The 68,346-nt window shown below is 40.3% G+C and overlaps 9 protein-coding genes and 1 pseudogene across 14 annotated transcripts; 5 read left to right on the top strand and 5 right to left on the bottom strand.

Moving 5' to 3' along the window:
- The window catches only part of LOC137956503 (pumilio homolog 24-like), a 4,266-nt pseudogene extending 4,234 nt beyond the window's left edge, over positions 1-32 (top strand).
- Positions 33-6,981: 6,949 nt separating this feature from the next.
- LOC137954803 (uncharacterized) lies at positions 6,982-7,726 on the top strand. Its single transcript, XM_068801701.1, has 2 exons — positions 6,982-7,291; positions 7,415-7,726. Exons 1-2 carry the CDS (start codon positions 7,198-7,200, stop codon positions 7,522-7,524), a joined length of 204 nt encoding a protein of 67 aa, XP_068657802.1. The 5' UTR covers positions 6,982-7,197; the 3' UTR covers positions 7,525-7,726.
- A 13,396-nt stretch (positions 7,727-21,122) lies between these two features.
- Positions 21,123-22,345, bottom strand: LOC137956685 (hydrophobic protein RCI2A). The gene is made up of 2 exons (XM_068804272.1): positions 22,168-22,345; positions 21,123-21,458 (listed from the first exon to the last, which is right to left on the bottom strand). The coding sequence occupies exons 1-2, from the start codon at positions 22,252-22,254 to the stop codon at positions 21,375-21,377; spliced, it is 171 nt and encodes a 56-aa protein (XP_068660373.1). The 5' UTR covers positions 22,255-22,345; the 3' UTR covers positions 21,123-21,374.
- A 2,424-nt stretch (positions 22,346-24,769) lies between these two features.
- Positions 24,770-32,729, bottom strand: LOC137956451 (chromatin structure-remodeling complex protein BSH). Of its 3 annotated transcripts, XM_068803952.1 has the most exons (11): positions 32,511-32,729; positions 32,228-32,316; positions 31,957-32,051; positions 31,393-31,464; positions 31,094-31,141; positions 30,839-30,922; positions 26,078-26,116; positions 25,663-25,745; positions 25,417-25,479; positions 25,203-25,298; positions 24,772-25,103 (listed from the first exon to the last, which is right to left on the bottom strand). In XM_068803952.1, the coding sequence occupies exons 1-11, from the start codon at positions 32,558-32,560 to the stop codon at positions 25,043-25,045; spliced, it is 780 nt and encodes a 259-aa protein (XP_068660053.1). In that variant the 5' UTR covers positions 32,561-32,729; the 3' UTR covers positions 24,772-25,042. The 3 variants fall into 3 exon arrangements, with proteins under 3 accessions (XP_068660055.1, XP_068660054.1, XP_068660053.1); XM_068803954.1 differs by lacking the exon at positions 31,393-31,464 and having other exon boundaries at positions 24,770-25,103; XM_068803953.1 differs by lacking the exon at positions 26,078-26,116 and having other exon boundaries at positions 24,771-25,103.
- A 740-nt stretch (positions 32,730-33,469) lies between these two features.
- Positions 33,470-35,217, bottom strand: LOC137957241 (auxin-responsive protein IAA4-like). The gene is made up of 4 exons (XM_068804988.1): positions 35,051-35,217; positions 34,280-34,488; positions 34,060-34,156; positions 33,470-33,979 (listed from the first exon to the last, which is right to left on the bottom strand). Exons 1-4 carry the CDS (start codon positions 35,215-35,217, stop codon positions 33,925-33,927), a joined length of 528 nt encoding a protein of 175 aa, XP_068661089.1. The 3' UTR covers positions 33,470-33,924.
- Positions 35,218-38,585: 3,368 nt separating this feature from the next.
- LOC137956238 (protoporphyrinogen oxidase 1, chloroplastic-like) lies at positions 38,586-41,887 on the bottom strand (the record flags this gene model as incomplete). The annotated part of the gene is given in 9 exon segments (XM_068803629.1): positions 38,586-38,821; positions 38,824-38,983; positions 39,275-39,378; positions 39,860-39,934; positions 39,937-40,018; positions 40,118-40,289; positions 41,320-41,400; positions 41,492-41,639; positions 41,791-41,887. Coding segments are annotated over 9 exon segments (1,056 nt in total), but the record flags the coding sequence as incomplete, so codon positions are not given.
- A 2,695-nt stretch (positions 41,888-44,582) lies between these two features.
- Positions 44,583-51,158, top strand: LOC137956547 (meiosis-specific protein ASY3). 3 transcript variants are annotated; one of them, XM_068804088.1, is made up of 10 exons: positions 44,583-44,727; positions 45,542-47,050; positions 47,193-47,316; positions 48,630-48,779; positions 48,873-48,936; positions 49,190-49,339; positions 49,414-49,472; positions 49,887-50,021; positions 50,360-50,451; positions 50,671-51,158. In XM_068804088.1, exons 2-10 carry the CDS (start codon positions 45,548-45,550, stop codon positions 50,740-50,742), a joined length of 2,349 nt encoding a protein of 782 aa, XP_068660189.1. In that variant the 5' UTR covers positions 44,583-44,727; positions 45,542-45,547; the 3' UTR covers positions 50,743-51,158. The 3 variants fall into 3 exon arrangements, with proteins under 3 accessions (XP_068660189.1, XP_068660188.1, XP_068660190.1); XM_068804087.1 differs by having other exon boundaries at positions 44,583-44,731; XM_068804089.1 differs by lacking the exon at positions 44,583-44,727 and adding an exon at positions 45,086-45,137.
- A 3,636-nt stretch (positions 51,159-54,794) lies between these two features.
- LOC137955903 (transcription factor PHYTOCHROME INTERACTING FACTOR-LIKE 15-like) lies at positions 54,795-58,795 on the top strand. 2 transcript variants are annotated; one of them, XM_068803112.1, is made up of 9 exons: positions 54,795-55,012; positions 55,111-55,656; positions 55,757-56,960; positions 57,045-57,146; positions 57,239-57,304; positions 57,433-57,498; positions 57,590-58,081; positions 58,165-58,288; positions 58,375-58,795. In XM_068803112.1, the coding sequence occupies exons 2-9, from the start codon at positions 55,565-55,567 to the stop codon at positions 58,386-58,388; spliced, it is 2,160 nt and encodes a 719-aa protein (XP_068659213.1). In that variant the 5' UTR covers positions 54,795-55,012; positions 55,111-55,564; the 3' UTR covers positions 58,389-58,795. The 2 variants fall into 2 exon arrangements, with proteins under 2 accessions (XP_068659213.1, XP_068659212.1); XM_068803111.1 differs by having other exon boundaries at positions 54,795-55,656.
- A 106-nt stretch (positions 58,796-58,901) lies between these two features.
- Positions 58,902-61,456, bottom strand: LOC137956916 (putative pentatricopeptide repeat-containing protein At3g01580). Its single transcript, XM_068804583.1, has one exon. It carries the CDS (start codon positions 61,287-61,289, stop codon positions 58,992-58,994), a length of 2,298 nt encoding a protein of 765 aa, XP_068660684.1. The 5' UTR covers positions 61,290-61,456; the 3' UTR covers positions 58,902-58,991.
- Positions 61,457-64,512: 3,056 nt separating this feature from the next.
- On the top strand, positions 64,513-67,648 carry LOC137955971 (cytochrome P450 709B2-like). The gene is made up of 5 exons (XM_068803220.1): positions 64,513-64,851; positions 65,209-65,432; positions 66,215-66,459; positions 66,554-66,923; positions 67,018-67,648. The coding sequence occupies exons 1-5, from the start codon at positions 64,578-64,580 to the stop codon at positions 67,447-67,449; spliced, it is 1,545 nt and encodes a 514-aa protein (XP_068659321.1). The 5' UTR covers positions 64,513-64,577; the 3' UTR covers positions 67,450-67,648.
- Positions 67,649-68,346: the final 698 nt, after the last annotated feature.

Here is a 68,346-nt window from a genome sequence, read left to right as displayed (position 1 = left end):
GTATTATCGAGTTACTCAAATTCCATACTACCCAATTTATAAGCTTAGAGATATAATTTATCAGATGTTCAACATTATGTGATGGCACCCTACCCTGTTTCTATCAATCACTTAGACATGATTAAGCCTAATGGCAAAAAGTTAGTCAAGGCCAAGTTCTCTTCAATGAAGAACCCACAAACAGTAGGTCAAAACTAGAGAAGGTAAACACGGTCAGTCTTTATCTTTCAGATCATCATCCGTCACAACCATCCAGATATTTAGAATTGATCCACCATCAAAATCCCACTAGCAATTTCAACGGTCCATGGTCTCTTTGCCATGTATGGAGAACGTATATGTATGCATTAATGTACATTTTGACTACTTGCGAAATTGTTTTATATGATTCTGATATTATTTTGATCATAAAAATTGCGGGAATTACATTGATAGCTTAAGAAGAGCTTATAATGTATCTACCTTCAACCTCGACTGGTTTCTCCCTTGAATCTCAGCAGCATCGGAGCGGCCAGAGCCCGACGCGTGGGTCGTCACTGTTAAAAGCCTAGGACTGAACAGTATAGACCGTCTGGACTCCACTCACATAGACCCAACAATGGCGTACGCCTTTTGGAAACATATAAGAATCCTTTCCCTCTGTACCCATCACGTGATTACAGTAAGAAACCTTTTCATCAGTGCTCTAAAAGTTGCGAAGGCAATCTCTTCCATGATTTGAACGACGGGGTTTTAATTTCTTATTTGGTTTCTGGGTGAAGGAGAAGATCCGCAAAAGTGAGACAGCTTGCATGCAATGCAGGAAGAAAAGGAAGATCTTTCCGAAACCCTAGTCCAAAGCTGTACGTGAGCTCATCCGCTCGTTCAAAAGAGCATCCCTCTGGTTTCCATCCCACAGTGATTCCAGAAACCAGTTCTGCTTTTTCTTTCGAAAAGCGAAGCTCTGATCAAATCATAATGAAGCTCTGGTGACCAGACAAGAAGATTTAGGAAAAAGGGCACGTGTCAGTTCTGTTTTTTTGGGTTTTTTAAATTAATCTAAGGAATCCAGCTTAGTTGCTGCCTCCAGAGAGAAGCATGAAACCATTATTTTATGACTGGAGAGGAGATAATTAGGAGAAAAAGTGAAGAAATATCTCATTAAGAAATTGTTTAGAAGCTAGCTTAAAGCATGAAACAACTCTGGTACTAGATGGCATTTATGCCTAACCCTGCTGTCTTTTCTGGATTGTTGCTTTCTCTATACGTGTTATTTAATTATGTTGCCCAAACAGAGCAGGTTCTTGAACCAGAAGGGCAGCCTGCTTTGGGTCAAACCTATTTTCTTTTTCAGTAATATTATAAAATAAATAAAAAAACCAACAAGATCATCGATGTTTCTAGGTTTCCCTCATACGGGAGAGTTTATAACTTCGAATTAGAGAGTGGGTCCAAGCTGAAGGGGGTGAAACCGGTATACCCAATTCAAATGATCTCAAAAGGTCGGTTGCCATCAATTTTTTTTTTTTTTTTTTTTTTTTTTTTTGCTTGGGGGAAAAGAAAAGGGACGGAGTGTACTGAAATGGTACATTTCAATGTACAGCTTTATTAATATCTCCATCACTTCAAATTGTTTGATCTTTCGGTCAGAGATCACAGGGCCATCCAACCCACTTTCGCTTGATTCAGAGACTACGCGTTCTCACTGTAAGAATTATACAAATATCAGTCTACTGTGTTACAGTCACCGAAGTGGGAGAAGCTTCGTCTCTCCTCCACCAAAAGCCCCAGCGGTAACAATACTATAACCAAAAGGAAAACACAATAATCTAAGATACGGCTCTACGGCCATTAGATATTCATCACAGGAATCATTCTCGACTTGTTTCGGACAGAAGGGGTACGTAATATTTAAATGCAGAAGCCAAGGTATTCGAGTATGGAAGGGAAAGAGTTAGGAAAGACAGAAAAAGCGAAAGACGGTTCTGGTATGGATTCTGGTAAACAAAGACTGTTCTGGGTCAATACCAAAAGAGAGGCTAAAATTTATGGGTTTATTGTGAAGCTTAACGAGCTTTATCAGGCACCACTGTTCTGAGATGTCACCTCAGTCACCGTAAAGAATCTGGTCTGTGTTCTTCTTGCTTCCAATAGTGACTCTTCGGTGGGCTCCTGCCTAGCTTTCAGTATATAAGGAGATCGCAGAGCGGTGCTATTGTCACCAGAAAACGCAGAGAGCTCATTAGCGTAGTTCTCTCTCCTGTACTCCTGCTATTTCTGGGTGGAAGAGATCACACTTGTGGGTTGTTCAATTTCTGGGTGAAAGAAAGAATGGCTGGGAAGAGCAGGCGCGGAAGGGAGAGGCAGGGCGAGAAGTCCGTGTTCTCGATAATGAACATCTTCAAGTTCCAGCTGCCCAAGAGGTCACGAGACAGAGAGGAAGCAGAGACGAGCTACGTGAGAAAGCCGCGCCCCAGCGACGAGGACCGAGGGCGCTACGTCGCCGAGCCGGACATCGACAGGAAGGCCACGGCCTTCATCGCCAGGTTCTACGAGAACCGAGTAATGGATGCTGAGCGACAAACAGTCAAGGTCTAGTGTTAATGGCGGCTGTCGGCCGTGCGCCTGCACCACCCGCATCTCTTCATCACTTCTCCGAGATTTGTTGGCCTGGGCTTCTTTGACTGTGATTAACTTGGCACTGTTTATTAGCTTGTGAATTGTTATCTTGAAAAGAATAATATAGATCATCTGTTTATGATTGTAAGAATTAGCCCATCTTCTTTCTCTCTCCTTGAGTCGTCTTTCTCAGCTTTTCTGCTCATGGCTGTGGCTTTTAGAGTGGATTAATGGGATCGAAGCTTTGTGAGAACTAAGAATGCTTCAGAATCCAATCAAGACACCCGGGTTTTGGTTTCGAAAATATCTTCTGAATCACTGTAGAGAGAGCGGCTGCGAAGAAAGAATTCAGTGGGTCCGTAAGCACACATTGTTTAGCAAAAGAAAAAAAAAAGTAGTAATGGATTTGATCAGTTTTAGCATGCCAAGTATAGAAAATTTTAGATATTGACATGTTTGATTCTCCACAAATGCTTCTCTTTCAAATTAAAATTCCCACTATTGCACATCTAACCCGAGTACTAACTTACAGAATCAACGAGGATTACGAATAACCATGGCAGCGGCGATCTGTTAATCGTTTTTAATCACTAAGAGAAGGTGAAAGAAGTCCATTTTTCTGAAAAAAGTGATGCAATTTTTTTTTCAAGAAATCGAGGTGTATGATCTTTCTGAATTCCAGAGGAAGTAAATAAAACCCATTTACGTGAAGAAGTAAAGAAAAAAGGAAATCTTTGTGAGACCAAACGTTATTAAATCTTCAAAATATTAAAGCGTTATTATGATCATGATGAATCAGTTATAAGAGGAGACGAATAAGACCTTTTAAGTAAAAGAATAATACTGCAAATCGTCGCGAAATCGAAGGTTATGATCTTCATTAACAACAAGTTTTCTATACGAAACTTGTTTATTCAACGGGCTGCTTAGAAACCGGTGGCAGAGATTCAAGATCAAGAGACTAACATGGAAGAAAGTGGAATGCCGCCTGTGGGTAATTTGCTTGTGAGAATGTTTTTGAAAGAATAATACTGTGGTTATGAGGTATGAAAGTCAGGACAAGGGAATTAAGCTTGGAACCCAGATGCTTCCTCTATTCATCCATAACCATTCACAGGATGAAAAAAGATGAGACAAGGAAGAAAATGGAGCTTTGTAAACCTAAATAAAGGGAGATTTAAAAGGGAACCTAATGGGAAGATGTTCCAACTTTCAATGATTGAGAGAAGAGACCCAAATTAACTTTTTTAAACAATTTCTCTCTTGAATCTAATGTTGTCTACCTTGATTTGATTCATCCATTAATATCCTTCTTGTTGTTTCCACTTTCATAATAGGCACTCAAATTAATTGAGCTTTAGTCCTTGTGCTAGCTTGTAGTTTCATGGAAGGTGGAGAGCCATCTGAATATTAAAGCTATGTTTGGAACACAGAAAGTGGAGAGAAAAGAAAGAGTGAGAAACGAAAAGATATTTTTTTTCTCTTGTTTGTATGCCCATAGAAAATAAGAGAGAAAATAGAAGAGAAATATAGTTTATCTTGTTTGGATACAAGTGGAAGATGAGAAAGGAAAGAAAATTAGAAATATTTTAAAAATTTGATGATTAAGATTTTCTTTCGAGCTTCTATTTATCTCCCCAAATTCCATCATTTTGTAAGAGAAATTTATTAACTAAGAGAGTTATTTTCTTTTATCTCAATGATCCTCTGTTGTCAAATAATAAAAAATAATTTTCTCTTCCATGGGTTCCAAACAGGCCCTAAAGGGTCCGCGAAAGGTTCCCCTTTCATCTCCTTTCCATGTGCTCCTTCAAATGAGTGATGGACTTCAATCCTCTTATTTGCATCTTTCTTGTCAACTTAGGTTTCTCCCATTTTTGCCCTATGAGTGGCATCTAGGGTACCTTAGGTAAGTATCCCCGTGTAAAACATTGTGCAACTTGGATGGAGCTTTGTTGTGATCCATTAAGCTTAATCCTCGTTATCAAATCTCAGCATGGCTTCATGAGCAAGCTGTCAATTTTGTAGACCTATATTTGTTAATTAGAACATTTTAACGACTAATTACCTGCACGTATTGAGGTTACAAGACGAATACCGAATCAAAATATCTCTTTAATCATATTACATGATATTCTTTGGAGACCCTTAAATGATCATATATGTGTCCTAGTCAGAAAGATCGTGGTTTGAATTCCACTGAACAAATCTTCCAAATGACCTTAAACAAAGCTTCAAACTCCTCCTGGGAGAATCCAGTCAATGGTCTTCCTCTTCAGATAGGTTGAAGGAATATCGGGGTCTTGCTCTCCTGAACATTTTCAGTTAGCATTTCCCAGAAGCAGTGGCGTAGCTCTCTGTGCTACAGGCCAATGGAGAAGACGGCCATTGGTTTGATTCCGTTTTGAATTCCATTGCAGAAATATTCAAATTGATCTCAAACAAAGCTTCAAACTCCTCGAGGGAGAACCCCATCAACTTTATAGTTTAACGTATATTTGATGCTTTCGTTGCAGATGGACCAATACAGGGAACATTTGACTGGATATTTTTTTTCTACCCAACTCTTTTTTCTTGGATAGGCTCCAGAGGCGTTGATCTCTCTTCCTTTGCTGCAAATTTTCATTCAGCACCAGCAAAGCTCTTTGTTCAGATCGGTTTTGCATTTCCCAGAAGCGGTGATGTACCTTCCTCTGCTAATATTTTAGTGGTGCAAGTGGGAGTGAATGCTTCCTAGGCCTGAGGCCACTGGAGAGAGCCATTGATGGACGAGTTAGTGCTCCCAACATTGGATTCTCAGGCAGGAAGTGAAATGAAATGAAAGGAGGAGCAAAAAGTGATGGTTGTAAAGGGAGGGAGAAGAAAGGTTAGTCTTATCAATTTGAGGGGCTGAGCTCACTCTTTGAACATCTGCAAACAGTAATTCGTCAGATATTTCATATCCTGTTGTTGTTGTTGTATTTCTTTTTTGCCCCGAAAAAGTGGTCAAGATTTTTATTTTTCTTTTAAACTCTCTCTATCTATTTATTAATCTAATTATTAAAATATCTATCAATCTATTCTCCTTACTTGCCCTCCATCCAATCCAACCTAATAGGCCCCATTAATGAAGCCCAATTTACACTACTGTTGAATAATGGGCCTGGGAAGAAGTAAATCCCATAGACCACGTGCAGGCTCACTTCATGCAGTGATGGAGAGCAATTATGGGAAGAATCAGGGTCACAAGAGTGGGCCCGGGCGGTTTATGATTCGTACCTTGGAGTACTCTTCTACAAGTTAAAGATACCAAAAAACAAAAAAAAACCATGTCGGCCATGTGTGGAAGCAAGAAGAAAAGGCTGTCTGTCAGCCTCGGTCATGTTCGACGACCAGACCATCCATACTCTCTTCTTCGTCACGCTCTCTTTCTCACTTCCCAACCAATCAAATCTCCATCCATCTCGTCACTGCTGCCCTTCGCTCACCCATTCAGTCAACATGGCCAGACATATGGATCAGCGAGCTGCAGAAAAACTCCGGTAATTTTTCATTTCTGATTTCTTCTCCCCGTGCCCCAGATGAATGCCCAGTTCCATAAGCACAAAACGTGTTTGAGAAATCGATAAGACACAACAACAGAATCGAGAAATCAAAGCTTTCACATTAATGGTTGAACTCTTTTTTGTGTATTTCTTCCCGAGCATCCATCTTATCTCTGTTAATTATAGTTGGGAGTGGCTTGGGAGTTTGGGAATGATGTATAAAAATGGTCCTCTTTGTAATGATAGACCATGTTTCATCCAATTATTGAAATGGCGTTTTTATAGTAACGTTGAAGGTTTCAGAGATTCAGAGAATAATCCCAGTAAAGCAGAAGGAGAGTTTTATTTATATTTCTTATGTTCAGAGTAGGAACATCATCTTCTATTGCGTCCGGAGCAAACTGTAGTTTGTGGCAGATTTTTTTTTTTTTTTTTTTTAAAGTACTGCTTTGCTGCAGTGCATCGGATGGGAGAAATGGTGGGGTGGAGAAAAAAATCAGAGATTCAGAATTCATGTTCGCGGTGGTCCCCGTGGGCAATTTCTACTCAAGGTGACCGAATACTCGGAACACTCTTGCATCGATGCCGAAGCTCTGGGGCCGACCAATCTTGATTCTCATCCGGAGCAGGACAAAAAAAAAAAAAACTCCGGGCGTTTGCACTCCATCGTTCGATGTAATAAACTATCTTCTTCAATCATCGAAGAAATTGTTGGAAAAAAAATTGTTGGTTTGAGTAATCTTTCGTTTTTCTCTGCTGTGGGATTTTCCTTTCTATTTGTTGCGTCGGTTTGGTCGTTAGTTCGCCCCGTTTTTCAATGGCGTATCAGAAGAATAGTTACCTTTGAGTGCGAGGGGGTGAGAGGGGGTGGCTTCATTTCTCTGTCTCGCCATGTGCCCACGAAGCAACTCTCTACGAATAAAGAAATCTATATCCTTGAGGCCTCATCTATCGGATCTTGCCTCCCCTTGAACGTACACCCCCGTCTCTCCGACTTCTTCCATCTTCCCTATAAAAGCCTCCGAGAGATCATTTCTGGGTCACCGAGACCGATTGTCGAGCGAAAAATCGGAAAATGGCTTCCTGGGTTCGTACGATCACTTCCCCATTTAGAAAAGCAAAAGCATGTACTTTCTTCAACAACCCAAAGGAGAAGAAGGACAGACAAGGTAATCATTCGATTCAGCTTATCAAATCACAGGGTTTTCCCTTCGTTTTCTACTCTTTCTCGCTTCGTATTTCTGTTTCTCCTCATTCTGAAACAACTGGATGGTATCCACTATCCATTTCAGGTCATGATCCTCCCCCCAGCATGGATTTGCAGGGTGAAGTGATGGCTTGCGCGTATGAGGATGTTCGGGTGATGTGGTCGATCCTGGACAAGTCCAAGCCCAGAATTTGAGATGTGAGATCCTGACCTGAGCTGGCAACCCAGTCGGGATGTGTATATTAAATTTGTTTCAGGGTGGTCTTTGATTGGAAGGAAATCAGAGGAGAAACCCGATTCAGAGAAGAAAGATCAGATGGTAGGTAGCTGAAAGAAGTAAAAGGTCAATCCCCGTCGCTTAATGTGCTCGCAATTTCACGATTTAGCAATTTATAGGGAATCCCCATGGTGAATGAAACTCATGGCGAGATTTAATGAAATTTTACTATTGGCTCACTTTGTTTCAAGATTCATCTTTCTGTAGTTCGGAGACCAGGGAGTGACCCATCGCAGGCAAGTAGAGATCCCGATTTCTAACAAACAAACAACTGAACTCTCTTTCCATCTGAAATTCCTGTAAAGATCAAATAAAATAACTCGAACCATATCCATTTTTCGATTTCCATACATCGTTTCGTTTTGATGTCTTCTTCCGTTGATGTCTGAAATGCCCGGTAAATACGAATACAGGGAAGTTGGGTGTGGTTCAACTCCTAATCAATTGAATGGTTGGGCGAAGGTTGGCAATAAGAATGCCCTTGTAAATACGAATACAGGAGACCCGGGTGGGAGGCTTTCAACCAAATCATTAGAGCTGGCTCTCACTTGAAGTTCCTCCGGACACTTCACTGGAATCTGCTGTGCAGCCTCCATGGAGGAGTTTCTGCTCAAGTGTTTCAGGGAACTCTCTAGTCTCATCCAACAGAAACTTGATCTGGTTCACTGCATAAGAACGAGTGTCAAGGAGAAATACATCGAGTTGGGTGTCACCTGGAGTTCCTCCTACCATTTCTATGTGCTCGTAGTCAGAAAGCTGAGCTCGATTAAGTGTTCGGGGAAGTACTTGAAAACTGATGTGCAGCTTGCCTGGCGGCAGTGTTCTTCATTGTCACTTGCTACTGGAGGTTCTGTGAAAATGTTGAGCTTCATGTGGAAATTGAGAACGAGGAGTGAACACGTCGGCGAGTCAAGGGTAGGTGTAGTCACGGTCGGTTTTGAACCGTCGGCTCCTGTCTATTTGCGACCACAGTTTCTGTTTGATGGGAGGTAATAAAAGGCGTCGGTAGGGGTGGCACAAGGAACAAAAATAAGGGGAAAAGAGATATTAAAGATTTTCTTCTTAATTCTCTCTTGTTTATTATACCTTAGTTTAATACTCTTCAGTTCGATTTCTTCTTAGCGTCTTCTTGACCACCCTCTTTCCTTCCCCTTTTTCTTCTCAACATATTCTGCCCTCTCCAGCTGTCTTTCTTTCTTAAACCTTACCGGGATTTGATATTCGAAGACATCACTATTTTAAACGGCGTCTCTCTCATCACTCCCTTGACCGTCTTGGAAAAAATAATTGGAGATGTGCGAGACGTCGACATCCCCATTCTAGTTTATCTTCTGGCTGATAAAGATCCTGACGAGGGAAAAGTCGAAAATAATAATTTATATTCAATCTTGATTTCTCATTCACATCATCGGCTTAAATAGCCGTTTTATAGAATATACACGAAAGAATTATGAGTGATTAATGGGATTACACAATTACCGGATTTACAAAATATTTACATGATTTTTCCTTAAGGGAAAAAATCTCAGAATAAATCTTAACACTCCCCCTCAAGTTGGTGCATAGATATCACTTACGCCCAACTTATCAAGATATTTGTTAAAAGCTCGGTAAGACACTGCCTTGGTTAGCACATCGGCAAGTTGATCCTCAGATCGAACATGAGGGACTTCAATGATTCTTGCTTCTAACTTTTTTTTAATAAAGTGTCTATAAACTTCAACATGTTTAGTTCTATCATGGACTGGGTTGTGGGCAATATCACATGCGGCCTTATTGTCACAATATAATTTCATAGGACTTGTCTGCTCAATATGTAGTTCTTGTATCAGATTTTTTATCCATAATAATTCACATATTGCCTTGGTCATTCCCCTGTAGTCGGCTTCAGCTGAAGATCTAGCCACCACCTCCTGTTTCTTACTTCTCCAAGTGACCAAATTTCCACCTACAAATGTAAAGTATCCAAATGTAGACCGTCGATCTTCTATTGACCCAGCCCAATCGGCATCGGTATAACCTTCAATTTTCAAGTCACCTCCCTTTTTAAATAAAATTCCTTTCCCTGGAGATGATTTCAAGTAGCGCAAGATACGGTTGACGACATTCATATGTTCTTCACTTGGAGAGTGCATAAATTGCCTAACCACACTTAGTACATAAGCTAAGTCTGGTCGGGTATGTGCAAGATACATTAACCTCCCAACTAGTCTCTGATAACGCTCCTTGTTAGCAGGAACTTGATCTGAATGTATTCCCAGTTTCAGATTTTCTTCCATAGGAGTACTGACTGGACTACATGCTGTCATACCAGTTTCCTTCAATAAATCCAAAGCATATTTTCATTGAGAAAGAAAAATTCCTTCCTTGGATCTGGACACTTTAATGCCAATAAAATATTTTAAGTAGCCAAAATCCTTCATTTTAAATTCTCTAGCAAGACGACTTTGCAATGATTTCTTTTATTCTTGATCATTCCCAGTTACTATCATATCATCAACATATATAATAAGAGCTGCAATGGCCTCCTTGTCATATTTCAGGAAGAGAGTATGATCTGAGTTGCTTTGCTTGTATCCGATAGATTTCATAAAATTCGTGAACCTTCCCAACCACGCCCTCCGGACTGCTTCAAACCATATAGGGATTTCCTCAGTTTACATATTTGTTTGCATCCTTTGTTTTGCATAATGCATCCAGGAGGTAATTCCATATATACTTCTTCTTGGAGATCTACGTGCAAAAATGCCTTTTTTACATCAAACTGGTATAAGGGCTAATCAAGATTCACAACCAGAGATAGTAGAATCCGAACGGTGTTGATTTTAGCCACTGAAGCGAATGTCTCCATATAATCGATCCTGTAAGTTTGAGTATATCATTTGGCAACAAGCCTTGCTTTGAACCTTTCAATGGTGCCATCAGTTTTATATTTAATGATAAATACCCACCTGCATCCAACTGGTGTCTTTCCTACAGGTAGGTCAACCACTTCCCATGTTGAATTTTTTTGAAGGGACCTCATTTCTTCATTCATGGTTTTTTTTTCCATTTAGGATCTTTCAAGGCTTCCTGCACACTATTAGGAATAGATATAGCAGATAATTGATTCACAAATACTTCATTTGCCTTTGACAATCTATGATAAGACACAAAATTATGCATGGGATACTGAGATTTAGACGTGAGAAAAGGTTCATAATTGACTCTAGGTTTTCCACTTGTGGTTCGATGAGGTAGCACTCTTAGTTGAGTTTCGGAACTTACCTGAGGTTTAGACATGGTCTCGGACTCAAAAGGCAATTGATCCATCGGTATATTATGAAGGGGGGAAGATGGCGGCTGAGACTCTGGTTGCATCACTTCCATCTGGTCTTGTCTTTCTCCATCCTGTTAATCATGTTGATTTGTATCATTTTGATGTCCACAGCTGTAATCGGAATATTGACCACTTGTAGTATCCAAGATATCCAAATGATGATAAAGGGTCTTCAATTCAATCCTGTTCTCCCCCTGTATTAAAGACTCGGGAGTAGAATAATACATGTTTTCTTCGTGAAATACCACATCAAGAGTGACATACAATTTGCGAGAGGGAGGATGATAACAACGATAACCTTTCTGATGTTGAGCATAACCAATAAAAACACACTTGAGAGCTTGGGGTTCCAATTTATGTCTCAATGACTTATGGAGGTGAACAAAGGTTACACACCCAAAAACTTTAGGTGGCAGATTCAGCACAGCCGGTGAACTTATGGTTTTATGAAGAACACTTAAGGGAGTCTTAAATTGTAACACACTCGAGGGTATTCGATTGATAAGGTAAGTTGTAGTTGTGATGGCTTCACCCCCGTAACTAGCCGACATATGAGCTTCAAACAAGGAAGTACGAACAACCTCAAGAAGGTAGCGGTTCTTTCGCTCTGCAACCCCATTTTGTTGAGGGGTGTACGGACAAGTAGTTTGATGAGTAATTACATGATCGTTTAGATATTCTCTGAAACTTTTATTCACAAATTCTCCACCATTGTCACTTCGAAGAGTTTGTATTGTAGAATGATACTGAGTGACTATCATTCTGTGAAATTGTTTGAACAACGAACCAACTTCACTTTTTGACTTCATTAAACAAATCCAAGTCATACAGGTGTGATCATCAATAAAAGAAACAAACCACCATTTATCACTAAGAGAGGCTATATTTACTGGACCCCACACATCAGAGTGAATAATCATAAACGGTGTTGAACTCCTATTCATGTTTATTTGGAATGGAACACGATGGTTTTTCGCCAATTCACATACATTACACTTAAAATCTGAAATAGATAGTTTTGCGAAAAGTGTAGGAAACAATTTCTTTAAATAACCAAAGGATGAATGACCCAACCGTTTATGCAATAACCAAATGTTAGAATTTGTAGATTTATTCTTCATGGAGAACACTTGGGCTAACTGATGAAAACTTTCTGGCTGCAGATCAAGGTAATAGAGTTTCCCCCTAGTACCATACCCAATTGTCTTCTGAGTTCGAATGTCCTTAAAAACACAAAGGTTAGGCCAAAAAACCACAATATAATGCAGAGTACGAGTTATTTGAGCAACTGATAATAGATTATGATTGAGGGTTGGAACAACTAATACAGAATCAGTGAGAATGATAGAACCTTCTCCAATAACATGAGATGGAGTACCATTTGTTGTAGATACAATATGTTGTTCAGATGGTTTCATACTTTTAACATGATGATTGTCAAAGGTCATATGATCAGTAACACCAGAATCAATTATCCATTCACTATTTTTACTAGGAGTGGAAGTATTAAGAACCTTACCAGATGTAGCGATTAAGAATGATTCATCCTCGGTTGTGTGAGAGGTGGAAGGTTTTGCTACTACAATGGAAGCATAATTATTTGATTTGGAGTTCCGTTTGCGAGGCGCTTTTGTAGGATCCCACCATTCTGGATACCCGATAAGTTCATAACATCGTTCCTTTGTATACCTAGTCTCGCCACAGTGAGTACAAATGTGCTCTGGTTTGGTTGTTCCAACCTCATAGCTACGATTATGAGATCCTGATGTTCGATTTTGGTAACTATTAGGACCAGTTGGTCGAGCTATTTTAGGCTTAGCTCAACGTGCTACCATTGCAGATGTCTCAACACGGTCAACTTCACTATTTAAAGTGGTTCTATGAACAGAGTCACGACGTACATAAGCATAGGCTTCTTCAAGATCCAATATCGGGTCTTTTCTGAGAATTTCGCCACGGACTTGTTCAAATTCTGCATCCAATCCGTTTAAGAAAATATGAACACGGAATCTTTCAACGGATTTCCTATAAGCGATAACATCATCAAGATCTTTCATTATAGTACTGTCACGATGATCAAGTTCTTGAAAATTTTTCACAAGATCACCATAATACGTTAATAAAGGACGACCAGTCTGTTTGGTGGAGAAAGCTCTCTGGTTCAATGAAAATAATTGTGATTCATCTGACCCATCATAGAAAGCTTTTGCCAGAGCATTCCATATTTCGCGTGCGGTACGCAACCGAATATAACGCTTCATAATATCTGGTGACATAGAGGTTAACAACCACCCCTTGACTTTTTGATTTTCAACATACTATTTCGCATAGGAGGCATCCGTTTCTTATGGGAAAGGTGTTTTTCCCATAGTATATTCAAGCTTTTCTCGTCTTGCAATTTGCATCACCATGATCTGGGACCATACATCATAGTTGACTTCGGTAAGAGTGACACTAGTTGTAAAATCAGAGTTTTCGGATTGCACATGAATAATCGGTGTTAATTCCTTCGACATGATGAAAAGAAGGTCCGTAGAGTGATTCGGTCTGGTCTGGTTCGCTTTCTAAAAAAAAAAATATTGGTCTGGTCCGGTCCGTATACTGATTCAGTATGGTCCAGTTCGCTTTCTAAAAAAATAATATTGGTCCAGTCCAGCCCGGTTCGCTTTTGCTGGGCTAATCTTGGTCCGTCTGATATCGGATCGCTGGGCAAAAATAATTATACAAACTTAAGTTCAAACAAAAAAAAAATTGTGTTACTGTACCTCTTCTTCGTCGAGATGACGAAGTTTCGTCTCGACAATGCGTCTCTTCCCCTTCACCGGCGTCAGCTGGGCTGACGATTTTCTGGAAGATCGTCGTCGGTGAAGGTCTGTTGAGGTCCGAGCAGTGGCTCGGCTACGATCGTCGGCGGCCTGCAAAACGTCCGAACAGCTCTGTTTCACGACGAGTTGTTGGTCGGCGAAGCTTTCTAATGGAAGGCCGAGCAGTGGCTCGAATACGGTCGTCGGCGGCCGGCGGAACGTCTCGACGAAGCTTCTGATGGAAGATTGTCGGCAACGGCCGGCAGAACGTCTCGACGAAGCTTTCTGATGGAAGATTGTCGGCGGTGGCCTGCGGAGCTTCCGAACAACTCTGTTTCATGTCGAAACAGAGTTTAGATTACGGAACAGAGCTTTTCGCTCTGTTCTTCGGCTACGACTACGGAACAGAGCTTTCACTCTACTCTTCGGTGACGAGAAGGAGAAGGAGATGATTCTCCTACTCTGATACCAAGTCGAAATTAATAATTCACATTCAATCTTGATTTCTCATTCACATCATCGGCTTAAATAGCCGTTTTACAGAATATACATGGAAGAATTGTAAGTGATTAACGGGATTACACAATCACAGGATTTACAGAATATTTACATTATTTCTCCTTAAGGGAAGAAATCTCAGAGTAAATCTTAACAGGAAAAAGATTAGTGATTTTAGGAAGACTGGTTTCATTCTTTTAAGGGGCCAAAATTCAAATATTTAATAACGAATGTTACAGTAATGGCGATTATTCTAAGCTTCACAAAAACTGCCCCAAAAAACGGTCCGATATCAGATGTCGAAAAGGAAAGTAACAGTGACGGTGGTTGTTCTAAGCTCCAAACAAAACAGGAGTCAAAATTCAGATTATCGAAAACGAAAGTTACAGTAATGTTGATTGTTGAGACCTTTCTTGTAATTTTCTTCCTGAACTATTTAAGTTATGTAACCTAAGTTTACTGTGGTTAATTAAATCAATTGGTTGAACTCCCGAGCTCAAGAAAGACACCGCCGTTGCCATCGTCGTTGCTCGCCGTTGCTGTTGCTAGCCGTTGCCGCAGAGAGAGGAGAGTCGTCGCTATTGCTCACCGTTGCCGCAGAGAGTGGGGAGTCGTCCCTGTTGCTCGCCTTTGCCGGAGCTGTTGGACGAAACCCTCTTTTCTGCCGAAGCTCTGTTTTTTCATGCAATTTTTCGAAGAAGGAAGAGTATGTAACCTTGCGACGCTGTCACTGTTGCCGACAGAAGAAGGAGAGGAGTTTTGTCGTACACTGCGTGAAGACCACGCTGCATCTCTGTGCGCTCATTCCGACGTTGTTCGGTAATTCCGTTCAAGTATTTTTTTTTTTTTGTGTTATGAATTTATCAGTAAAACTGCTGGAATGGAGGAGGAAAATCAGGGTACCATGATTAAGTTGTCTTCGTCTAATTACTCCATCTGGAAGTCCAGAATGGAAGATTTCCTGTTCTGTAAGGATGCCTATAAACCGGTAACGGGTATGAAACCAGGGGATACCACTAATGCTGCTTGGAATTTATCAAACAGTAAAACTGTAGCCTTGATCAGACAGTGGGTTGATGATTCGGTATTTCATCATGTCTCAACCGAAATCGATGCCAAGAAGTTGTGGGAGAAACTTGAAAGTTTGTATGAGCGTAGAACAACCCAAAACAAAACCTTTTTTCATTCGGAAACTTGTGAACATGAAGTATCACGATGGCTCATCAGTAAGTGAGCATTTGAGTCGGTTCCAGGATTTGTGTGAATCGACTAGCTATTATGAAATTGGTTTTGGATGAAGAGCTACAAGCCTTAATCCTTTTGAGTTCCTTACCGGATAGTTAGGAGACTCTTGTAGTATTATTGAGCAATTCGACACCGAATGGTACTGTGACTTTTGCCATGGTGAAAGATAGCATGCTCAATGAGGAGTTGAGGCATAAAGAGATGGGCATTACAAATGAGTCAGCTGCTCTTGTTACTGGGAATCGTGGAAGGAGTAGACATAGAAACACTCTTGGTCATGACAACAACGATAAGTCGAAAGGGAGATCAAAATCTCGCAAGGGCATTGTTTGCTACTATTGCCAAAAACCGGGACACCTAAGGTCTGATTGCAGAAAGTTGAAGGCAAAGACTAAGAGAGATCAGTCTAGACCTAGATCTGATGAGAATGAGAAGGAAAGCACCGCTACCGTTGCCGTTGCATATGACGGTGAAGTGATCATTGCTTGTGATGCCAATTTTGTCAATTTCACAAGTCAATACTCCACTTGGGTGATAGACTCAGTAGCTTCATTTCATATCACTTCTCGATGTGATTTGTTCACTTCTTACAGGCAAGGTGATTTTGGCAAGGTAAGAATGGGGAATGATGGGGTATGCAACATCTCCGGCATTGGAGATGTGTGTGTGGAGACAAATGTGGGGTGCAAGTTATTTCTCAAGAATGTTTGGCATGTGCCGGATATAAGGCTTCATCTGATTTCTGTTGGTGCTCTTGATGATGAAGGGTACCGTAGCCACTTTGGTGGAGGAAAGTGGAAGTTGTCTAAAAGTTCTCTTGTTGTTGCCTGGGGTGAGGAATCAAACTCTCTTTATACAACACAGGTTAAATTGTGTGGTGAGGTGAATGCGGTAGAAGGTAACTCGATCGATTTGTGGCACTTGCGGTTGGGTCACATGAGTGAGAGAGGGCTTCAAATTCTTGCTATAAAGGATTATGTGTCGAGTGATGGTACATCTCTGACATCATGTACGCATTGTTTGGCGGGTAAGCAACATCGAATTGCTTTCAAGAGAAGTCCTACTACTAAGAAGTCAAATGTTTTGGATTTGGTTCATACCAATCTTTGTTCTATGGGTGATAGAACAATTGGTGGAGCTCTTTGTCACTTTCGTGGATGATCATTCTAGAAAGTTGTAGGCTTAAGCCTTGAAGACAAAGAATCAAGTTTTGGAAGTGTTCAAACAGTTCCTTGTTGAAGTTGAAAGAAAAACAGGTCAGAAATTGAAATGCATTCGATCTGACAATGGTGGTGAGTACCGCGGGCCATTTGAAACCTTTTGCAAGGTTAATGGAATCAAGCTTGAAAGAACGGTGCCAAAAACCCCGCAACAAAATGGAGTGGCCGAGAGAATGAATCGCAAAATTTGTTAGAGAATACGGTGTATGCTCTCTCATTCGAAGCTTTCAAAAGCATTTTGGGGTAAAGCGATGAATATCGCTGTCCATTTGATTAATCTCTCACCTACTCATACACTAGATGGTGATGTTCCTGAGCGGGTTTAGACCGGCAAAGATGTGTCTTATGGACACTTGCGGGTATTTAGTTGTCGAGCATTTGTGCACCTTCCTAAAGATGAAAGAGCTAAGCTTGATAGCAAGACGAAGGAGTGTATTTTCTTGGGTTAAAAAACCGGTGAATTCGGTTATAGACTGTGGGATCCGATTGAGAAAAAGGTATTAAGGAGTCAAGATGTAGTTTTCTTTGAAGAAGAAACTGTTGAGAATTTGGGAAATCCTGAAAATGTGAAAACCTCTTCTAGTTACTTTGTTGATCTTACACCAATCTCGACTAACTAAGGAGTTGAAGGCAACCAAAATACCGAAACTGAAGACCAAGGTGACCAATCTGTAAATCAAGGTTCACCTTTACAAGAGTTGAGAAGATCAAATCATGAACGAAGGCCTACTTCAAGATACTTTCCACATGACTATGTTTTGCTCACTGACAGTGGTGAAACTGAAAGCATTGAAGAAGCTATGTGTCATGAGCAAAAAGGTGAGTGGATTGAAGCTATGCAAGATGAGATGAATTCCTTGCATAAAAATCGCACTTTTGAGTTAGTTGAATTGCCTAAGGGTAAGAAGATACTCAGGAACAAGTGGGTATTTCGTTTGAAATCAGATGGCACAGACTCAATGCCGAGGTACAAGGCTCGGTTAGTTGTGAAGGGATTTGATCAAATGAAGGGGATTGATTTTGAGGAGATATTCTCGCCCGTGGTCAAGATGTCCTCTATTCGGGTTATACTTGGTTTGGGCGCTAGTTTGAATTTGGAGATTGAGCAGCTTGATGTGAAAACCGTTTTTCTCCATGGTGATTTGGAGGAGGAGATCTACATGGAGCAACCCGAGGGATTTGCTGAAAAAGGCAAAGAAGACTTGGTGTGCAGATTGAGGAGGAGTCTTTATGGCTTGAAACAAGCACCGTAAAACTGGTATAAAAGATTTGACTCTTTTATGTGTGACAACAATTTCAGCAAGACCACTTCTTATAATTGCGTCTTCATGAAAAGGCACTCTAGTGGTAATTTCCTTATTCTTTTACTCTATGTTGATGACATGTTGGTTGTCAGAAATGATATAAAGGAGATAGGAGCTTCGAAAGAAAAGCTTGGGAAAGAGTTTGCAATGAAGGATTTGGGTTCCGCAAAACAAATTCTTAGTATGAGAATCACTAGAGATTGTGAACAGTGCAAACTTTGGTTGTCACAAAAAAAGGTATTTGGAAAAGGCGCTTGAACAGTTCAATATGAGCAAATGCAAACCGGATTCTTCTCCACTTGGTAGTCATCTCAAGTTGACACTTGATGATTGTCCAAAGGATGGAAAAGAAAAAGAAGAAATGAAGAAGGTGTCGTATGCATCCGTAGTCGGTTCATTGATGTACGCAATGGTGTGTACAAGGCCCGATATTGCTCATGTTGTTGGAGTTTTAAGTCGTTATCTCTCCAACCCTGGAAAAGCTCATTGGGATGTTGTGAAATAGATTCTTCGGTACGTTCACGGTACCACTGGTTATTGTCTATGTTACGGGGCTAGCAAACCAGTTTTGGAGGCATATACAGATGTCGATTGGGTCGGAGATGTTAACTCAAGGAAGTTGTTGAAACCAGTGCTCTAAAAGGCTCGAACCTAATAGGAAAGCAACCCCACATATCTTATACAAGGACTGGCCCGGTCGGTACAAACACAAATTCCAATACTCCCCCGCACGGGAAAACCCATGGACAAATTCACCGAAAAAACCCGGGACAAACTCCTGGAAAAACCCAAGACAAAATTCGGTGGGAGCAGGACTCGAACTCGGGACCAACCTGCTCTGATACCATGTTAAAACCATTGGACTAAAAGGCTCGACCAACCTGCTCTGATACCATGTTGAAACCATCGGGCTAAAAGGCTCGAACCTTATAGAAAAACAACTCCACTGATCTTATACAAGGACTGGCCTGGTCGATACAAACACAAATTCCAACAGAAGTCAACATCCGGTTATTTAGTCTGCTTTGCAAATGGTGCTGTCTCATGGCAATCGTGACTACAGAAATGTGTTGCACTCTCCACCACCGAAGCTGAATACATTGCAATCACTGAAGCATACAAAGAACTATTGTGAATGAAGAAGTTCTTTCAAGAATTGGACATTCGGCAAGAGAGGTATGTGTTACTTTGTGATAGTCAAAGTGCAATCCATTTGAGTAAGAATCTCACATTTCATTCGAGATCAAAGCACATTGAGCTACGTCATCATTGGATACGTGATGTGTTTGAAAAGAAAGAATTGATGTTGGAGAAAGTTCACACGAGTGAGAATGGCTCCTGATTAATTCTATTTTTCCCTCTCTGGTTCGTCTTCTTCTCAAATCTGAAAAAACCTTACAAGAAGTGGGTAGATAAATGGTGAAATGAACCTTCCGATCTCGATATCGAGCAGAAGCTGAGAAAACAAGATTTTTTTTGGATTATAATGTGATAATTGATCAGAAAACAAAGAGGAAAAAGTCCACTATGCAGCTCATCGCTTCTGGTCAAAGTCTTTCACTGGACTCAGGAAGTAATCATACCTGAACTGGTTTGGTACCAGCCAGTTCTAAGGTCTAACAACTATTTCAACAGGAGCAATGGTCGAATATTTTCCAAAGTTGATACACCTGAGAGAGAGAGAGAGATCCTGAATGGATTCCCAACATGAGGTCATTGATTGATATGGAAACCCTTACAGGGGGTGGCCATTGAAGGAACACAGTATGTCTCGGTTGTTCCATAAATGTTACGTGTTGGTTGTTATTTATTCCCTTAACACCTTTATATAATACTCAATGAGGGTCCCTAAATGTGCTATATGTAGTGGGTTACTTATTAAAATATGAGACGTGAGGGGCAATTTGCCTAACTCTGTCGGGCCTGTTATCAGTTCTGGGACACAGACGAGCCACTTTATAGTAACAAATCCGACTCTTGTCGAAGAAGACCCAATTGTTTTGTATTTGTCATGGTTCTGATCCACTTCACCGAATTGATTAATCGGGAGAGGTAACACGAGGTTTGAATTATATTGGCTTGATGAATCAAAATGAAAATATCCCCACTGAGACTTGATTCTTTTGAATTTTCTTCCCGGTGAATCATTAGGGCTTGCATATCAGGCCTACCACAGGTTGATGATGACAGGAAAGAGATAACATGAATCATCTTTGCCTAATCGCTGTTGGCACATCAGGATTTTAGTGTGTCGGAAAACTGGTACACCTTTTTTCACTCTGAAAAATGTTTTCCTACACAGTTTGCTTTGCTGTTTATTCTATAAACAGAGTAGGCGAAACCCTGTCCGATCTACCCGTCTTGTACAGCCAATGAAAAATGAAAATATCTCGTCAGATGAATAAAGAGTAGGATAAGGAAGCATGGAATCGTGGTGGTAGGGGGGGCCCAGAGACAGCTCCAAATAATAAGACGTCCGTCAAATAATTTGCTTACGGTCTAAGCTAGCTGGAGGAAACAACCTGTTCTTGCTTGCTTTGTTTCAGGTATCTCCAATTTGTCTCTTCCACGGTGGTCAAAAAACCGTAAGCCAATTTTGTTTGTTTCAGAAACGCAAAACGATTTTTTCTTCCCAATTGCCATCATGAAAATTCTTTTCGGAAAGCAAAAACTGTAAGGAGTGCACACTGTGCAGTATCCTAGAAAAATGTCATGTCAGAACCAACCAACTCGACTATTCTATCGTTTAGTGCACGCGTCGGGATCGCCTGAGTGCACATATTATGAACACCCTTTTTCCCGTCTCTGCTCGTCAGTAATTCGAGCGTACATTGTACATTTGGATAAATGCATCAATTCTGAAGCAAAGAACCGAACGAACAAAAGGAGAACAGGCGGTGCCATCCTGCTAATCATGCTAGCCTCTCTCTTTTCACTGGGGAATCCACAGATGTGAAATTTCTGTGAAACGTGTAAGCGCATCGAGAATTCTGTTTTCTCGGGGAAGCGCACACAAATGGGAGACCGCCTCCTGGATTTTCGTTCCCAGACTCTGCTAGAAGGCTTTTTATTCCAAAGTCAATGTAAAGTGAAGAACAAAATCGATTGTTAAAGAAGAATAAAAAGTGTGAGAAGATAAAAGACGGTTTAAGAATTTATTTCAAATTAAAACGACGTAAAGAACTACAGAGTACAGAGAAGAAACAACGTATCACACATACAATCTGCGGCAGTTACAATGTAAAATTCACGCCATATATCGGAAAAAGTAAACGATTCGCCTCCTGCCACCATCATCCAACACAACAACTCCATCATAAAGCGACGAAGAACAAAGGGCACAACAACAGGCAGCCCGGTACCTGTGGCGGTGTTCTATCACTTGGTTATGATGTAAATGGCGTAAATTATACCAGGTATGTATCCCAAAATCGTTAATACTAAGCAGATCCAGAACTCCACCTGTACAGATATAAACAAAAGCAGAAATTATTTAAGTGAGAATATCCAAATCCCCATCCAGTACTCGTTTTCACGTACAGGAGAGTAAACAGATAAAAATAAAAGATCAGACAGAAAAAAAACGTCAACTTTCAATCAAGTAACCCGACTTGGATATCACTAAAGAAATCGATCCATAAAAGAAAAACAAAACACACAAAAAGAGAGAGAACATAGTCAAAAGAGCAGATCGGCCCTTTCCGCTGAATTCTAGACCTGAGCGGCCATATTTGCTCTATAAAATCCAATCAAACATTACAGGAACTTCGAAATTCTTGTAACTGACTGCGAAAAAAAAAGTTTCTCGAAACGAAGTACACCTTAAAGCACAAGATGACGAATTTTCAAAAAAGAAAAACAAAGAAAAATGAAAGCATTAAAGCACAGAAAAAGAGAGGATCTTCGATATTTTCCTTCTACACTCCAACCAAACAGTAACAGAAGTACAAAATTCTCAGAACTAACCGCGAACAAAGTTTCTCAAAAACAAAAAGTACGCATCAAACAACGACATCGGAGAATTTTCAGAAAGAAAACACACACAAAAAAAAAAAAAAAAATGAAAGCCTCGAGTGGTTATCTAGAACAAACACTAACGAAAAAGAAAAGAAAAATCTAAAAGTAGCGTCTCAAGAAGGAAAAATCTAACATGAACTACAACATATATTACCCTGCATCCAAACTTAAGAAACACTCCAAGAGGCGGCAGGATGATCGCCAAGATGATGTCTACGCAGGTCGCAGTACCGCCCGACATTTTTCCGAGATATTTATTGACGGACGCCGATCAAGAAATCCAGAAACAGAGAGTCTGCAAACTACACACTACAGAGAAGAAAAAAGGACCAGGCTAGCGATACTGAAGAAGAGGATCGCGCTATGGGTCCATTATATAGACAAGAAAAGCCACGTGGCGGACGCGAGATGGCGAGATGCATGGCGCGTTTACTTGGTGAACCATTTTGCTTTTTAATGGAGACAGCCAGGATAGATTCGTGCGACCCGTGCGATCCACGCAGAAAAGGGGTCTCCGCAGGTGCGGTCCGATTCCTTGCCAGCTTATTGGATCTGGCCTCTCATGCGAGATGCGACCACCACCGATCTCATCATCTCTTCCTTTCTTCGTATTACGCTTAAAATGTAAGATCTTACTCGTCGACTCGTTGGCTTCAACTTCTTACTTACAGACAAAGGAAAGAGGATCAGTCAATGAGATAAGGCCGCCACGCAGGGTCTCCGAAAGGTGGCCTTCCTCTGTCAGTTTCAAATTTCAATTCAAGCTCATTTCACCTATGTTTCGAGTTCCTTTTTTTTTTAATTTTATTAAAGAGCTATCTGTGTCGGCGCCTCCAATGCCGGGGACAATCCCGTTGTCAATCGGAAAATTAACTCTGAACATAATAAAAAGATTAAAAAGCTTGGTAGGACGGGCTGCTTGGTCTCCACCCGGCTGATTAAAACAGAGGTCAGGGTTTTACGACTCGGTTTTGGAAGACGAGACAATGCCCAAGTTTGCCAAGGTTTTATCCCCCAAACTAACAGTTTCAATCCAATCGTTTTATTGATGTTTTATAACGATATGAGAACTCTCTTCGTTCGCAGACGCAAGAAATCTCCACAACGGCTCCATCACTCCCGCTAATCTCAACCATCTTCTCAACAACGCCACCCAAACCAAAAGTGCCAGCCGTGCAAACCATATTCAACGCGGCTACACTTCCTTCCCCTTTTTACTCAACAAGCTCATCAACGTCTGTGCAAAATGTGGCTTGTCCAGGCACCCCTTGGTCGTTTTCTCCTTGGCGTTGCATAAGAACTGCATCGCTTGGACTTCTCTCAGACCCACCGGCCTCTCCTGGTTCTCTCACTCTTCTCACAGACGAGGTCCGCAGGTTTGCAACCCAACCACTTCACTATCTCCCGCTATTTTAGTGCTGAAACTGAGGTGGGCGCTTACGGAGAACAAGTTCATGGTATTGTTTGGAAGTGCGGTCACCAGCTTGATGTCTTTGTTGGTAGTGCAGTCGTCGATATATACGCAAAATGTGCAAGTGTGGAGTGCGTCAACGAGAGTGTTCGATGAAATGCTTGGAAGGAATTTAGTTTCTTGGAATGCGATGATGATACCGGACCTTACCCAGAACAATTTCTATCAAGAAGCCACGAGCACTTTCCACCAGCTTGTCAATACGAGGTCCTTTAGTCCTGACCAATTAGTTTCTCCAGTGTTCTGAGTGCGTCTGGGAACGTGGGTGAACTGAATTTTGGCAGACAAGCCCATGCCCTTGAAAATATTAGCTTATGTGAAGAATTCTCTGACGGACATACACAGTAAATCTGGCTGCTTTGGGGCTGTGATGAGGTTGTTTCACACCTTAACTGGTAGATATGTGGTCACTTGGGAAGTTATGATCATGGGTTGGGTCCTGAAGGACTGCTTTGAGGAAGCTTCTAATGATTTCTGCTCATGAGGGAAGGATGTTTTGCCAGATGAGGCATCTTTGTGACTTGGACTGCCATGATTACAGCATGTCAGCACCATGGCTGCAGCCTGCAGGGCTCGAGTTATCAAACACTTTTGAGGGAATGTTGAAAGTGAAGATCAAACCCGACTATATCACATTTGTTTGAGTTAGCAGCATGTAGCCATAATGGGCTTGTGGAAGAGGGATTTCAATACTTCAATTTCATGTCTCAGGTTCATGGATGAGTCCATTTTCTGAGCATTATGCCTGCATGGTTGATTTGGTCGGTCGAGCTGGCAAGTGAGATGAAGCTAAGAGTTTTATTGAGTCAATGAATCTGTCTGGGGAGCTCTATTGGGGGGCTTGTAGAACATATGTTAATCTACAGATGGATGAAGAAGTTGCTCAAAAAAATTTCATAATGGAGCCGGGAGAATTCAGGTAATTTTGTTTTGCTTGCTAACTTATACATATGTCATGAAATGTTGAAAGAAGCAAATGAGATCAGGAGATCGATTGGGTTGAATAAAAGGAAACAGGGTGTCGCTTGATTGACATTAAGAACAAGACTTTTGTGGTTCTTGTTCATGATAAATGACATTCTAATACAAAAGAGTTCATGAGATGTTGGTAAAGGTGAAAGAGATGGTAAGAACAGAGGTTATGTGGCTGAAACTCAATATGCAGTTAATGATATTGAGGAGTATAAAGAGCAGAGCTTGTGGTGCCACTGTGAGAAACTGGTACTAGTGTTTGGATTGATTATTCTACCAACTAGAAACACATAAAGCATGTACTAACATCTTGTTTTTAAATGCCATATAACTTGTTCAGTGCTAAGGAAAGTCCTCTACATGTACATGAAGATAACTAGCTAAATGCGTTTTGGTGAAACGATTTAACCACAAAGCATAGACCGCAGGGGAAATTGCAGTATCCATTCATAAAATAAAATAAAGGTCAATCACTGTTCTTTCTTTCCAATATTAGATACATGCAAAATGACAGGAAGGACTCAAAGAGGGTATCTTAAAGCAGAGTCCTAGCCAAAGGGGCCAAAAACTCCCTTTATACACACTCTCAGCCACGTATAAAGCGTGACGTGTATCCGTCATCCTTGTCATCAAGCTTTTTCTTCATGCTACAAAGGAAAGAAAAAAAGTCTATCAACAAGAGCAAATGACTGTGGATATAAACACGATAGAAATCATAGAAGAAAGTTCAAGTAAGAAAAGCTGACCGAGCATTTCTTTCTTCTCTGGCATCAAGAGCCTCTGCTTCCTCAGCAGAGAGAAGATCCACAATAGGTTCGTACACATCCCATTCTTTTCTTTTCCTGAAACATAGACACATGAGAATTTTATTCTACTCCAAAGGTTTTGCTTCATCTTGCCGAAGTAGCAAGCATTCAAGTACTTGTAACAAGTCAAAAGAATAACAGAATCAGTTCATACCTAATGACACTTGCTTTATTACCAAATAGCTTTACTACATCCAAAGCAGCACCACTGGATTTGCTGCTAAAAATTAAATCAGAGCAAGTAAAACTGGATAATCAGGTAAAAAAGAATAGCAGTAATGAGGATGATAATATGTGTTAACAATACATCGCTTACCAAGTTGAAGGCAAAATTGATCATAAAAAGGATTTGATGATCTATACAAAAGAAGAGAGAAGCCACAGGAGAAGTAAAACAAACCTAGCTGTTACATATTCTGATCCTCGGCGACCTTTTTTGCCAACTCTAGTTTCCCTTGCTGATGCCACATTTTGGATTGCAATCTATTACATGAAAAGTGTTATTCAATCATGTCATTTTGAATTTTTATTTGTTTAGTTTTCACTCTTTGAGAAAATCTATTAGGTTGAGTTGCTCAGTCAAGTTCATTAGTTCGACAGTCTATGTAGAAAAAATCATGCCAATTGTTATAAAAAGAGAATCCACTACTTTCATCCTTTATACAAATTTTCGACACCAATAAGCAGAGAAGGGAAAAAACAATGACCACTATACCCAATCAAACAATAAAAAAAATGGTTTGCCAAGGTGAATTTAATCAGACAAAAGCTCGTTAGTGATGCCCTAGGTTCTAGACAGAATGCACGAAGCTAACCTCAAAAAGTTGTTCCCTGATTGCTACAGCAATTGCTGGCTGCAAAAAGGTAAATATAATAACTCAATTTATGCGCCATAAACAAGGATAATTGAAAACAAAAATCAAAATGAAAAAAAAAATACTAAAATAAATCATGAACCAACTATTCAACGGTTTCTCAGGCACAAGGAAATACTATTCTGGTACATGAAAAGAAACTAAATGTAAGTTATGAACAAAGCACCCTGAAAATAGATAAAAGCCGAGCACTAGTGGCAAAAAAGCTGAAATTTCACACAATGAGAGACCATGCAATTTTTTGGAATTTGAAAAGAGAAAATAGTGGGTGAGATTAGAATTTTCTATCCCCTTCCCCTCTTTATTATATAAACAATTGTCAGAATTACATCCATGTCACTACAGGACATAAACCCTAGGAACTTAGTTCTTAAGGGAAACTAGTTTCCAAGAAAATAGTAAAACCTAAATATATCTTCTAATACTTCCCCTCAAGCTGGAGCAGATAGCTCCAGCTTGTTACAAAATAGCCATAAGCATAAAACAAAAAAAGAAAACACAAATTTGTCTTTATGTGCCTTCAAAAACTTCAATTTTTTTGGCTTCTATGGTATTCAGCTTTTGAGCTTGCATTTTGACTGCATAAACTTCATCTTCCATTGTCCCTTCTACCCTCTACTTTGAGCATTAAAATTTTTGGTCAATAACAACACCTTTGGTTCATAATAAGTTGCAGCTAACCATATCCCTCTACTTCTCCCCTTAAATTGGAGAATCAAAATCACATAGAAACCCAGTTCAGACCGAAGAAATACAAGACATGCATCTCCATTCTGAATAATAAACAATTGCAAAGACATAGTAGAACTAAGTAAAGAAAACGAACTCTCAGAAAACCCTACCTAGAGAGTAAAACCCACGAAAGGCAAAAAGAAGGATGGGTGACAAATAAATTGAAGTCAACACTAGGATTCCGAATGAAAAATAACTTGAATAAGTTGGGCTGCTACATGCAGCCTCATAAACACCTTTCAAGTAAAAAAAAAAACTTACCCATATGCAAGGGAAGCAAACAAGTTACAAAGGACATTATAAAGTCATTCATATAAAATAAGAAGACCAACTCATATACAATACAAAGACCAACTCAAGGAACTTCAATAAAAAGGGTTTACATACTCAACACCAAAAAACTTCAGACAATTTCTCAAGACAAAGTTCAAACCATAAATGAATACAAAATCAGTGGAACAAAAAATAATGAGTTTTAGAAAAAAAAGAGGTTGATCTTTAACAAATAAAGGAGAATCATCTTCATAGTATGAGTTGGCATGAAATACAAATAGAACATATAAACAAACAATCAGGAAATTTTATTGTAGGGGAAAGAACCAGACACGAACATCAAAATAGACCAAAAATAGATCAATATATCAAGATATAACACTGACCGGTGGTTGACAGTTGATATCCAATTGATGATTGGGAAAATATAATCTAACTTGTTTTACTTGAATCAACACCTTGAAAGAAACTTCAGTTCGATTAGATTCAATAATCAGTTAGATAATATTAAAGATTAAAGAGGATTCTGGTTTTTCTTATCTCTTAAGCTAAAGGGCTCGTCTTGTCGTGTAGGGGCAGAGAACCCATCGCTGTCTCAATTGTACTACCAGGGGCTTTGTGAAGTCTAAATAAGGGATAATCAGGCTCAAACTGATGACTTCCACCACATCAGGGTGACACTCTTCTACTGAGTTATACCCCCCCCAAACATTTGAAAAAAAATAAAACAAACCTCACTACCAAATTACAGAACCAAATTACCAGATTACCAAATTCAGAAGGCTGTGATGGATATAATATACAGCAATTGCATGACATAGCACAAGTAGTGCCTGACGCGGGATCAAATTAGTTGATGCTATTTTGTAAACACCAACACATTCAATCAAAATTATTAATTTTAACCAGAAACCTTTTCATTAAGCACCTCATACAATTCCGCAGCTTCTTGAAGCTTCAAGCAAGGGATCAAACATAGGATTAGGGGTGGGCACAGGTGGGGTCCCAACCCCAAAACCTGAACTCAAAAAAAAAAAAAAAAAAAAACAGAATCGTCAAACCCGACACCTACCCGATCACTAGGAACCCCGTCCACGCCTTGTCTTTGTAAACCTGACTTAAACCCGACCAGTTCCCGCCCCTTCCCCATAAACCCGACCCATCTCAACCCCGTTTTATATCTTTGTCTCATATGTGGGTTGGGTTTAGGTTGGGCTTGGGAAAACCGGTCCCCAACCTGAAACCCGGCGTTTTTTTTTCCCCACCCTGTTCCCGACCCATGGGTGAAATTAGAAACCCAAACCCGAGTTTTTTGGGTCAAGTTGAGTCAGGTTTTACAGGGAACCCGACCCGATGCATGCCCCTACATAGGACTGAATTCTACTTTTCTTGCTTCAACCACAAGATCTTTGTCATTATGTCAACAAATAAAATAAGAACCAGTTATCTATTCTTGAAATTGCCTTTGTAGTGGTCTAATCTTGTCCTGGATAGAATTTATTGGTGCTCTTGATAAAAAACAACAATATCCTTAAATCAATAGAAAACTGAGACGGCATGGAGTCCACCTAATTTGAAATCTTTTTCTATCCAAATAGAATCTTCGGAAAGTTTAATAGGAAACTCTAAATTTAATAGGAAATTCTACAAAAGAGACTCTTGCTAAAAGGACTCATATTGGTAGAAACTTGCACTAGAGTTTGAAAGCATATAGTAGGCTTGGGCAAAGCAAAAATAGCAACGTAAAAAGAGAAGGAAAAAATCAGGCATAAATGGCACCAATGAAAAATGGCACCAACTAGTAGACTTCGATTACCAATTTTTCAGCCATAGTTGTAACTTCAACAGTAGCACTTGAATGACACCAATGAAATTTCATCAACTTCTGTTTCAACAGCAGCAACAGCAACTAAACAGCACCAGTAAAGAGCAAACCAGCATGAGAAAAAACTAAGACTGATTATTGTCACCCTTGTAGTCCAAAGCCAAAGACCAGAATCATCATGTTGGCCGGCAGCAAATGATGGAACATGAAAGAGATGATAGTGCCATGGTTGAAAATTTGAGGTTGAAAACAAGGTCGAACAAGGAAAAAATATTTACGGCTCGGGCAATACAAATAAAAACCTACTTGAACTGTTGGAAAATCATGAAAACAGATAAAAAAAACATAAAAGTGAGTATATAGACTTGGGATACTACTAGAGGACGAGAAAACCAATTGAAAAGATAATAAACCAGATTGAGGAAGATAAAAATTTCTCTTTTTCTCTTTTTTTCCTTCTTCTCCTCCTCCTTCCCCTTCTTCTCTCCATCTTCTTTTCCTTCTCCAACCCAAAACCTTACCCTCTCTGATAACATATTAGAATTCTAAGAATGCAGTAGAATTAGGGCTAAGATGTGTGGAGTAGAGAGAGAAAGAAAAACTTGTATTGATTGATTGCATTGGTGCTCTATTCGTAATAAAAAGCAACTAGAAGTGAAGTAAAATTAAACTATCCCTAAAGTAGAACTCTTAAAATAAGACCTAAAACAAGAAAACAACTACTACATAAATTAATAACTGGTAACACTAAAAGATTTCTTGTGTGAGACTTCTTGTCTTGAGATTCATAAAAGATTCTGCCATATTAATTCCTTGATTGTGAGACTGCTTTTCATGAGAGTTATGTAAGATGCTTCCATAGTTACTTCTTTAACACAATTCTTCAAGCAGAGGTTTACTAATTAGAAGAGGAAAAAGGAAAACAAGTGAAGCTAGGCTGAAGCCCTTGGTAGGAAGGTCCGATAATACCTCATCAATTTCCTTTCCTTAGTTTTCAATGCACAACCTGAAGGGCTAGAAATGATAAAACCTGATTTTTTGCTTTAGTCATGCCTACCTCCAGCAATTAAATTTTTCAACTGATAGGTAAGACCACTGAACCACAATAATGTTCCAGTAGCAAATATAGCACCATTCAGTCCTATTTTTGTTTTAAAATTTTCAAAAACATGAAGCATAGAGCTAACATGTTTTGTGACTAAAGAATCTAAAACATAGAGATTCTAAGCAAAACAAAAAGTCAAGCAGCACGTGTAAATTTTAGACAGAGAAAACATTTCATTCTATAATAATACGAAGAAAATAAATATCAGTTCAGCTACGTCCTATATCCAGGCACATAATTCTCAATTTAGATGCGCATCAAAGATAGAAACTTCCATTATCTTTAAGAATTAGGTTGTTTGTGCTTGGTGGGCTTGCACATGCAATCATTCGATCATCTTTGTATGTTTGTGTAAAAGATGTTGCAGAAGGCTTACAAATATGATTGGATCCAAAATATGGATTCTTTAGCATGGAATTGGTGGAGCTGTTTAAAAATGGTGACATCCACAAAAGCTCAAACATCGTTTTAGAACACTCAGGAAAAAAAAAAAACAGTTATAAACTAACAAAGAAACAACAAGGCAAAAATACTGTCAGCCTGGCATATCAATAAACGCATTGAGACAAAAAAAATCATTATATTTGGATAAATATTGATCAAATAGAGAATGACACAGAGAATTTCATCAAGCAGGAAGGAAGCCAAGACACCTCCACAAGCTAAGATGGAAGGTACTAGACGTCAGGAACTACTCTTTGACATTGATAATAGAAAGAAGCATGTCTATGCACAATAACTAGCTCTAAAGATAATTAAAGCTTACTCCAACTTCAGGGTCTGTGATGTCCAAATCCCTGCAAAGTGACCGAGCAAGCTCTTCTGGGTCACTCTCAAAATTATTTAAATCCTGAAAAAATGTTACCCCAAAACAGGTAAGTAAATGATAATTGAATATGAAGACTCCAGAAGCAGGTCTAGAAAATATGAGTATAGCAATTGTTAATAATAAAACACAAATACCTCCAAAATGAAAAGATAAAACAAAGGGTGATTTCAAAGAAAGCTTAAAAGGCCTTACCCATAAAAACTGATCTCTTATGATAGTCCTGTTCACCCGAAGGTCAAGCTGCAAAGAAAGCCTAGTCAGTAATGAAGTAAAAAAGTGGAGAAAGGGAATGAACAGTCACAAAAAGCGAAGAAACAGAAATATCATTTGAAAACCTACAAAACTATTATGATATAGAAAGGAAAAGGAAATAAGTGCAGAAAGAGAATGAACTCCCATAAAAAAAAAAAAGAAACAGAAAGGATCATTAAAGAACCTACAAAACTATATTATGATAAAGAAAAGAAAACGAACTTGTGAAAAAACAAAACCTTGACTGGCACAATCTTTTCCCCGGTATACATTTCTTGTCCTTCATATGATCGAAATTCTGCCAACTGTGACTGTTAAAAGAAAAGTCGGTAATGTTTTCGGATGTAGTCAAAACAATATGGATAAAAATTTAGAACATATCTTCAGAAAATTTTGAGATACCAAGTTGCAGACGGCTGAATCTTTCAAAAATACCCACCTTTCCTATTTGTATCTTTATCTTCAACAATTTCTAGCAAAAAGTGCTGATTCTTGTATACTTGCATGAAGATGATAATGACCTTTCGTTTAATTGCATAGAAAAGACAGAATTTCTAGTCTGGCTATTATCTAATATTCTCTGTTTCCTGGTTGCAGAATGTTGTATTTTTTTTTTGTGTTAGGACACAACATTTTTGTAGAAAGCACTTGGCTCGTGTTCCTTTACCTTTAGTTGTTTAAACTTGGATGGATAATCCTTAACAATCTTATATCCCCCAGCACAAAGATGAGAAACATAACAACCACAAAGTTAAGCAAATATAGTAAAATAGAAAAATTGAGGAACTCAAAGAGTCGCTTACATTAATAGATTGGACAATCTGAGTAACAAATGCTGGAGGAAGTTTCAAATCCTTCACGGTCCTTCTGGCAAATAGCCCCACTTCGGAATCCGGATCTTCCCAGTAAAATTTTTAAAAAAGAAAAAAAAAAGAGAGAATTTTACATCAGATAATAACAGCTCCACGGAAACAGAAGTCTCAGAGATAATCATTGGACGATTCAGGAACCAAATAAACAACGGTAGCAACATTTTTCGGAGAAAGTTCGTGTGACGCAAAGGTGAATCCGTACCAGAAGGATTCCACGTAAAAGCATCTTTGAGCCGCTGCCCGTCGATCTCAATATCCAGCCGAATAGGAACCAAATTTTCAGCAGTTGGGCTGCAATTCAATCGAAAAAGGTTCCGCACACGGTATTTGATCATGGGTAAGACAAAACACAGAAGCTGCTACGAGGATAACCAATTTCACGAAGATAAAAGACAAACAACACGAATTCACAGAATTTGAACAGGGATAGAAAGAGAGATGGCGCGAGAAAGAGTAGCTGAAAGGAGAAGAACAGAGGAACTTACAGTCGGAACTTGACAGGCGGCCTTGAAGCAGTTGGAGGGAGAGATTTCATACTCGTTTGTATTTGAATTATTGGTCCCTCATTCCGCTTGTGTCCCCCAAGTCGAACCCTACTGGCAGTTTCGGCGGAGATGTCCGTAAAACCGGCTCGCGAAGGACGATCAGGTCAGGGGCACTACGAATTTCAGTAGCCCGCTCTCTCTTCGGCACCAGAGGATGTACTCCCGGTCCATCATTTAGATATTCGAATTGGAAAAAAATATATGAATTTAAAGGTCATGTAAGCATTTTATTTTACCATTAAATTAAATTTAAATAATTTTAAACTTATTTTTATTTTTATTCTATATTTATCTCATCCCAAGCATGCATGTTGACGTTCATTTAATTTTTTAATTTTTTTATTAATTTTTAATGATAGAATAAATATAATTATCTTGTTTTAAATATGATGAAGTAAATAAAATTTCTATAAATAATATAATTTAAAAAAAATAGATTCAATTAAAGTTGACAGAGTTGGAGTTCACTTGCCCTAGTCACGAGTCAACTCATTGGACAGGGTTGGCACTCTGGTTGAACAAGGTCATGTGCAATTTGAACACAACTCGGCATGGTTTTTCACACGAGCTTCAGGCTCGAGCCAAGCTCGTTATCCAAAACGAGACAAACCAAGCTAACTCAGCTTGAAGTTGTGTTTTTTTTTTGGTTAAAATATTATTTTATATGAAGAGATAAAACTAGAAAGTTTGGTAGAGCCATATATAGTGAGCTCGCCATTGTTTAGTTCTCATAACTGATATTCTCCAACTATGAACTGATGTAGTACCTGATTTATGGATTAGATACTCTGATAAATCCAGATTCGGCTATCTGAACTCTGAACCAGAAAAAAGAAAAGAGAACTAAGTTTTCCTTCCAATAATTTGGACTGAATCAGACTCCAACTGCCCACAGAGAATTCAAAAAATTTCTACGTGCAGAATGTAAATAATGTCGAGAATTAAGATGACCACATCTTCCAGTGAGAAAGGAAAGTAGCTTGCTGGCGTGCTGCTTCCGTGGTCCATTTCTTAACTGGAAGAAGATCAAATTCGTGACCACCACCACCTCCACCTTTCTCCCCACCACAACATTCCACACCTGCCTGCTTTATACCTTCCTTTCGTTTTACCTCTTGCCTGCGATGGATTGATGATGGATTTCCTTTTCTAATTTTACAGAGAGTACAAATGTGATGGAAAAGCTCAGAGATGAAGCCTAAATCTACATCATTTTGTAATTTCTGTACATCTGTTACGCAACAAATTCCTAATCATGTTCTGAGTTTCTGATCAAACTCGACAAAAACGATTACATATATAGAAATATGTATATGCGGTTCTGTGTGTAAGTGCATCTGGAGCTATCGACATATCAGCATTTGTCAGCCCTTGTGATCTTCAATCTTTTAACCGAAGTCAAAAACAAGCTGCAAAATCAAGATGCAGAAGTGGCTGGTTAGGATGTTTGAATCTGGAAGCAAAAATCAAAGACGAGTTGGGTTCTTACTCCCAAGGAACGTCGCCCACCAACATCCAGTCTCCTTCCCTGTCCTCGTATGTCAATACATGGCAATTCGTGGAGGATACTTGCGCAACACCAGGGACTGCGCGACAGTAATAAAATTTGGGTTGGTGACGGGAAACCATTCAGGACCAGAGTTGTTTCTTATGAGATTTAATTAATTGATTTTTTTATTTTTATTTTTACTGTAAACGTGTACACTTACATCGAATGGTTGTGCTGAACATGAGTTGAAGAGTCCTTACGAGGCCAGCATAGTTGTCGTGAGCGAGCAGATCAAGTTTTCTGCCAATGGCGACTCCTTCCATATAAACCTTGACGAAGAAGGTCGCGTGCTGGTGTCGATGACTTCCGTTTTCGGCAAGCCTGCTCCTCAAGAAGGGTTTAATGGGTGGCCAGTCAGATCGTTGTTCCCTAATGCCCAGAAAAAATAATGGGTCATGGAGATGATAGTTGAGAAGACTCCTCAGCAGGAAAGAAAGAAAACTGATTGGGTTCAGATTCCATTCCGTCCAGTCCGAAAGCAAAAAAGAGTAATGCTCTATTACATTAAAAAAACTGTTAGGTTTGTTTTGCAGAATTCTGGAAATTCAGATTTAACGTTTTGGAATATAGATTTCGGGTTTGAATATACTGGCATTCTGGAAAAAGGAGAAGAGATTCAAAAGAGAAATGAACAGAACGATCAAAGAGAAGATTGAATGGAATCATGAGCAGCGAGAAAGAACCGATGGAGAGAACTGATCAAACGTCGCCTCTGACCCAAACGCAATTATGATCAGATGAATATTTTCCTAATTCGTACAAACTTTCGAGTTTTGACAGTCTTCAAACAGAAAGACAAAAGGGCAAAAGAAAAATGAAATGGATACAGGTGCCACTCCAATATCATGGTCTCGAAGAAAGAAAAACGTACGGGAGGAGAGAGAAAAAACCAGAAAAGAAGTGGGTGCGCAAGCATAATCCATCAACTCACCTTGAAATCGAAGAATGTCCATTCTGAGACACCGATGACAAACTCAATCCAAGCCTAAGATCAGTGCTCAAATCTCGGCCATTCCTAGGAAGAGAGGTAGCAGAGGAGAGACACGGATGACTGCTGCTGTCTGTAGAAGAAGACGAAGTGCAGGGCCATCTCCCCATTGCAAGATACAGGTAGAGAGAGAAATCAAGCCACCAGTCTCGTGTCAGGCTATATAGGGGAGGCCAGAGAGAGAGAGAGAGAGAGAGAGCAAGGAAGGAATACAGAGATCGCAAACAGAAAGCGAATTTGAGGGTAAGTCGACCTTCAAGAGACTCGTTCGGTTTGAACTGTCGCAGGGGTGGCCGACATTGACACTTGGCAGATGCGACTTAGTCACAGAGAATGAGCTTTGGCTAAAGGCCGACGGCTTGTGCTGGCCTGCAGCACTTTTCATCTACATTCCTAGTTTTCAAAGAAAGAGACGCTCTGATCTAAGGGAACATGAATATCATTATGTTCTCTTTGGTTTGTTTATTTAATGGTGGAGATGCCCCTACTGCTAACCAAGTTTTTTATTACCCAAATCACCTCCTCTTATTCATCCTCTCACCCTAAGGCTCGTGCTTAAACCTGATTGACAGGTATTGTAGCTTGGCCAGTTGGCTTGCAATAACAGGGACAACAATATCGTCTTCCTCAAGCATCTAATAAGCCTTTCTTCACGTCTAGAAAACGAAGTCTTGACTCATGTCTGAGTCTTGTTTCTGGGTTTCTGCTAATGAATGTGGCTTTAAGGAAGGTGCTTTCCCTTTCTCTGTCTCGCTCTGCTCCCATTTTCCGACCCAAAGAAAGAAAGGCAGGGGAATGATTCTCTGGGTGGAAATGCCTAAACATGGAACAGACAAACAGGACCCATACTCACAGAGGTACAACTCAACCCAACAAAGTTTAGGGAAAGCATTCTATTCCTTGTGTGGTGGTCCCAAATGAACTCCGTGTGGGGAAAACTGGGTTTCGTCAGCTCGAGTCAGGTTGCTTTTTTAGAGGAGTTCAGAGACAAACTCACAGGAGATGGAAGGGATGAATTCGACCCCTATCTGATTCTCCACTAGCTGTGGAAAAAGAAGAGGGGGAGAGGCTGAGGCTGGGTGTTTGGAAGGATGATTTGCAGTGCTCTTCTAATGTCGATAGTAACAGGAAGTTCGTGCATGTCTCTGTCTTTCCGATTAAGAGACCAGTCAATGAAGTGATCAACTACCCTTTCTTTCTCCTGAACTCTCTTCACTTTTCCTTTTCAGAGGTACAAGCAAATCACCAAACAAACGAATCATCTTTTTTCTCTCTTTAAAACCCACCACCTCCATGTAAATATGATTTTATCCCACTTGAATGTTCTTCCACTCTACCAGTCAAGCCTGAAACGGTCCACTCAAATAATAACTGTCTTGCTTACTTGATTGGAATTTAACTCGATCAAATATTTTTGTGTCTTGATTCTACGTGATTAAACAGCTAATTTAATTAAAATAATCATAGGCACAAATAATTAAGCGAAGACAGTGAAGAGAGGAAGAGTGTCCCTGCATGACTCCCAGACAAGATGAAGCAGTCGTGTGTAAAAGTTTCAAGGATTCAGAAAATCTTGTCCCTGACCACGTCTTTCCTTCTTCACGTGCACCCTGGAGAGCACAGGTTCTTTCCATTACTCTAATCCCCTCGCATATTGTGAAATCGTCCTTCCGACGCCTCTGTGGTGGGAAGTGCAGTCTACTTTCAGCCATTCCAACACGTGAATCACAGAAACGATAATGCAGCCTCTTCAGATGGATTTGTCTGAGTGTGTTTCGTGCTAATTCAAATAATAGTTTAAGTGGGGTATGACAAGATTAGACAATAAGATTAAAGATGAGAGAAGAAAGAGAGAAACCCAGAACAGAAAAGAGAAAATAAAGTTGGCGGAGTGAGGAAGTAGATAGAGGGGGCTTCTTCTTGAGGCTTTCTTTAATGAAAGATGTGCCCCACAAAAGAGAAGACATGAGAATCAACTCAATTCCTGACTCGACCGAAAAAAGGGTTCTGCAAATTAAACCATAGAAGTGCGATTTGACCGTGATTTGGCAGGGTCAAATCGCGTTCAACAAGAGACAAAATCAGGACTAAGCGAACTCGCACGTGTGAAGACATGATTAATCTTTTGTGAATGAGGAACAGGGTGATGTAGCTTGGTCTCAAAGAAGAGGGAATGGGAGGTGTAGAGTAAGAAGAGGATAAAAAATGAAAAGGAAAAGAGGGTGTTGTTCCCCCTATGTAGCTCCCTTTAGACACCTTTCTCTTTGCCCAATGACTTCGGTGCAATGCACTTTGTGTACAGCCCAAGCCACATCCTTCAGTTTGCCTTTCTTCCCCGGCAGCCTGGTCTTCACCGTGAGAGCAATGGATGGTCCTCGTTCAATGAGCCCTCAGAAGCACCGCCGTCTCATTACACTGCTCCCCATCCCCCATACATGGATCCAATGAACCCAATGAAAGGCCAAGTTCACCTCATTTTTCCTTCTTCTTCTTCTTTCTTTCCTTCTTTCTCCTCATCCGGATTCTCCTCTCCGGTCAACCTCGGTGGGAGCAAGCATTTGATATTCCCATGTAAGCATGTCCCATGACGGGTTTCCAAGGGAGAGGCAGGATCCCTTTTTCTGGCTTGATTTCTGTACGCCTTCTCTCCTCTTGGGCATTTAGGCGAGTAGGTGGCGCCTGTTCTGGTGAAATCTTATTTGGAAAGCTTGTATGTCCACTTTTTAGGGCAGAACTGAAGAATGTATAGAGTACGAAGATCTAGAAAACACAAAGATGGGTGCCTCATAGTGGAGAAGCCTCCACGGGACAGAGATTTCTATCGACGTGTAAAGTTGGGTGAAAAAGTAAGGATGGAGATCGTGTAGTTCTTGGGTTTCCCTGCGTCAATGAGAAAGGATAAGATTCATGATCGAAAAAGCATGCACAGGTTATGATTCATGATCGTAAAAGCATGCCAAGTTAAAGATAAAATAGATTTGCCTATTTGAGCGATCAGTGTCTTTAAGAGTCGAGTTGCCTGAGACTAAAACCAGTCTTCAGTCTATACTCTCCTTATACAGTCCCAGCAGTGTCTAGCAGGGGGCATTAATGGAGCTATAGATTGTGGAAGAGAATGGGATTTGCTTAAAATATATATACCAAGAGCCTACCAAATAAGAGACTCTGATGGACTGATCAATCTCCTGAAACAGGGCTAAAGAGACTAAATACAAACTCCTGTTTCAAATATTCTATATACCTTTTTTTTATCACAGCAAATTCCTCTCTAAATAGAACTAAACTTCGGTTTGAGATTTGTTCAAACAGCAAACTCTGGTGTCTTTGAATATGATTCCAATAACTTTAAATATGATTTAATTACATATTATTTTTTAAATACAGCAAAATTATAAAAATGGCCAGTGCAATCCATACTACTAAACACACTTTGGCAGTTTTGATCAGAGTCAAAAATGGAATCTAGAGGTACCCCAATATGCCTCTTTCACAAGAAACTCGAAGAAAAAAAAAACAAAATACAGCTTCTGCAACAGTTAAGGAAGCCTGAGTAACATGGGGCAATCTGTTTCTTGAGTCATTTGTAAGCGTACTTGGCCAAGTAATTTGACACTTGAGCGGCACTCTCATTAGCTCCCTCCACACAACGGCCCAAAGCCACACCGGATACAAAGTTGCCGCCCAGGAATAAGCCTTCCATCCCACCACTCTCAGTGCAGTTTTCGCAGCTTCAAGGAGATCAAGATGACCGATCAAGAACTGCGGTATGGCTTGGGGCCAAACTCTTACACGCAGAACAATAGGATCCACCGAGTTTGAATTTATGAGCATTTTCCTCAGGTCTCGATCCACAGCCTCCACCAGGTTACTCTCGCTCTGCAGCCAACCATAGATCACACATTGGAGAGAGAACATAGAGAACTGCGTATTCCTACTTCGATCATCGATCTTAACTAAGGTCAGTGGTGATTATATGATTTAAACAATACCAAAAACCTAGGGTAGGACTTGGGATTGTTCCAGGAGCTAAAGATATACAAAGTGCACCACGGGGGCTCTTTTTTCTTGATAAGAGTAATATCACTGATGGAAACTGAAAAAGACGGTTCTTTATATACATTGATTGCACTAAAAACATATTACTACAAAAGAGAGTTGAGTGCATACCTTAGAAACATTTCCAGTGTTGGTAGCCCCTCCAATGTAATTCAGAAGCAGAACCCTACCAGGTGGTGCACGGTTAGGGAAGAGTGTTGAGCTGTATAAAGTTCCTGGCAATAACAAGAACAAAAGTTCAAGAAAATTAAATTAAAAACATAAAAAAGGGCACAGAGAGAGAGAGAGAGAGAGAGAGAAATTCTGCAGGCAAGCCACTTGAATGGAAAAGCAATGGAAGGTGTAATATACTAGCAATTTAAAGGCTAGAATCCTTCGAGTATATGTGCAAAACACAACTAAAGCCTATAATACATTAAATCTCTGCTCATCTCAGAACCATAACGAATTCCTATTCCCCTATATTTTTAGTTCTCATAGTGCAATTCACTTCACACTCTGCTTCACAATTGAAAAAAAGAACATTGTGCAACCTTCCTATAACTAACTTATCTCCCTGAAAGACAAAATCAAGAAACTCAAAGATGGGTTTGCTTACCAAAACTCCCGCTGACAAAAAATGCTAATCTTCGAAAGCAAAATAGGAAAATAAGCACATAACATGAAACTGATAAGAATTTTCTTCAAACATAGTACCTAAGGTATCCACCCCTTGACTGCGAGGATGCAATGGGCCAAATCTCTTCAGTTCACCATCTATCAGGCATTCTTCCGAATAGCTTCCTTATGGTATGAAACAGAGACTGCTGCAACTGGGGGGAAATAGATCTTTAAAAGGGCATCTGCAGCAACTTCCTGCCAACAACATGCATAGTGAAATCAAACTATAATATATAAATCATATTATATTACTGATGTAAAAAAGAGTGCACTGAGTTAAGAAATGAAACATACAGAAAGTGGTCGCAACAAACAACTTGCAACATATGCTGGAACAGTCATCACAACACTTTTGGCCTGGACAGAGACCAATCCTTCAGGTGTTTCATATATCAAAGTATATCCACAACCATCCAGCCTTTTAATGCTGAACAGTTTCCAAGATAGTTTAACTTTGTTACCTAATCTGAAAATTAAGCAAAAGTCAGTTAGAGCCCATAATTTTCAGAGAAAATGGGAAAGAATTAGTAAAACAGTGGACATGCAACAGCGATGGCATGTTTAGGATAAAAAACACAAGTAGAAGTAACCAACAATAATTTCTTAGAAACGAAAAAAAAAACCTATTGAGTACCAACTAGGACTGACCGCAGGTCAGGAAAAACACCAGTCCCTGCAACCCTGACAGCGACCATATCCCCATCCCTCCAAGCCTGTTCCTGTCCCTGTATCCCAGTTCCCGTATCCCACCCCCATCCCAATGCTGTCCCTATCAACTTTTCATATTCCCACCTTGGCCCCACAAGTGGGGTTTGGGGAAACCCGCCCCCAACCCAAAATCCGACGGTTTTTTTTACCTGCCCCATTCCAATGCTGTCCCTACCAACTTTTCATATTCTCACCCTGTCCCCACAGATCGGGTTTGGGGAAACCCGCCCCCAACCCAAAATCTGACGGGTTTTTTTACCTGCCCCATCCCAATGCTGTCCCTACCAACTTTTCATATTACCACCCTGTCCCCACAGATCGGGTTTGGGGAAACCCGCCCCCAACCCAAAATCCGACATGCCTTTTTACCTGCCCCTTCCCAGACCCAAGGGGTGAGCCCCAACCCCCATCCCGGGATTTACAGGCTGGGTTCCCAGAAAACCTGACCCCATGGCCACCCCTAGTACCAACAGACTCCATAATAACATACGCTCTAGTGCTATTCAGAACATAAATGGTATGGGTTTGGCAAGCCCAACCAGTTTGATAGCCCTGATATGCATAAGCTAAGCACATGTGGTTGTCTATGCACCAAGTAGACTCTTGGTCATTTTGTTTCTTTTGAATGGGTTCAATCAATATGCATAACTATCCAATTAACAGTCACCATTACTGAGCCTGTCATGTTTGTGAGTCGCTTAGGACGTGTGACATTCTGAGGCATTTCACAGTGAGTATGTCCTATAGTGACTTTTTCAAAATGAAAACAAGCATAGGATCAAAGTTACCTGGCAGATATTGCATTAGGCAGCACAGCAAATCCCTTCCTAAGAGACCTTACAGTCTGGCCCTTTGGTTTTGGCAAACGGCTGCAAATTAACTGAAATCAATGCAATTGGAACATGCTATATAGTCAACCGAAACAGATAAAAAAAGGAATGTTATGTTGAAATTTATTACGGGCCACGAGGTTGCTTGGGACTTCTGCTTCTCTCCTGAATTGCTTTAAAGGTCCCACCAATGATACTCCCTCCATTCTGCTCAAGCTTCCAAACTTTCCCAAATGCTGCTTTCATACTAAGCTTGGAAGGATCACCTGCATAGACCCCTGCAAAAGAGGCTATCTGTTAGAAACACAGTTTCATCAAAGACAAAAAGCTAAGCTACCAATTCATTCAGATCAAATACAAGAATAATTATCAGTTTAGAATGACAGAAACATGTACAAACAAAATATTTGTATACTTTAAATCACAAACCTGAACAAAATGGTTCTATTAACCGTTCAAAAACTTCATCTCCAAGATTATGTCGCACAAAGTCTTCAACTGATTCATCGTGGCCCTGTAATCTTTGTCATACACTATATTATAGCAATTTTTATTAAAAATCTATTCATCATAAGCACACAAATATAAATACACATAAGTATATATGCAAAAATTTCAAGTGAGAAAACTCAGCAGTCATAACCGCTTAGGCCCTTTTAAAAGGGCCACCAAAAATCATCTTAAGCTAATCATACTCATTTGCCGTTCTCCATGAATTGGCAGGCAATGCAAAAATAAAGATTAATGTGCAAGCTTTTGTTTCATCCAATAACTAAATTTGGTAAATTCTTTAGAATATTAAAACAAGGTATAGGATAATCTGACGCTCATCCTTGGTTCCTGTCATGCCCTGTCCGTGGCCCATACCCATGCTTGTTGTACTCCAGGGCATGCACATATATACATGCAAGAGTGTGCATACGCACTCCTATGCGGACAGACTCAAGCACTTTACACACATAAAGACTGAGAGACGTACAAGCATTGACACAAATAGGAAACATAATCTTATAAACTTAAAAATGAGAGTAATGAGGACAAACTGGCGGAGGTGGTCGAATTCCAAGAGCGCCAAATCCAGCTCTTAGCTTTCCCCCAAAGCTCATCAAGTAAAAAACGGCAAATCAGTAGGCTTCACAGGAACAGGTCGCAATTTTCCATTCCATAATACAAAATGAGGAGCATCAGGGTCACCAATACAAGTTCATCTTTTAAGCCACTATCCACCTGCAGTGAGAAGATGTTCCATCCATCAGAGAATATAGAGAGAATGATAAAAATGTACAAAATAACGTGCCTATAGGAGAAACTGCTTTCAAGAGAAAGGGATTTAATCACACTTCAGCTCCTAAATTAGAAATTGAGAAACATAAAAAATTCCAGTCGAGCTGTCGTTGCATTCCCAGATGATCAATAGTCATAGAGAGCTTCAATGAACAAGTGACGTCTCATGTGCCAATAGTGTTCAACATAGAAAGAACAAATCCCTGAAGAATGGAAAAAAACAGTCTCCTACGACCTAGTGAAAGGACCGAAACCTGTACATGATGATCAAATTCCCCGAATGGACATGGCCACAAACTGCTCCATTATCACAAAATTATCCCTTTCACTTTAACGCACAAGGCCTATACTCACAGAATTGATTTAAGAGCGATCAAGAAATGGTATTCAATCACAAAATGTAGCTATTACTACTCGGAGGGTTCCCGTTCAAAACCTAGACAACTAGAAAATCATAAACGCCAACATACTGCTAAAGTCAAAATTGGATCAGACGGCTGGAAACTGTTGGGGCCTTCTTCCCACAAATAACCGTCCCGCTCAACGGTAGTGCTGTTCCCCCCGACGCGATCCCTGGCCTCAGTGACAATCACCTCCCCTGCAACGTCCCCGTGCTTTGTCGCTAGTGCGTGATCAATGCCAAGGCCACTCTAATACCACCTCCGACAACAACGCAATCTGCGGAGTACCCATCAGCGGCGCCGTCTCCACCAGGCGTTAAAGAAGAAATCATGGATTCTTTGGCGACGGGGTATCGTGATGAAAGCAGGCGTTGAGTTTTGGAAGGGAAATTGAGAAAGGGGCTTTGGGCGCGAAATGACCGGGCGGAGAATGGCCGACGGGAGGGAAGCGGGAGGAGCTCTGTCAGTGACGCCATGAACAAAGATTTGTGGGTAACGGTCAGCGACACAGTTATCGTTTGGCTGCGGGATAGCCAGCCTTGATATCGTCGATATTCGTGATTTCGTGCATTTGATTTCTAAATCATAAAAGTTGGAACCTGGTTGTCATAAAATATGACTCCCTCATTCCGTAAATTTTTATTTTTATATAAATATGAGAAGTTGAATTATGTAGTAAATTATGCGATAGTAATTATAAATTAATAACATAACTATTGTTTTATGTGTTTTCGTTGTTGTAATTACTCACATCTTTTAATGATTTAAATTTTTAATTCATATATATCTCAATTTATAAAACTGACCCGCTTAGAGGATACCTCTCCTCTTGACTAGTTAAAAGGAAGAGGAGTACCTCATTGGCAAATTTGCTCAAGTAAATTAAGTTTAAACTATTCTCCTAATTAAGTCGATTCCATTTATTACACTAATTAATCTCTTAAATTAAATTTCTTGCTATTGTTATTAATTTATCGTGTGACATATCTTGTAATGTTTTATTAATATAACAGTATTTAACTAATTATCGTTATTTATTACGTAGGCATAATTTATTATGGTCACTTTATAGTTGCATATATTTTGAATCATGTGACTTAGTTATAATATGTGCTTAGTTTGATGAAAATCCCCTTGAAATTTATTTTTAATTAAATTACATTCTATTTAATAAAGCATTAAGTTTTATATTTAATAAGCAGAAATCTTTGAGTTTATTACGGGTAAATAAAATACGTGATTAATTAAATAAATTATTTTTATTTTTACTAGTCCATTGATATCACTGGTTCAAGAGTCGAGACTTTATAAATCCATATATTTCATTTGGGCTCACAAATGAGCTCGTATCCGGTCCGAACCCAACCGGATGCACTGGAACACACGTGCTAATAGCTGTTTCCGCGGCGCGTCAATTCACTAGACCCGGCTCAAAGCCTCAAAACTCTGATTTCACGCTATTTTCCCGCCTCAATACGAAACCTTCCGAAATTCGACTTCGACGCTTAGCTTTCACTCAGCTCTTTTGGTCTCTTTCTTCCGATTCTGCCACATCGTGAACCCTACAGGCATAAGATCACGATCCTAGATGCAATTCCGAGAGTTCTGTCTGAAATTGAGAGAGAGAAAAAGAAGAAAAGGCACAGCGTTGGAGTTCAATTAACTGTACACGGAAAGTACTGTATGTATGATCGCTCTGCCGGCTTTCTCACCTGTATTGAATAATCTTGTTTCTAGAGTTCTGCTTGTTTAATTTCATATCCTTGGTTAATCTTTCTGGCCGTCGACTTTTAATGTCGATTTTGAAAATTTTCTATTCGTTTGAGCTGGTTAGCCATCGGATTCACTGTAACTGAATGTCCAGACATGTATCTTGAGATGTAGTATGATCATAAATTAAGTCAGATCCAGATTTTGGAAATCGGAAACGGAGATTACAAGATTGGAGCCACAGATTCGTTCTGAGGATTTTCTGAGATGCGAGCACGAAAGCTCTAGATCTGGAGATTTTCCGCGACTACTTCTGTTCGGTTTGGATTTTTCACCGCGACTAAATAGCTCATCCAATGACTTGACTAAATAGCTCATCCTGTAAGTTATTGATGCTATTTCCCTTGACGCTTGGGAAATTTGTATGTCTGAAATTTCTTGGCTTCTACATTTGTAGGTGAAGTTATGATCTCCATCTCAGTTCACGGAAGTAAGAGAACCTACGTAACGTTATCCCTATGGCTAATTTTTTTGTCGTTTGCCGTGGGTCTTATCTGCTTTGGAACTTATTTTATTGGATGGTTTGCTTCTATTGCAACATTTCTGATATTGTGCATAAAGCTTGTAGATGGACATAGATAATTTATCAGTTTGCTAGCTACCGGTTCATATGATTTATCATAGCTTCAGGAACCTCTTTTATGCTTTCAAGTCATTCAAGACAACTTAGCAAGCATTTACAGAACTGCCTTGACGAAAGTTTGACATTGTCGTTTTATTCACAGGAGGAAATGAGTGGTCGGAACATCAGTCAGAGTAGCCAAGGTCTGAAGGTTTCTATTGGGGTTATGCTACAAGATTCTGTAAACGCAACGCCAGGCCTCAGAAAAGAAGATGAAGTTGAACTGCCTCCCACGGAGAAGAAATTCAAATCTTCTCAAGGGAAAACTGTAGAAGAAGACAAAGATGTGGGAACAGCTGAGGGAATGGAATGTGGGCAACCAGAACCCACTCAAGGGCCTACTGGGCGGTTTTCCACGAGATCCTTAAACGCAACCTTAAGAAACAGCGTTCTGATTTCTGCAAAACAGGCACAAATTCTCCAAATTAGTGATATTTCACATGAGAAAGTTGATGGAACCAGACGTGGAAAGAAGGCAGAAAAGAGTAAGAACAAGGAAACAGTGGAAGAATTTGCATTTGCCCGGGACGAGCATGTTACTGATGACGGAATACAGAGAAAAACTGTCACTTACGGAAGGACGACAGGACATTGCACGGACATGAATAAAGTTGAAGGGTTTGCATTTGCTACAAGACATGAAATACTTGCACCGGTTGAATCTATAGGTGCTGAGGGAACGGACAAAACGACGAAGGGAAGCAATCAAGCTCTGAGAATGAAGCTCTGTGAGATACTTGGGACTAACACACAGCAATCCCAGAAAGCGAACTCCCCTACTCTTGAGACGGACATAAGACATTCAGAGCCAGAGACTGAAAGAGTTATTCGGTGTGAAACCATCAAGCCAAAATTGAACTCGGATACAATAGAAACGGATTCTGAAAGTCCAAGGAGAACTGTTAAGCGGCCAGTCACTCGTTCTCTAACTAGAAACAATTGTCCAACCAAAAAGCAAACCAAATTGCGGCCTGAGATAAGACATTTTGGGAATTTGCCACCGTCATTGAGTCCTTTCAAGAAGAATATCTTCACATTTAATGCAGCAGAAGGACAAGCAGGTGTCTCTACTAGGCCTGTTAATACGGGTCCTAACATCTATAAGAGCAAGAAAAGTCAGAATGAGAGATCCAGGATGAATCCACGCAGAATTAGCTATTCTGAAGAAAAGAAACGGCATCTACCCCAGAAAACTGCAGCAAGAGGTAGTAGGTTTGAAGATTTGCCTCAAAGTCTGAAGTCGCCACTGAAAAATCTGGAAAAACAAAAAATGGAAACAAGTTCTCAAGTACATAAAGCGAGAATACCATTACAGATAAACACAGAACTAGGTGATATTTCACCTCAAGCAACAAGAAAGGATGCCGAGCAATATGAGAACTGTAGTGACTCCAAACCAAAGCATGCATGCTCACTAGATCGAACTCCCAGCCCAACATTTGCAATGGATTCACCCATGGCTAGTGATTCCCCGAGAAAATCACAACCAAAAAAAACACTTTTAGGTGTTTCTTCAGTGGAAGAAAGATCCAGAGTAAGAGGGTTTTCCAACTCGAGGACTTCACTTGCTTCACGATCAAGATCTGGAGAAGATGAACATGCAGAAGTCTCTGTATCCTTAGTCTGGGCAAATTTTTGAAAATTCCTGGATTTTATTCCAGGGATAGGAAGCTGCTATGATTAAATTTATTTTGCACTTCTTGTTGGAACTGTCTTACCTCACTCTTATCCTGCTTCACCTTGACAGTAGTTAGGATTGTAGCAGAGAGATCGAATCACCCCTCAGGAGTCCAACCATCATGAAAGATAAAGATGCACAGCAGTTATCATTATCTTTACCTGGAGATGACGATCACGACGGATTGGATGAACCGAATAGTAAAGATTTTTCTATGACAAGTCTCACATTACCTTCTGCATCGGATTAGTATGAACATGCCTCCAAGCATGCTTAGGCCATACACACTTATAACTCTGCTAATATGCACATATTTCGCACATTTAACATGCATACACACAGAAAATAAGAGATCAAATTTGCTAGCACATATAATACCAATGAACCAGTCCCCTCCAGTTACAAGAAAAAGATAAATATTAACCCATTTAAATGGAGAAATTGGTCTTCTTCATTCTTTCCATTTGATTAGAGGTTATTGGTCCCATGTTAATACATATTTACTAGCATATCTAATCCCATAAAATGTTCCATGTTTAAAACATCTTTTTCTCCTTCTCAAGTTCACTTATATTCATTATTACAATGTTGTGCTTCTGGTTTGTCACTTTCCACTGCAAAACGTATGGTGACTCTGTTTTGTTGACCACTGAAGCAGGAGGTAGATACTAGTACTTTAAACAGTGAGTGAGATCTAATACTGTGACTTATACTCATCAACCATACTCAAGAAAATGTGATATATGAGTCTCCCATTTTTGTAGGTGAAGCTGTTACCTACATGTTACTTCAAGTTTGAAGTCTAGAATAATATAATTGACTGCATTCATAACATTGCATTTGAACTATCAAGATGCAAATCAATTTCCATTCAGAATATTAGGGAAGCATAGCCTATTTAACATATAATTTGTGTCCTCTCAATTTGTTTTGTACCTATGTCATTTGTTTTTTCTCTTTGTCTGATTGTTTCTACTCTTGTCATGGGCTGGACCATCTTAGTGTTGTCCATACTACTGTGGTGTCACAAGAAGTTATAAAATACAATTGATACAACTTCAGTTATAAGGTATTATACTATTTATTCAGCATTTTCAGATGAAGATAATACATTGATTCGGGAAAAAGATACACCATACAATTGTATTACAGTTAATTCCCTTAAATTCTCCATCAGTAATTTAGTGATGCCAAAAGAGATTGCATGAATTATCTCATTATATAGAATCCACTCAGATTTCAGCATCTGTCATGAATACTACACTAGCTATGAAGCTGTTACTGACTTGCAGTTCTAAATGCTTCCTGTTTTCTTTTTTTTTTCTTTCGGCAGGTTTGGCTTTTTCTTTGTTTTTCCTGTTAATGCTTGTTTCCTAGATTATTTCTTCTTTAAATGAACATCTAATCTTCTAATTGTTTCTATTGGCAAACATGAGCCAATGTGAACTGACTAGATGCCTATACAGATTTTATGTCGAGAAATTATTAATATAGATTTTTTAATCATCTGCAGGAATCAGAACAACAGGTAGATGGTCTTCAGGATCTGGTACACCTGAAAACTCTCCGCACCTGCTTTATGGCAGCAAAAAGCTCGGCAGCCTAGAAAACACAAAACTTTCCGAGCACAGTCCGTCTTCACCGTTCCCAATGGGCACCTCCAGTAATTACGATGATCATCCACTTTCTCATCTCCGAACATTTTTACTATCATTCGTCTTTATTTAACCTCATTTGTATTGGAATCAATTGCCAGGAAGTGAAGAAATTGGCGGTCTACTAGGGGCGTCTGGTCAAAGCCAAGAAGTTGGTTTGGCAAGGTTGTTACTTTGCCATATAAACTTTTCCTGTCAGTTTACCTTTTTAGTTAATGGTCCCTAGTTCCTGTAAATCATAATTAGAATTTACGTAACGATGTTACTGTGTCAAAAAGCCTCTTAACAGTATTAGTTTCTGGATCTGGTTTTATCGTCTACCTTATTCGATTTTAGATTTTTGTAGCAGATTCATTTCAAGGAAATGATTCTTCCAAATAATGATTCACCAGTGCTTTATTCTTGTTTTGCATGTCAGTGCTATTCATCAACTTGCGTTGGTTTTAGAAAGATTTCAAGCAAAGATGAAAACCCAGAAACGGAAAATTTGCTCTGAGATACTGGCATCTCTCTCCGACAAAATACAGTTGCAGCTACAGAGCGTCGAGTCTCAGATTCAGATGAACGTGTAAGTCTTGTACGCTTAATGGGTTCTGTTGGCGTCTGTTTGCAGAATCTTTTGACCATTATATCTCTTTTCAGGGAGAAATTCACAAGACTCAGCCGATCCAAGAAGAAACGCTTAGAATCAAGATTTGAAGGTATGAAAACGTCACTTGACAAGTTGGCCGGCAAATTCATCATTTTTCTGGCCTTAGTACGACGCTTTACCATTTCTCTACTGACCAAACTTGCCAGCACATGTACTTTTGACTCGATACTGTGTCACGCAAGCAAATCGTTTTCGTGCTTTTATGGAACGAGCGTACCGGCACTCTTATGGCATCTTCAGCGTCCATATCGGTGGATAGGTTATTTATATCTGTATTCATATTCTGGAGGTGCCAATGGAGCTGTTACTCCATATCTGTCTCTGCACTCTGTACGCCTGTAGGATCCGTTAAAGAGTCCATGCCTGCAGGGACCAGGGACCATGTTATCAGTTACTGGCTGTTTCTGTTTAATTAGCAATTTTTGGCAGCTGACCTCACGAGGTGGGTTGATTATTATTGCAGAAAAACAAGAAAGGCTGAAACTTATTCATGGGAAATTCAAAGAACAAGTCAATCAGCATCTTCAGGACTACCAGAGCGCATTCGAAGAGCTTGAAGCTTTCCACATGGAACTAAAGGGAGAAGCAGAAAGACATAGTATGTTCATTTCTCCCTTCGCTAATGCTGGACCTACACAAGGTTTATAATATGATAACTGGTAACAATTTCAATATAGGAGGATACGAAAAGAAGGTTGAGTCTGCTCACGCAGTTCTTTTTACTGTCAAAAGTCAAGAATTATTTATCCACTAAGACACTTTATTCTCTCTCTCTCTCTCTCTCTCTCTCTCCCTCTTAAATTTGAAAGTAAAATCCGGAATGAGTTTTACTAACAATGGATACAGTTACATCTCATGTTTTACTAACAATGGATACAGTTACATCTCATATGTTGGTTGATGTGGTTTGCATTTTTGTTTCTTTTATACGATTAGAATCATCACACAGGAAGCTTCTCTTACAAGCGGAAGAAGCAATACATGTTCAACTGGACAACGCTGAAAAAAAGATGGCCGCTATGAACAAGGCAAGTGTTCATTACCCTACTATCGGTGAACAATTACATAAATCCTCTTTCCCATTCTCTTTATTCGTCAATCTAATTATCTTTTTCAAGAGATAACTCTTTAATTGGTGTTGATAACTGATGTGGCTGTTCGTTACCCGAGAGGTTATGGTTCAAAGAAAAAAAGTAAAGGCTCTCTAAAGAGGAATTTCCATGGCTTTTCTTGACTGTAATATGCAGGCTGCGAGGAAAAAGATGCGAGGATTGAAGCTCGTTTTACAGGAGTGCTTGAACGAAGACGTACTCAGCTGATATTGACGCATTTTATGGGGAGGAGAGAGAAAGTCGATGATGTCTATGTGACAAGCCCTAAAAGATTTGCTTGCCTCCGGAAATCGGATTCACTGCTCGCACCACTGGTTCTGGCCCTCCTCTAGTCCCTTACCCTTACAGCCGACTGGGAAGCCCTTGTCATATCCCGTAACGTAAATATGTAACTGAACCTATCACATCTGATGCTTGTCAGTACTCTCCACTGGAGCGAAAAAGGACAGCTAGCGTATTACCTAAAAACCATTTTATCTTTATTCCAGGAACATCACCAAACCTCATCCCAGCCCCGAGGAGGCCGCAGTATCTGCGACACAGACGCTGCGTCGGGGCTCGACCGCATACGATCGCCACGGCATTACACATTTCGTATCTTTTTATCCTTTACACATTCCGATCTTTTGGCGAGAACCAAATTCGAGTTGAAACCAAAATTATTTTGGTTCTTGTTTGCTGCCGGGTTGAATTTGATTCTGTGCGACGAACTTGGATTCAGTTCGAGTTCACCCCCACCATGCAACAAAAGGTGGGTAACATAATGAGCCATACCGTGGACCCGGGATTCGAATATTACTACGTGTCAATTTCCTGTCTTCGTAATTCACACGGTCGGAAGTAGGGATGGCAACTGTGATAGTATTGGATCGGTTGGGGAAAAACAAACCCCGTGTCTTCGTCATTAAACCTTTTTCCTGGCGTAAATTTCTAACTAAGATTTGGTTTTGAACATTATCTTCCTGAATTCTATCCTTACAAAATTTATATTGTCTCTGCCATGTTTGTCTGTCTTTACGCTAATACTCAATCGTGGCCCTCATCTTACACTTTTCATTTTTTAACAACATAACAATAAAATTATTATTTGTTACAAAGCTAAAATATTGCAATATATGGCGAAAATTATTGGCATATATGTCCGTGTATTCGTTTTATATTACTCCAGGCTCATATTACGTTTTTTGGGATTTCCCATATTCGAACTGATTTGTATAAGTTTTTCAAGCTCTCTTTTTTTTTTTTTTTTTTTTTTTTAGTGTCTTATGGACTAAGGATGTCTTTCTCGTATTCTTGGTGAAAGATAGCCGTAGATCTTGTAGGTGAGAGCAATCTTTTTTCTTTCTTCTCACTTGATGCGGTCAGAGGCGGGCAGCGTCGGCAAAAACTTTCAAAGGAATTAATGGTACGCTAGACTCTCGCTGTTAGCATCCTTAAACATCAGATTTCAAACTTTTACGACGATTTGCATTAAGCGAAAAAATCTTTTGTCACTACGTCAGTGACGTTGTTTTTGAACCAAAGTGGGCACCCCACTCCTATCCTGTACCTTCCGCAAAAGCTCGGTACTGTTCAAGGATAGCGACCCTTTTGGGTCCCAAAAACGAATGATTGATCCACTCAGTTCAAACAAACTGTCGCCGGAGCGATTCTCCCGGCGCTCGGCTCTCACAATGCGGAGGGCCCATCTCCTCCTTCTGCTTGTACAAGTGCCTCGCTCTTTCACCTGCAAATGCATGCACGTGAACTGCACGCGACCCCCCCACATTATGTGCCTCTGCTTCCTTTTTCCTCAGCTTTTGTCCTTGAAGCGTGACAATGATCGAACTCGGAGGTCGTCTTCTCCTCAGTTCCCACTCTCTCAGCTGGGAAGCTACTACCCGCAATGGAGTAAACATGTGGAGGTCTTTAGTGAAACATATTCGAGCGAATTTCTCTTAGGGGGGGTTAGTGCCCCAAAGTGGATTCTTGAAGATCAAGTCATGTCCAACATGAAGATCATGTCATGTCATGTACATGAAGATCAAGTAAGAATTTGTGTTAGTGTTGACGACTTCATGTGCACTGGAAAACAGTTTCCAGTGTTAGTACCCCAACATGAGAAAAACATAAAAAACAAGAGAATTTCTAAACCTTTACAGTGCACTTAATTACAACATAATCCTTAAACCCCAAATTAGGTAAAACAACCATTATTACTACACGAATAAGTTATTGAAAGTATAATTAAATATACTAATATATTTATTAATTGAATTAGATATTTTATTGTACATTAATATGGTAATTACACGAGCCAATGAAATACGTATATGATTAATTACAAATAATAAATAAATAACATTATAAATAAAAAAACAAAAGTAATACATTAAGTTATTAATTTATTAATAACATATGATATATTTTAACCTAAAAATGAATAATTTAAGAGAAAAAATTGATCTAATCATAACTTTAACACACTATATATTTGTACATAATATATTTTATGTATTATTAATTAATAATATATTATCACAAAATTTAAAACCATTGGTTTAATTAACTATAACAATCGGATAATTATGCCAAAATAATTTATCAAATATTTATTTTAATAATATTTTAATTATAACTATTAAATCACTATTTTAATATAGTAATTGTAAAATAAAAATAATAATTTTATAAATAAAAATAATTATCTTATAAATAAAAATTATAAAATAATAATTTTTATGAAGATAGTTTAATTTTTCCTAACTTAGGAAAAATTAAACATCTTCGTCTTCCTCAGCAGCGAGCCAGCGGGGCGATGGCGACGGGGCCGGGAAAGGCAAAGGCAATGGCCGACGACGGCGGCGGGGGGCAATGCCGACAGAGGCGGCGCTCCGACGGTACGCCGAGAGGGAGAAGAGAGGGAGGCCGAGAAGCTCTGCAAATGTTTGACCTCCCGTGCTTTGCGGGAATGAGAGAGGGCTGCGGAAATGAGAGAGGGAGCAGAGAATGAGAGAGGGCTGCGGAAATGAGAGAGGGAGCAGAGAATGAGAGAGGGTTGCGGGAATGGAGACGAGAGAGGGCTGCGGAAATGAGAGTGGGAGCAGAGAATGAGAGAGGGTTGCGGGAATGGAGACGAGAGAGGACTGCGGGAACGGAGAACGGAGACGAGAGAGGGCTGCGGGAACGGAGACGAGAGAGGGCTGCGGGAAAGGAGACGAGAGAGGGAGCAGAGAAAGAGAGAGGGCTGCCGGAATGCAACGGCAGAGAGGGTGTGCGGCAGAGAGATCCCCGAGAGACAGCCCCGCGAGAGAGTCATGTACATGATTCTCAAAATCGGGCGGAAAGCACTTTCCGCCCTTTACTCTTGAGACATGAACTCTTGATTCATGTATATTCATGTACATGACATGAATTTGGGTGTTCCCTAACGACATCAGGACATGACCTGCGTAATGCGCATGAAGATCATGTCCTGAGTCATGTGCACTAACCCCCCCTTAGGTACTCCTGTCCTTCTTTCTTTTTCTTCACCCTTCCCAGGCGTTTCCAGGACCAGACACTCCCGTCGCTTTCCTCGGGTCCAAACCCATACACAAGATAAGGAAGATTAGACATTCGGCCAACTCAATGATTTACTTTAATGGAGGTCAATTCTTCTGTTCCTAGAATCGAATCCCCACTTTTCAACCATTATCTTAATCACTTTCTTGAATGGAGTAATTGGTTGCGTCTCCTCCAACACAAAAAACTCCAACAATCATGCCTACCCACATACTGGTAGAAAAATCATCTGCGATTTTCTCTTTCTACATCCTATTGTTTTTATTTAAAATCCCAACACACCAAACCTCATCCCAGTCTTATTATAATACTATCTTAAAGGGGGTGAGAGTTTTAAATTATCTGATCTCTCTATGTTAGATAATGGCCTGAACCATATAATACAGCCACTTGGTCTTATATTATTACTCTGGACACTTGTAGTCACAGGCCATTGGATGGGAAGAGTGGTTGACACTTGTATCATCTAACCCAAGTTAACAGTGAGGGAACAAGAAATAAAAGCGAGTTCGAAGAAACGAACCATGGTTTGGAGTCTGGATTGAGGGAGGCGGAGAGCTGTTTGTATTGGGTTGGCTTGACCTCAACAGTCTGAATTGTGGCTTTTGAAAAGCTTTCGCAGGCTCGCCTGAGGAGTTATAGTTGAACTTTCACCATCTCGAGAATTTCGTCTCAGTGAATCGGAGACAGATACGTCTACTTGAAAGTTGCGAAGACCCATTTGACTACTTTTTGAATATCACTGAAGGGCCGTGGTGTTGGAGTCTTTTGAGTTCAGTTGCGTTATAGCGTTTCTGGGTATTGGAAATAGTGCCGGCGAAGTGGGACTTTGGTGATTTGCCGGTTTTCTCGTCCGTGGCTTTGGAAGACTGAAAGGGAGCGAGCCGAAGTTGGATCTCTCTCGATAAAAGATTTGTTTGGCTGTTTTCTTTTGGTGAGAATATGATGCATTTGGTTGATGCTGTCTCTGAACACGGGTTACTGAAATGAGCCTGTTGTGGATGTTCACCGATTTCTTTCTGTTTCTTTAAGGTTGAGGCGGAAGTTGTTCTATCGAATGGAAGCATTTGCGCAGATTTAAGGAAGGCTTCGGTGCATTCCGGCTTAAACTCCTCTTCTGGTTTAAGGAACGCAAAGAAGGAACTTCTTTTACTGAAGTTTTCTGAAATCTTACTGTCATGTTGACTTCGGATATTTTAGTCCCTGCAAGTTGATTCCTGCGGAAACGGTTTTAATTTCATTTATTACTGTGCTGAGAGGAGAATTTTTTTGCCGAGACTCAAGAAGCTCCCCGTGTGAAAGGAGGCTTCTTTTTACAGAGGTTGTAAGGGATCTGGCGGTGCTTTCTTATGGTTCGATTAAGTTTTGTTGAATGAGATATCTGGAAGGTTGGGTTTTAGAATCCAGGGTATGGAGAGCTCGAATCATGGCTACATTTAAGTAATGGAGCTTGACTGAAAAACTCCGTTCCTAGTCTCTTTTCGCCATGCCTCTCTCCGAAATTCATCAGATTCCAAAGCGGAGGCAGGAACTGAATCAATCCAGAACAACCAGTCGCTCCTCCAATCTCCCTTTCGAGTGAGTTCCAAGCCCATGTTCTCAATTTTCATCCTCCCAATTACAGTTTCATAATGTCTTACGTTGTCATCTTCTTCCTGTTTGTCTAATGGTAATACAGGGCGGAACATGATTTCGTGGAGCGGTTGTGCGAGAATGGTCAGATTATCATGCAGGATCAATTCGGTAAAGCTAGGAAAAACTCTTCTTTGACAACCATTAACTCTAATCCTTCTAAAGCATTTGAAAAAGAAGTAGGTGATCATGTTCTTCCGAAAATTGGGAGGTATGAAAGTAATCTGGAGTCTTCCACGAATGAACTTTCCTCATCTGGTCATATTGGTCTGGTTCAAGAAGACGATATGGTTCCTTCGTTGCGTTACCCGGTTGAAGATTCATTACAGAAGGATCATTGCTCGGACTTTTTAACTGGTATGGCGAGGATTAATATGAATTCATTCTCAGCACAAAACAGTGTTGTACCAGTTGACCGAAATAGAAATTACAGTCAAGTAGTTAAAGGGAATTTATTAGTTCGTACGAACAGTGGAGCGAACTTAGAACAGGGGAATTCATCTAAAATCATCAATGGCGGTTCTGCCGGCACTGGAATGAGGAGCAGTCAGTTATTTTACTCGTCCCAGTCTTCTGTTCCTGTTCCTGTTCTTAATTTCACGACTGCCAGCAAGGTTTCCGATCAAACTCATGCAAATTCAGTCCAAACTGAACCTAATTCTTCTGCTCCAATGCAGACCGTTGCTGCACAGAAGAAAGATCCTAAGCCTATGCTGCCTAAGAACGGCTCAGGTGTAATGAACTTTTCTCACTTCTCAAGACCTGCTGCTATTGTTAGAGCCCATCTCCAAAGCGTGGACAGATTGAAAAGTGATGAAAGAGTAAGGCTGTCCAAACCCCCTACTTGTGACATCCCAAATGAACTTTCTCTGGGAGAATCTACTGGTGGGAGAAGCACCGAGAGAGATGTGGCTCAACCCCCTTCCATTCAAGCCAAGGTGGATTTGGAAAAGTCTTCTATGAAGTCTCTTCCAGGGTACATGTTGGGCTACCGATCGGAGGATATTTGCCAAGAAGATCCATCAAAGAACAACAAAAGTGGATCACCCGCTCAAATTCCAAGCCCAACTTCAAGTTTTACTGCAAGTGTTGCGACGAAGAAGGTAGAGAATGGAAAAGGTGTGGAGCCTGTGGTGGCATCCTCTTCTGTATGTTCAGGTGGCAATAGTGCTGGAGCAGCTCCAAATGATCCCAAACATGGGCTCAAGAGAAAAGGTCGTGAAGTGGAAGAATCTGAATGCCACAGCGAAGTAAGAGTAGTACTTTCACACATTTTTTTATGTTTAATTTCCTTTTTACGTTCCACATTCATTGTTTTCTTGATGCTGTTTCAGGATGTTGAAGATGAGTCTATCGAAGCTAAAAAATCGACTTCTGGGCAGGCCTCAAGTGCCAAGAGGAGTCGAGCTACAGAAGTGCATAATTTATCTGAAAGAGTGAGCTTGATAAATTTTAAATTTGTTGAAACTAAAATTGGCTTTTTTGAGTTTGGGTTATGGAGTTCATTGCAGTCCTTTTGTGTGTGCAGAGACGAAGGGACAGAATCAATGAGAAAATGAAGGCACTGCAAGAGCTCATTCCTAATTGTAACAAGGTCCATATTTCAATTAAATTGCATCTTGTTGTAATTTATCTGATCTAACCTTCTGATGGATGGATTCTACCAGGTGTTTCATGTTGAGGATTATAATATTTTTAACTTTTCTTTCTGTTATAATGAAGGTGGACAAAGCTTCAATGCTAGATGAAGCCATTGAGTATCTAAAAACTCTGCAACTCCAACTACAGGTAATATATCACACATCATTTTTTTCTTCTCTACGTTCAATGATTGTGCATGTTTTATTCTTAGCATTTAAAGTTTGTTCATTTATCACAGTTTATGTCGATGGGAGCGGGACTGTGTATGCCTCCCGTGATTCTACCCACAGGGATGCCACCAATGCAAATGCCTCACATCCCTCACTTCTCACCAATGGGAGTTGGAATCGGGATGGGCATGGGAATGTTCGACATGGGTGGGACATCAGGTCGTCCTCTCATTCCTGTGCCTCCCCTACCTGGGGCTCAATTTCCTTGTTCATTTATTCCAGGATCATCAAATTTGCAAAGAATGCCTGGTACTAGCCTACAAATGTTTGGTATACCAGGTCAAGCATTTCCCCCTATTGCACCTTGTGGTCCCTTTATTCCCTTGTCCGGCTTCACCGGGAAGGTAGCTTTAGCACCTGATATGTTAGGTGCTTCTAGTGCCCCTCTTACTGATTCTTCAGCTCCACCTTCAAGTTCGAAAGATTTGATGCACAGCGTAAATGTTCTAGCACCAAATACCATTAACGGTGTTTCCTCACATATTCCAGCCTCAGCTCAGGTAATACATATCCTTGACCTGTTTCTCCATTTGGTTATTTTTGAGTAAACAAGTTTATTAAATTGCTTCTAAATGATGGTCAGCCTAGAAAAGACTGCATCGAGCAGTCAGATTTGGTGGAAGGAAGTAATCCAACGTCCCATGCTACTGGTAATGGATGCATCGATAGCATTAGTGGAAATGGCCTTTCTTCTAATTTGACCAACAGTAAGTACATAACCGTTTCTTGAAATTTTCCTTCTCCTGTTACTTCAAACAAGTACTATGAACTAAAAATAATTCTCTTATTACAGGCTTTAATTGCTGACAATTCGGTGTATTTCTCAAGACTGAGATGGTTGCTTCTCATTCAATTTATTTGTTTACACTGAACAAATTCAAAGCGTACGTTTCTTTGGAGGAGACATGCTGCGAGAGGAATCTTGATCTTAACCAGACAAGTTCTCTAATGGCAATGATTTTTCGATGAAGAGTGGCTCAGTTTTTTGCCAGTTGCAGCTTCAATGTAGCGCGGTTGCAGTTAGCTGACATAATTGGATGTTCTATCATCACATCTATAAGCATTTCATTGACAAAAGGAGCTGTATTTCTTCGTTATTGAATTTCTTTAGTTAATTCCAAGTATTTTGTGTCACTGTCTCATTCAATTCCGCATTTTGCCTTCAAGCTTTGGGTTTTCTTTAGCATCAGTGAAGCTAAAGATTTGAATAAATGGTTCAGAGTTCAGACCCATGACAGTATTGAGGACGAAAGGGGAACTGTATTGTGCAAGCTCCACAATTAAGGCTTCTTCACATAAAACAAAAGCTCTGTGAAAGAATATTATGTTGATGATGAAATAAGCAGCAGAGAACCAGAGAGTTTATTAAAAATTATTTCCCTGCGTCACTTCTAAAGACATCAAAATAATTTATCTAAATAAATCATCTTCATCTTCTCTGGAATCATGCAAGAAAAAACTAAAATCAGGAACATATCCTTCATCTTTCATCTGCAAAAGCAAGTTCTTCAGATTCTTATGGATCTCATCGATCTGTTTGTGCGATCTATCTCTGGCATTAAACAAGTGAATACCACATCCCACCTGAATCGAGCTGTTCCCAGGTTTCTTTGCCAAACCCTTTTCCTTTACCATGTTCCTGACCTTCAACACGTCTGCCCATCTCCTTGCTGCAGCATATATGTTAGACAGAAGAACATAATAACCTGGATCTGTGGGTTGCATATCAAAGATCCTATTCGCCACCAGCTCGGCGATCTCAATCTTTTTATGTATTCTGCAAGCTCCAAGTAAGCTTCCAAGAACATCAATATCTGGGGCCACAGGCATCTTTTGAATAAATTCCCACGCCTCATCAAGGCAACCGGATCTTCCAAGCAGATCCACCATGCACGAATAATGCTCCATTTCTGGCAGAATCCCATACTCCCCACTCATGGAATTATAAAAAAACCATCCAAGTGCAGTTTGGCCTGCATGACTACAAGCAGACAAGAGTGAAACGAACGTTAGTTTATTCGGTCTAATTTTTTCTTCTTTCATTCGAGTGAACAACGAAGAAGCCCTAGTAAAATGCCCGTGCATCCCAACCGCTGCAATGATTGTGTTGTATGTCACAACATCCTTCTCCACCATCTGTTCAAAAGCCTTCATTCCATGTTCGAGTGACCCACTTTTGCAGTACATATCGATAATGGAATTCTGGACTGAAACTACAGAGCTGAGACCATTCCTTGTAGTGTATCCATGTATTTCTCTTCCCTGTTTCATTGTGCCCAGTTGGGTGCAAACTGGAAGAACAGTGATCACAGTTATAGAATTTGGTTTAAATTTTGATTTGTGGATTCTCTGCAAAATCTTGAATACTGAACCAGCATCATCGTTTATGGCATACCCCATAAGCATAGAGTTCCACACCGCAATATCTTTTTCTGATGCAGAGTCAAAGATGAATTCAGCAGCTCTCAGAGCCCCAGATTTAGCATACATATCTAGCAATGCGCTTGCAACAAACCCGTCCAGTTCATACCCGTGCCTTATTGTATAGCCATGGATCTGCTTCCCTTTTCTGAAAAGTTTAAGGTGGGAAAACCCTGGAAGAATAGTAGCAATAGTAACTGGGCCAGGTCTTGCATCTGATTCAATCATCTTAGCAAAGAGTTCCAAGCCCTCGTTGAACTCTTCGTTCAGCAAATGCCCAGCAATTAAGCTACTCCAAGAGATCACATCTTTAACCTCCATGCTGTAAAAGAGAGCACAAGCGTGATTTATCATTCCACATCTGCAGTACATGTCAACAAGGGCATTTGCGACGCACAAATCACTCATATATCCATTAATAAAACTGAAACCGTGCAGCCCCATCCCTTGTTTCAAAGCTCCCAATCTACCGGAGGCTGGAAGAACTGCTGCAACAATCACTGAATCTGGAGTGAATCCTTCTAATCTCATTTTTCTAAAGAGATCCAAGGCTTCAATCCAGTTCCCATGTTGGACGATGCCACAAATCATCGCAGTCCAGGACACCAAGTCTCTCTGCGACATTCTATCAAACGATTCTCGAGCTTCATTTAAACTACCGCATTTGCAGAACATATCAATCAATGCGCATTCCACAAAAATATTGGCTTTTCTTCCGTAATATCTCTCATTGGAGTAGATCAAGTTCTTAATTTCTCTGCCTCGTTCAAGCTCAGATAAACCAGAACACGACTTTAGGACAAGAGGGTATGTGAAATTGTCAGGCACAGGACCATCTCTCAACATCAATTGAAAGCACTGGAGTGCTTCCTTGTACCCACCCACAATGACAAAATTTCTGAGAAATGAATTCCAGGAAAGCACATTCTTACTGGGACGTTGGCGAAACAAAAGGAAAGCATCTTGCAAACTGCCTAGGCTAACATAAGCGTTGATAAGCTCCGATCCTAAGTCTATGGAAGAATCTAAATGCAGCAACCCGGTGACAAGTAACAGACCATGTACTTTTCTAGATTCGCGTAGACCTTGGGGAAATCTTAGAACGGATAAAAGGTGGTTGTGAGATGGGTATCTTGAGGTAACCTTCTCTGCGTACTGAGAATGTAGGCAGCTGGTGTATTGGATGCTTGGGGTTCTACGAGTACTGAGGATGACTACTGAAGCGGCAATGGTCTGAAAAGGGAAAAGACACTGTTTGCCTCTCGGAAATGTAGGAAGGATGAGCATGTTACAAGGATCATGGACATGGCAAGTTTATGGTTACAGCGTTGTAAACAGCCAGCAATCGAAGAGGAGAGCTCTCGAATTTTCAGTTTACTGACACAATTGACCAGAATACTGTGAAGTCAAAAGAGTGTATCAGTGGGAAAAGGCGTTGGACTGGATCGCGGCCCAATGGCCACCGTTGAGGGAATTGAAGTTTTCACCATGAAGCTTGGTAAATAAATAAATAACCCTCCCCCTTACCCGAGCACACTGACGGTGATGGAGACTCAAAGTGAATTCGAATTCACTCTCCTCCCACACTGAGCGAATGTGAAAGTGAATGAACTTCACTTGCCCCATTGTAAAACGAGTCAAAGTGAGTTCTGAGGATTCACCAAGTTCATTCACTTTCCTTCGCTGCGTCTTCCTCTCTCTCAATGCTCCCTGCATCCTCGTCTCTCTTGACGCTCTCTGCATCCTAACCCTCATCTCTCTCGTCTCTTGCTCTCTGTCGGCTCGTCGATTCTTCAAACTCAACCTCTCGTTGCAATCAAAATCTCTGAAACAGGATCCAACTTCAGTGCATGCAGAAACGCAGAAACTCTGAATGACTACAGAAGCTTCGTAGATTATCCACTGTGATAGGTTTCATGAAAGTTAGACATCTGTTCGGAGTAAGAGACTCGGAACAGGAGAAACGATGGAAGAGAAAAAAAAAAAAAGAGAGAAGAAATCCTATGGTCTCACATAAAACAAAACCCATAAATTCGATCGAAATCAAATTCCAACTACAATTGATCACAATTCACAACCGCAATAATCCCCCCAAACTTCAGACTCTTCATAGCTGACCCAAAATTCAAAAAGCCGGACAACCATGTCAACAGAAACAGAGCGGCCGCCATTAAAGACTAGGGAAGAGAGGGGCAGGAAGGTAAACGAGGGAATGCTTGCGACAAAAGGGGGAGTAATTGAAGGTCCCCACAAAGAAGACGCTTTCGGTAAGAATGAAAGTTTGGGGAGTTTCTATTATTTTTTCTTTCTCTTCTTCGTTTTTCAGGGTTGAATTGCAGAGGGAAAAAAAAGAATAATTATTGTATTAATAAAATATTAATTTATTCTATAAGTTATAATTAGTTAAATTAATAAATAATTTATAATTAATTAAAATAATGATTTAAATTAAAATCTTAATTATTGTATTAATCTAGACTAAACTATAATAGATCTTAATTTATTAATAAAATACCCTATTTAATTATTTATAATGTTAATATATTTAAATATTATATTAAAATACTAATTAATCTCTTCTGGTTCTAGATTTTTACTCTGTTAAGAGTTATTGACAACTGTTTCAACCTGTATCTGTAGTTAGCAACATTAAAAGTGGGATTTTTGCTTCATGTAGTACTGAACTTCAGAGGAAGAAGAAGACGACGAAGACACTTTGGTGTGCAGAAACGGCAACGATGGCGTATGTTGACACCGTGAAGGCCGTGAAACCCACCGGTTTTCCCACCAACGCGGTGGAGCTTGTATCCGCCATGGCCGCTGGCTCTAGGGCTCAGCTTATCGTGGAGGCGTGGGCGCGCGGGGACGGGATGGCCACAAGCATCGGGCTCGCTGCGGCACCTATGCGTGGTGCCCGACGAGCGGACGCAGACGGAGTACGAGGGGAGGGGCGGGGCGGGCATTAGTGAGAAGGCAACAGGAACTTATACAAGTATTAGCCCGAGTGATATAAATACGGTTTCACACGCCCCCGGGCCCCCGGGAAATATGCGTGGAAATTCGGTAGCCAAATTCACGGCCTTTGGAGGCGCGGTGGGTGGGACCAACCTGTTAATACGATGTTGAAACCAGTTACGGTAAAACCTCGAGGCATCAGTGAGAAGCGCAACATGACCTTATACAAGGATTAGCCCGAGTGATACAAATACGGTTCCACATAAACCCTTCTCTGCCTATCTATTTACATTTGCCAAAACTCATCCTTGCGTACAAGTAATAATGTGAGAAAAATGTTCCTGTTCTATGTTTCTGAATTCGAATTTTGGAAGAAGCTCTGCTTTCTGCTTTGCTGATGTTTATGGATTTAGAGGGTTTTCAGTTCGAAACTTTTTTACTCTCATTTTGTGAAATACAAGTTCACAAAATAGAGTTGGCCCTGTCAGAACGATCGGCTCCATAACAGTATTGACGGCGAAATGAAGAAGATGACCGCAGGACATGTTGCTAGGTTATTGTCGGTATTATTGGTCTTCTGTCCATTTCTTATTGGCCTTACTTGTGAAACAGGGTAAGATTTGAGATAATACCAGTTGACGACTGTCAAGAGTCTTTCAAAATTGGGTACTTGCTTCACAACACGACGATGAGAGCTGTTCATGCATGTCACTCCTCTAGAATAGGATTAATTGACCTCGGGCCAAAATTAATTTTTTCATGATAGAAATCAAGCTATCACGACTCACTGGATTTACCCTCATCTTGCAAGGAGCAGATCGGATGAAGAGTTAAGATCACCTCTTCTATTTCCTGCACTTCTTCTCATTCGCCATGATTCGAGTCAGATAAACCTAGAGCTTTAAACTGTTGTAGTTGGTGAAACAGCGAGTTCGCTTATTGCATTACTGTACCTCGGCCTCTGGTTCGCGTTTGGCGTCTTATATACTTCTGTGACGCGCGTGGGAGAGGGGCATGCTCTGCGTGGGGAGATTTAAGGGTTCTCTCTTCAGGTCCTCAAAAAAAGCTCTTGGATAATTGGAACTCCCAAGTACTGTAACAGGCGAGAAGCTATAAAATCTTTCTTCTTTAGGTGTAATTTGAGCTCAGCATGAAGCATTTCAGGAAAAACAACTGGGTATTCCAGAGACTAAAAAGAGTTAATCTTATGACCGGTCCCGATTCGTCCGACTAGATCGAATTCTATTCCCGGGTTTACAAGCTTTGGAAATGGCGAATTGGAATTAATCTAATTACAGTAACAGAACATGGGAAGGTAAACTACCGACTGCAAGCTTCTTAATCCACTTAATTGTTACGGGTTAAGTGAGGCATCAACAGGAATCAGATCCAGAAAAAGAGAACTAAAGCAGACGTATTAAATTGACTGCTTGTTGTAAGTATGTACTTCAAAAACTGCTGGTCTTTCTACTCATGCATACGTCTTATATTTATATCCCTAATCTATATATATATATATATATATAGGCTTTCTCTCACGACCCAGGACACGGCATCAACTTTCTCTCTCTCTCTCTCTCTCTCTCTCCTTCTGCCCTTCCTCTCTCGAGCTGAAGACGGATGGGGTACCTAGAAGTTCTGGTTCCGGTGGTCTCCACTGTGGTGCTTCTTGTTCTGTGGAAGGTGTTCGTGGATCTGATATGGAGACCCCGTTCGATCACCAAGCACTTTGGGAAACAAGGAGTCAAAGGTCCTCCGTATTCCATACTTACAGGCTCTTTGATGCAGATCAAGCAGCTGGAGATTGAGGCCAAGCAGACAGCCATGGATCCTGCTTCTCACGATGTCACCCCCAAGGTTCTGCCTTACTATCACAAATGGTCTCAGCAGTACGGTCAGTCTCTGACTCTCTCCCCCTCTTTCTCCGTTACCCTTTCTTTCACTCTGTTTCCTTCGTCTTTCAGATCCATGTACTGGGTTTCTTGCAGTTTTTTATTTTTTTTAGGGATATTTACCAAAACACTGGATTGAATAAAATCCGGTAGTTTGGGAAAGTAAGTGTTGGAATTCAATAACTTTGTAAATAGGATTTTCAAATCCGGTATTTTGGAAAATGCCCTCTTTTTTTTTTTTTTAATTCCTCTGGTGGTTACTGGGTAGTTCTCTCCATCGTCGTCTTTAACTCTGTGATTACAGAGAGGTGTTTGCGTGAGTCATGACTGATGGGATATAAGTATGGTTGTTTTGGCAGGAGAGACATTTTTGTTCTGGTTTGGGACACAACCCAGGTTGTCGATAGTCGACCCCGAGATGATCAAAGAGGTGTTGTCAACCAAGTTTGGGTTCTACACCATTGATAAGCAACCTCCTTCAGTGGACGCGCTGCTCGGCAACGGCTTGCTTTCTATAAGTGGGATAGATTGGGTGAGGCACAGAAGGGCTGTAAATCCTGCCTTCAACATCGACAAGCTCAAGGTCCCTGTTCCTTCACTTTTCTCTTCTTATTCTTCTCTGTTGCATTACCTCAATTTACTGTAGTTACATATGTAGCGGCTTGGAGATCAGTATCGTTCAAATCGGTACAGCTGACAGAAAAGAAAAAGAAAATCTGCCAAGTTTATCATAAACGATTTTCGTTACGGAAGCATCACATATCATCACTGTCGTACATGCATTGTCGCCACCGAGAAGCACGCCCTTCCTGACCTGAAACTTTCTCTTTGTTCTCATATTTTACTTGTTATTTTAATCATAAAAACATGCTTGAGTATTTTAGAAAAGAAATCTGGTCGTTGGTTTCTGTTAAAAAAATATTTTCGGTATCTTGGTAAGCCTTCATGGTAACAGAAAATAAAATATAAAAAAACCCGGAAATATTGACTAGATCCAATGGAAGAGTCATCAAGCTACTGAGACTCTCTAAATTTGAGAAATCAGGGGCCTTTGTAACAAGTAACTGAATATTGAATTCAATGGATTATTCATTATTTATTACGTCGGAAGGCAGCTTTCTTTTGACGACGATTTTAGTGCTGATTTCACCGGAGATTCGCTAGGGTCACATTGTTTAACTTCATTTCTTGTCTCTCTGTGCACAATTCAAGACTTGTGTTTTTGTGTAGTTCATGGCCGTTCCTAACTGTAGCGATCAACGTGAATTAATAGAGACTGTCTACTGTTTAAGAGAATTCTTCATTGTAATGGGTCTGGTTGCTTGCTTTTGTTTAGTGTGGCTGATTTGTGGGCTCTCCTAGCAGGGGATGATAAAGAGAATGGGAGCTTGCACACTGTCGACAGTAAGCAGATGGATAGACGAAATGACAGAAAACCAGCACAAGGAATTCGACATGCACACAGAGTTCATGCAGCTGACCGGTGACATAATCGCTCATACGTCTTTCGGAACGAGCTACCAGGAAGGCAAGGAAGTGTTCAAGGTTGAGAGAGAGCTCCACCGGATGGTCATCGACTCCGTTACCGACGTCTACATTCCTGGCAGCGAGTACCCACTTACCCTGCGTTGCCATTGAAGCTCCTCTGTCTCGATTTTAAGTTTTTTTCAGAAGTCTTAAATCTGCGTATCGTTGCTTTTGCAGGTATCTTCCAACCAAATGGAACAGACGGATGTGGAGGCTGGAGAAGAAGTTGAGGTACAAACTCAAATCCATCATCGAGACAAAGCAGAAGACGAAAGACTCTGGGAATGACCTGTTGAGTCTCATGCTGGCGACTTCTAACGAAGAATCCAACAAGAAAGAGGGGACGACCTTGACAATTGATGAGATTGTGGACGAGTGCAAAACCTTTTTCTTTGCTGGGCACGAGACCACATCCAACTTGCTCAGCTGGGCCATGTTCTTCCTTGGCTCTAACCTGGAATGGCAGAAGAAGCTCAGAGAAGAAGTTCATTCTGTCTGCGGCACGACAGAGATCCCAGATGCCGATAAGCTCAGTAAGCTCAAATTGGTAAGCCTTTTTCCAGCTCCAGCGAGCCCCTTTAGCAACAAACAGAGTCTCTCTCCTTCATCATACCCTCTAATTGCCTTGATGTGGGGTGCAGGTCACCATGGTTCTCTACGAGACGCTGAGGCTCTACAGCCCTGTTATTTTCACAGAGAGAAAGACTGTGTCAGATCTAAAGCTCGGGAATTTGACGATTCCGAAGGATACCATGGTAACATTCCCATTCCCGATAATCCACAGGGACAAGAAGTATTGGGGAGAAGACGCAGATGAATTCAATCCTCTGAGGTTTGCAGATGGGTTCTCAAGAGCAGCTAAGCATCCGAATGCCTTCATCGCCTTCTCTATCGGCCCCAGAACTTGCATCGGGCAGAACTTCGCTATGTTGGAAGCTAAGACTGTCATGGCCGTGATTCTACAGAGATTCTCCTTCACCCTTTCTCCCAATTACAAGCATTCCCCAGTAAACAACGTCCTCCTTCAACCTGAATTTGGAGTTCCCATCGTGTTCGAACCATTACATGACTGAGAAATCAGTAATCCGTGGGAGGAGTCTGTAACTTGTGCTTCCACTAAAATACAGAAGAGTCTTGTGTATAAATGTAATGGGTGTCTCAGAATAATGATCTCTCTGTCTTTTTTTTTTTTTTTTTTTTGCCGTTAACCTAATTGGTTTTATGAATGGTTAAAATCATGGCAACTAGCCTGAAAACTGGCCTTGTTATTTAGATTTTGCCTAAGCTAGGTGAGAAATTAAAAAAATGTAAAATTTACAAGCCTGCATTTTTCTGCATAATGAATAAGATAAAAAGCAGGCTACTTTTTTACATCGACTATAATGAAAGGGCATGTGCCCCCAATGAGATATCGAGATTTTCTGTTTTTCCAGCTGAAAGATCTCGTTTCCTTCCAGAAAAAATCTTTATGGTTTCTAACACAGTAGAGCCAGGAGTAGGTGGTGTCAAACACAGCCGAGCATGTCTGGGTGAGGCCAAAACAAGATTGAGATAGACAGTGGATGAGGACGAATCTCAGACCAGCCACCAAAGGATACCTTAAGAGTTTCTTCGGCAAGCTCTGTTGTCACAAGCAGACCATCCGTTATCAGCCACGAACAATTCTAGCATCATCAATGGCCTCATCTGTGGTGACCACTATTACATGCCAATGTAAGATCCTTTGCAATCCACCACTCTTGTCATCATCTAATCTTATAAGTCTCAAATAAATAGACCAATTAAAGAACTCCATATTTATCATTAGAGTTCAGCAAATCCAGTTCCCTGCTAGCAAGAGAAGAAAAGCAGTTATTACCCCCTCCTGTGTGATTCTCCAATGGGATTGATGAGTTGTTTTGGGGGAATCTTGGTGCTGTTGGTGTTGGGAGTATGGTTAATCTTCAAGCTATGAGAGATGTTTAATGTTG

The sequence above is a fragment of the Aristolochia californica genome, unplaced genomic scaffold (assembly GCF_029961685.1).
Source record: "Aristolochia californica isolate CCGP_79_NKW_82.1479 unplaced genomic scaffold, dmAriCali1.0.hap1 SCAF_2, whole genome shotgun sequence".
Classification (NCBI taxonomy): Eukaryota; Viridiplantae; Streptophyta; class Magnoliopsida; order Piperales; family Aristolochiaceae; genus Aristolochia; species Aristolochia californica.
The sequence above is the reverse complement of the archived record's forward strand: the minus strand, read 5'-3'. Positions and strand labels throughout refer to the sequence as shown.

Excerpts from the sequence above, each read along its gene's own strand:
- LOC137954803 (XM_068801701.1), top strand. The coding sequence starts at position 7,198 with ATGGCTTCCTGGGTTCGTACGATCACTTCCCCATTTAGAAAAGCAAAA. Across the intron at positions 7,292-7,414 it reads GGAGAAGAAGGACAGACAAG|GTCATGATCCTCCCCCCAGC; the intron begins GTAATCATTCGA and ends TATCCATTTCAG.
- LOC137956685 (XM_068804272.1), bottom strand. The coding sequence starts at position 22,254 with ATGTCGGGCGGTACTGCGACCTGCGTAGACATCATCTTGGCGATCATC. Across the intron at positions 21,459-22,167 it reads TTCTTAAGTTTGGATGCAGG|GTGGAGTTCTGGATCTGCTT; the intron begins GTAATATATGTT and ends ATATCTGTACAG.
- LOC137956451 (XM_068803952.1), bottom strand. The coding sequence starts at position 32,560 with ATGAAATCTCTCCCTCCAACTGCTTCAAGGCCGCCTGTCAAGTTCCGA. Across the intron at positions 31,465-31,956 it reads AGATTGTCCAATCTATTAAT|TCACAGTTGGCAGAATTTCG; the intron begins GTAAGCGACTCT and ends TTCTTTTAACAG. Across the intron at positions 25,104-25,202 it reads AGAGAAGAAAGAAATGCTCG|CATGAAGAAAAAGCTTGATG; the intron begins GTCAGCTTTTCT and ends TTTCCTTTGTAG.
- LOC137957241 (XM_068804988.1), bottom strand. The coding sequence starts at position 35,217 with ATGGGGAGATGGCCCTGCACTTCGTCTTCTTCTACAGACAGCAGCAGT. Across the intron at positions 34,489-35,050 it reads GGACATTCTTCGATTTCAAG|GGAACAACGATCTGACTGGC; the intron begins GTGAGTTGATGG and ends TCTGGGCATTAG. Across the intron at positions 34,157-34,279 it reads GTTCAGCACAACCATTCGAT|TCCCTGGTGTTGCGCAAGTA; the intron begins GTAAGTGTACAC and ends ACTGTCGCGCAG.
- LOC137956547 (XM_068804088.1), top strand. The coding sequence starts at position 45,548 with ATGAGTGGTCGGAACATCAGTCAGAGTAGCCAAGGTCTGAAGGTTTCT. Across the intron at positions 48,937-49,189 it reads CAAGAAGTTGGTTTGGCAAG|TGCTATTCATCAACTTGCGT; the intron begins GTTGTTACTTTG and ends TTTGCATGTCAG. Across the intron at positions 50,022-50,359 it reads GGGAGAAGCAGAAAGACATA|AATCATCACACAGGAAGCTT; the intron begins GTATGTTCATTT and ends TTATACGATTAG.
- LOC137955903 (XM_068803112.1), top strand. The coding sequence starts at position 55,565 with ATGCCTCTCTCCGAAATTCATCAGATTCCAAAGCGGAGGCAGGAACTG. Across the intron at positions 57,305-57,432 it reads TCATTCCTAATTGTAACAAG|GTGGACAAAGCTTCAATGCT; the intron begins GTCCATATTTCA and ends GTTATAATGAAG. Across the intron at positions 57,499-57,589 it reads CTCTGCAACTCCAACTACAG|TTTATGTCGATGGGAGCGGG; the intron begins GTAATATATCAC and ends CATTTATCACAG.
- LOC137956916 (XM_068804583.1), bottom strand. The coding sequence starts at position 61,289 with ATGCTCATCCTTCCTACATTTCCGAGAGGCAAACAGTGTCTTTTCCCT.
- LOC137955971 (XM_068803220.1), top strand. The coding sequence starts at position 64,578 with ATGGGGTACCTAGAAGTTCTGGTTCCGGTGGTCTCCACTGTGGTGCTT. Across the intron at positions 65,433-66,214 it reads TCAACATCGACAAGCTCAAG|GGGATGATAAAGAGAATGGG; the intron begins GTCCCTGTTCCT and ends CTCTCCTAGCAG. Across the intron at positions 66,924-67,017 it reads AGCTCAGTAAGCTCAAATTG|GTCACCATGGTTCTCTACGA; the intron begins GTAAGCCTTTTT and ends TGTGGGGTGCAG.